The 72,089-nt window shown below is 40.5% G+C and overlaps 2 protein-coding genes across 5 annotated transcripts; one reads left to right on the top strand and one right to left on the bottom strand.

Moving 5' to 3' along the window:
• Positions 1 to 15,565: 15,565 nt before the first annotated feature.
• LOC138892384 (uncharacterized mitochondrial protein AtMg00860-like) lies at positions 15,566 to 15,931 on the top strand. Its single transcript, XM_070176095.1, has one exon. The coding sequence runs from the start codon at positions 15,566 to 15,568 to the stop codon at positions 15,929 to 15,931; it is 366 nt and encodes a 121-aa protein (XP_070032196.1).
• A 10,855-nt stretch (positions 15,932 to 26,786) lies between these two features.
• On the bottom strand, positions 26,787 to 63,610 carry LOC104101682 (protein phosphatase 2C and cyclic nucleotide-binding/kinase domain-containing protein). 4 transcript variants are annotated; one of them, XR_011407803.1, is made up of 17 exons: positions 63,312 to 63,610; positions 61,532 to 62,928; positions 53,881 to 54,012; positions 53,554 to 53,784; positions 53,294 to 53,419; positions 47,024 to 47,086; positions 46,761 to 46,843; positions 46,051 to 46,282; positions 45,607 to 45,920; positions 45,349 to 45,436; positions 45,197 to 45,263; positions 44,724 to 45,001; positions 44,575 to 44,640; positions 43,554 to 43,684; positions 38,842 to 38,995; positions 38,014 to 38,476; positions 26,787 to 27,142 (listed from the first exon to the last, which is right to left on the bottom strand). XR_011407803.1 is itself a non-coding variant. In XM_009609173.4 (16 exons), exons 2-16 carry the CDS (start codon positions 62,570 to 62,572, stop codon positions 38,231 to 38,233), a joined length of 3,252 nt encoding a protein of 1,083 aa, XP_009607468.1. In that variant the 5' UTR covers positions 62,573 to 62,928; positions 63,312 to 63,610; the 3' UTR covers positions 37,656 to 38,230. The 4 variants fall into 4 exon arrangements, 1 of the variants encoding a protein (XP_009607468.1); XR_011407801.1 differs by lacking the exon at positions 26,787 to 27,142 and adding an exon at positions 32,202 to 37,639; XR_011407802.1 differs by lacking the exon at positions 26,787 to 27,142 and adding an exon at positions 32,202 to 37,631.
• Between the last annotated feature and the right edge of the window lie 8,479 nt (positions 63,611 to 72,089).

Here is a 72,089-nt window from a genome sequence, read left to right as displayed (position 1 = left end):
CTCCGTTCAGTTTTATATTTTATTTCACAAATTGTCATGCAATGTGACCATATGGCCAACATATGATATTGTATGTTTAGAGTCCCTTAGTCTCAAGTTGGTACGCTCGATTAAGTGAGGCACCAGGTGCCGGTCTCGCCTCCCTAGGTTTGGAGCGTGATAGGCAACTATGTGCTCGGGACTTACGTGGCTCGAGAGACGCGAATGCACAAATACCCTATAAGGGTGACTCAACTCCAAGTCCATTTTTGAGAATGGAATGCGACAACAGATACCCCGAGAGGAGAACGCCAAAGAAGATGCACTAGCCAACTTGGGGTCAACCACAATCATCTCTGACTCAGGAGCAAGCTCTGTCATCCATTTATCATGATCGACCCTCGATTCTAGTCGAGAGGAAGTAAATACCACTAATATGATTAAAAATTGATGTAATTATTTCGTTGATAATTTACAAAATAGCACGGTATCCCAGGATAAAAAGGTTTCTCGACAACTCAGGGTTCGGACGGTGATATACTGCCTCGTCGAAGGATATCTGTATCAAAGAACCTTTAAGATCATCTAGCCAATTTCTTTGGACCGGGGATATTGATTATATGCTTAGAGAAGTTCATGAAGGACAATGCGAAACCACTCAGGATATAGGTCTCTAGTTAGGAAGCTGACAAGAGCTGGGTACTACTGGCCCCGTATGGAACATGGTGCCGCCGATTTTGTCAAAAAATATGATAAATGCCAATGATTCTCACACCGGCTACACCAGCTGGCAGAATCACTACATTTCATATTATCCCCTTGGCCATTCATGAAGTGAGGAATGGATATAGGACCCCTACCGCAAGCTCCAAGCCAGGTAAATGTTTTACTTGTATTAACTGATTACTTTTTGTTATAGGACCCCCACCGCAAGCTCCAAGCCAGGTAAATGTTCGTAGGGGCCAAAGTTACAAAGTTTTTCGAAGATTGGTAAATCAATAGAATCACCTCCACACCCTATCACCATAGAGCTAATGGACAAACCAAATAATCAAACAAAGTTCTACTTGGTTATTTAAAAAAGGTTAGAAACAGCAAAAGGCAAGTGGCTAGAAGAATTGCCCATGGGTGTACAACACAGAGACGAAATCGAGCACTAGATATACTCCCTTTTCCCTAATGTAGGGGTATGAAGCGCTAATTCTGGTTGAATTAAGGGAACCGAGCCTAAGGTTTTCACATGCAACTAGAGATTCGAACGACAAAAATGTCACATACAGTCTGGACTTGTTTAAGGGACAAAGGGAGATGGGTTTGGTTTATATGGCCGCACAAAAACAATGAATCAAAAATTATCACAACACGAAAGTTAACCTGCAACATTTTAAGGTAGGCGGCTATGTACTCTGAAGTGTGTTTACAATATCCCAAGAGTCGAACGTGGGAAAGCTACGTCCGAATTGGGAAGGACCCTATAGAATCACCGAAATAACCCACAAGGGATCATACAAGCTTGAAGAAATGGATGGTAAGCCAATAAAGGCAAATTAAACGATTCTACTTCTAGACTCCAAGGTTTTGTTTCTCTATCTCTTTCAACTTACCTTTTGAATTTGTTATCTTATACTAACATTTGTAGATGATAGGAAATAAGCCGATCTGGCCTAGATGATGACTCCACGGACCTTTTCGGTGTAACCAATGAACCTCTGTAGTTCTACACCAAGGTCTAATAGTCTGATAACTAAAGGGCACAGGTACCGCCTTCATCTAAAGAATACTTCCCTAATCCCCCAACTTCCTCGTGCAGGAGTTTGACCATAGGAAGAAATCGCTAGCACCGGATGACATTCCAGTGTTTGATTCTTTATTTCTCAAACCCAAACAGTGAGAGGGGAATGATACTCTGTATAGGGTTCATACATGAATATCCAAAGTGAAAATAACCTCAAAAGGTCAGGAAAAAGGCAATCGAAAGACCTCAAGACAAAACGGAAGACCCATGCTCCCAAAGCTTAGAAAAGCCTCAAAGGTGCATTGCAATTGGAAAACTAAAGACCCCAAAAGAAAAGAAATGGGCAGGATCCTTAGAAATAAGTCTCCCTAAAAGAAAGGTACAGCTGTAAGTTTAAATTAGCATAAGACATTTTTGATCATATTGCTGAAAATGCACCTAATACGACAAATGTATTCGGAGTCATTATCCTATTCGAATAAATGGAAATCTATTTATTTATTCTACTTATGTTTTGCTCTTATGATTTCCGATAAGCTTTCCAAAAAGTATGATATAAAGGCCATTCCTATGAGAATAACCTTTATCGCTAAGTTATGACTAACAACGATTGCTCCCAAAGTAACGGCTCTAAGAAGAACCTGAGACCAAAAAATATTAAAGACATCAATGAAAATAAAATAGACACAATCAAATTTGCAAGAAAATACATGTGCATATAAATATATTTTATTCATGTACAAAAGGGGCTCAAAACCGGGAAACACAAGAAAGCACCTAAGAAGAACTACAGACTTGGGCTACGGTCGGGGCTTGAGAAGCGAACGTAGAAGGGGATTTTGGGTCCATCATTAGCTATCGAAGGGATTGAGAATTCAGTGTCAACCTCTTTCACCTCCTTATATTCATCATCGAGGCCATCCTCATCCAAATCGATACTTAGCCCCTGCCTATCAAGGGGAAGGAAGTTCAAGCAGTACCCGAAGCTCCCTCACCTCGGCCTCAAGCTGAGAAAGCGCAAAAGTGATGTCCAATTCACCAATATGTGCCTCTTGAAGGGAGTTAAGGCGAGTCTCAATGACTGCCCAAACCCGGTTGATGACCATCCTCTTCTGTAAGTTCACGAAGGCCTTTTGAGCAGACTCCCAATCTTGGTTGTTGGCTAAGGCCCTCTCCTCAGGCGCTTCCCATTCGGACTGCAGGCCCCGAACCCCATCCTCTAATCGAGAGCAAACTTCCCTTACCCGCACTTCCATGTTCGTATTTGAAGCCAGCTCCCCTTCAAGGATCAAAATTCTCTCGGAAGCCCTAGACCACTCAACCTGGAGGGAAGCCTTGCTGGCCAAATGTTCTTGCATCTGTTTGATCCACACTCCTTTCTGTAGCTTCCGTCCGTGCCTGGAGGGCCTCCTTCTCAGCCTGAGCTCCTAGACCTCCTTTTCGAGCTTCTCATTTTCAACTTTCAGCAGCATATCGTACCTCACGACCTTCTTGGCCATGGCCATGTCAAATTGAACATTTTTAGGGCCCCCGAGGAGAGGGCAACAAGTTTCTTTGAAAAATGTAGAAAGGAAGAGGAATGAGATGAATAACTTCAACAATTCAAGTACAAAAATAAAACTGGCCATAATGTAGTTTACCCTGGCTGCTTCATGGTTTATCTCAGTCACAAATGACGCGGAGTTCATATACTCCACTTGAACCCACCCATAATGGTTCAGCAAATTGGAGAGTTGCACAACCATGGGCCTGTGATTCGCAAAGACATCGGTGTCACCGGGAAATGAGAGATTAATAACCCTCTGGCCGTCAATGGTCGAGCACGATGAACTGAGCGGATCCTGAACTTACACCTCAGAAGATTCCCTCGAGGGCAACCTCTTACCCATGGACTGCTCTGAATAGGAAGGTTGACCTTCCGGACTCCGGGAGGGGGGGTTCCCAACAATCCTCCCTACCTCAATTTGGCCAAGTTGCCCGATTATTAATCCCTCTTATAGGATCAACTCCACTACCTCCTCAGGATTTAAGGCCGCGGGAGGTACCTCTTCGTCAGACTCGACCGTGATGGGTTTGAATAAGATCGACCTTACTTCTTCCGCTATTTGCTTAGAAACCCGCATCCTTCGAGGGATGACATTGAGGAAAAGTGCTGAGTAAGGACCGTCATCGTCTCCTCGTGGCACTTCAAGAAGTAGCTCTTGGACCAACCTGGTGGCGTCGACTATAGAGGGAAGCCTTGCTAGGGCTTGAAAGGGAACTCTCATCTCGATTCCCACCCCTCTGAGAATTTCATTTGTATCAACAAGAAAATAAAGTGATAATTTCAACCCAAAGTGAAATTTGTTGGGAAAATAAGAGGGTCACTGTGATATTGCGCTTGGATACCGCCGAACATGGCATCAATGGACTTCTATGTCCTCGAGCAGTTGTTTGAAACCTGCAGGATCTTTGATACCCAATCCTCAATGTCGGGTACCCTCTCGAGAGGCACTGCGATAGCTATAAAGTTTAAAAAAATTTAAAAGTCAGAGATGATTCAAACCAAAGTAAAGTAAAGTGATTCACACACTTACAATTGTTGTCCATTTCTCTGGAAAATGAATTTTGTCGTTTGTGTAAAGAAACATGGTCGGAACGACCAAGTGCCTCTCGAACCACCGATGATCAAAGTCGTCCTTGCAGTCCGAGATGAGGGCTTTCGAGCCTCGCTATATCATGTTAATAACTCCCCTCGGTAGATCTTGGGAGAATACATATGGAGTAGGTGCTGATATGTTAATACTACACCAGCTTTTTCGGCTAGGTGGCGGAGACATATAATGACTTCCAGATTTGAGGGTCAATTTGTGCCGAGCACAATTTATACCAGATTCACATTTTGGCAACCACGTCATTAATGGGGAGGGGGAATCTCATGGAAAAAGGGTACGTGATTATAAATGAGTATCCAGGACGATGGTTGGTTAACCTTTCATCCCCGCGAGGAAGATCGAGGACAAGGTCTGTCTAGTCCTCCCACCCACAATCCTTCCGAGCCCATGGAAGGATTTCATTAGTGATAAGAGTGGGGTATTGGAATACAAGAGCATTCTGATCCCCCGTCGACTTTGCCATGACGTTGAAGTTATTGTCCTTTTTCAGCTCCATAGGTACGATGTCAGGGACGGTCCTCTCTTACTGAGAAGCTAAATCCACTTCTTTGGTGGTCCTCCTCCTTTTCGGCGGCGGAGGGGCAGTGAACACCACCATCTTTTATATGCCGGTGTGATGCAAAGCTTCTTCCCGTGCATTGGAATGAGTAGCAGATAGTGATTGTTAGAAGAGCACTGATTTTGAGAATCCATTAGGCAAAAGAAGAAACTTAATTTTATGAATAAAGTGATTGAGTTGGGAGGGAAAGGATAATCGAGATTTAGAAGAAATTTCAAAAATTGAAGGCTAGAAGGGATGAGAGGATAAGCAATGAGCCATCCTACTCCTTTTATACCAGTCCAATCAATACATCCCAAAACGATGTTTACAATTGGGTGCGACCACGTGTCGGTTACATTAAATGGGCGTGGCATCAAACATCAAGTACTTTAAAGGACACATGATAGAATGACTCGCCTTTTAAAGTTATCCTTCCCGAGAAACATCGAACACGACCGAAACTGGCAAACACCAAACACGTATTCTGGTAGCTATGCGGAGTTGATGCCATATGAGTAAAGCATATACTCCAACACCTATGCTCTCTCACGGAATGCGATAAGACCCTTCGAGGCTCGAAGAGGCACGATTAATGTAATTCAGAATCGAAATTTGTCATGAAAAGATTAAAGGCAAAAATACTCTTCATATAATTAAAGCAAGGTTTATTACAAGACTAAAGTATAACCTCAAATGAAACAAACATAAAAAACATAATTTGGCCAACTTAACGACACCTTAAGACTCCTACACACTAGAACCACGCCCTCAATGGTCCCCACTTAGGGACTGCAGGTTACAAGATCCTTCTTAAGGGGTCGAAGGACCAGAACATGAACTCAAAGGTTCTTTGCCTCCTCCTTCCAAAGGGCTAACGAATTCCTCATCCCCCGTAAATCCCCCTTCAAAAGAGGCTACTTTTAGATCAAATTCAACTTCCTTCATGGCTCGCCTTGTCTTTTTATCTCGTCTTCCATATCAAGAATCTCCGCACGAACATCCTCCAACGTTGATAACTTGGACTTAAGGAAAATAATATTTTGCACCAACTTCAATTGCAGCTTCAACTGATAAAGTTCTCAAGCCACATCATCCCTCTCTCTTTGTAGCCTTGCGACCTCTCTCTGTTGGGTGTCGATGGAATCCTTCTACGAATCTAGGCTCTCCTCAAAGTATGACGCACGCAGCTTGTCCTGAATGAAGTCATAATACAAAGTGGCATTCTCTTTGGTTAATCAATTTGTTTGCGCTTCCTTATCGACCAAAAATGCTCCCAACTTCTCAACCTCCTTCCTCGACTCCTCTAGCTCGTCCTTATTCTGGCGGGCCAACAACTCATAAGTCTTCTTGTCCGAAAGCATCGCTTCACAATGAGCTTCCCAGTCTTTGGCATGCTTCATCAATCCCTCGATGGTTCTTTCATAGAAGAAGAAACTTTCTTTGATCCAGTTGAGATCAAATTTTCCTGCACAGTAACAACTTAGTCGTATAAGCGAAAAAGCAGGGTAATAAAGGAAACAGAAATTAGAGGCATTACCTAAAGGGTGTAGTGAAGTATGTCATCAGCTAGCACGATTCCGGATTGAGAAAACAACTCCTCCCTCTCTAAGGGGACTATCAATCCTTCTAACCATGCTTTCTCTTATCCCGAGTGGTTTAGAAGGTTGACCCCGCCGGTATATTAATCAGAACCAGGCAAACACTGAATTCGTTGAAGAACTAGTAAGGGGAGGGCACATAATAGAAGTGTGCGATGGATGAAAAAAGGTCTCTTGGAGGGCTCGACCATAACTACCCCTTTTCCCCAATCTAAGGAAGAAGGGTCGCCTCCTGCTGGCTCCAAAGCGGGGGACTTCGATCCTTGGTCCCCAAACACTTCTTCCATTGACTCAAAACCAGGGGACTCCGACTCCATGTCCTCCAACTTAATAGGGGTAGTGTCTCGAGGACCTAGTATCGGAGGATAGCTCTGAGAAAATCCAAAACACCATCAGGACCTATCAGAAAATTCAACCTAGTTCTTTTTTTAGGAAGACCCGTCAGAATAGAAACTAGAGGGTCCGTTTTTATTTTCAAGGTAGAAAGTTGCATGACCCTTTCACGAGCAGAGTCAACACATGCAGAACGGGCTTCCTCATAGGGATTCCTAGAAAGAGATAAAAAAAGACGTCAGAATAAGAAGCCCGAATGGTTAAAATGTAGGTGGAATGAATGCTTACCATGATCCTTGGCTCGCCACTCTCAGACCTCATATATGAATCTCCAGAACCTCTATGTAATGGTGAGGATGCTCCCACCCTTCAATATCCGGAATACCTTCCGGGGCTACCAACGTGGCTGTTGAAAAAGGAGAAGGATGATTAAAGCAATGAAAGATATAGAAAGTAAGGAATGCTGATGCAATAAAAGGAAACTATGCTTATGCATGTCATTCCACCTATCTGAAATAAGCATATCCTCAGGCTTGAACTCATAGTGGGGACTGAAACAAAATGATCAAACCACCCCCTGCTGTGGTCATCCTCGACGTCCACAAGGGTCCGAGTACCTTGACTAACCATCAAAATAATGCTCCCCACTGAGTGGCTTGGGAGAAAATAGATGTAGAAGATACGAAAGAGAGAACAGAATGTTGACTACACTTACTAAGCACGCCACAAGCCTCTAATATTCGGCCCAACTTAGCCTAAGCATATGTTGAAATGAAGACAAAATTCAACGATCAAAGGATCTATTGAGGGTTCGAACCCAAGGGTGAACGGATAAGTGTAGACGAAAGAGAAACCCGATCTATGATGGGAAATACTTTTGGTAACCCAAGTAATATGAATGGTGACACGGTCACCCCATCGACAATCACAAAGGATCAGGGGAACATGTTCTTCATAGACAAGGGAATATATGTTATTAATATGTGAACTCTCGTGTTGTCCTACCACCTTGTTCCACATTTCAATTACTCCATCGTAATCCTAGCTTTTGGGAAGAACCTCCCAGACTGTAGGCTCAGAGGTTCGCTTCCCTTGTCTTACCTTCCAAGATTTAAAAGCATTTTTATCAGAAAGACTGCCGAGTGAAGGCCCCGTAGGAGCGATAGATGAAGAAGAGGGGACATTTCCTGGCGAAAGTGGAAAAGCACCTCTGGCCAAAGGCATGGAGGGCTGATCATCCATTGAAGAGAAGACAAAACCTTAGAGATCCATGTGAGTTACTAACAGAGGAAAAAAGATGGTGAGTTGATTGGAAAGCAAGGGAAACAAGAAAGGGAGAAAAAAAGATCAACAAAGGAATTTTGAGTTAATGGGAAGTCCCACAACCCATTATAAATAGGCGGGAGAATTCTCCTTCTATAACCTCCAAAATTAGGAAAGGTTCCCTATCATAAGTAGTCATCATTGTCTAGGAACTGTAACATGTGAGGGGTTCAACCAAGTATGGACTGCACATGAGTCGCGTCAATCCTGAAGATTGTGTTTTGATGAAACTCCTTATTGCAAAGAGAGAATCCTCTACAAAATCAATTCCTACCAAGAAAAGAAGACTACCACTTATCGAGCATTTGTCTTCGAGTCGCCCGAAAAGTGGAGGGACTGAGTGTATGGGTAAAAATTACCCTCACCCTATGGCTTGATCGAAAAGTTCAACGTGGTAATTAAGACCTGGAAATCAAGTAATGGGGCCCGTTGCCGAATTCGAAAGATTTTGAGTTTATGGTCTTCAAAGGGCCAAGTATTCGATAGGTGGACGAATGAGTTTGGAAACTCAATCAACCTTATCCACAGAATGTGGATATCTACGTTACACCGAAACGGAAGCCACTATTGACGATCCCACTACCCACTACCTAGTCCACTAGCGTGTTAGCTCGGAACACGGAAGGGCAGTTCTCTTCTTATCACTGTAAAAGTCACTCCAACGCTCAAAAGGAGGATCATCGCGAACCTAAAGAAAAATCCTCTCTGTAACAAAATACCATCTTGTGCTAGCCTTTTCCTGACCAAGCTTTGTAATTTGGTCATGCTTGTGATCAGAGATTGCTCGGAACTAGAAATAAAGAAGAATTTTATCCGATGCATTATTCATTATTTCGGTATTTCTCGTTTGTCTTTATTCATTATGCTGGGGATGCACAACGTTAGCCTTTTTCATTCTCCTGTGCTAGCATCTTCCGTATTAACAAGGCCAAGTCCGGGTATATCGTGGGTTAGGCAGCTCTTTAATATGTCTGTCCTGTAGGACTCTACCCATCGCAAACTTTTGAGGACTTGTAGATGAGAGAAGGTCCGTACGTAGATTCAGACCTCTTATAAGCTCGTATATAATAAAGCTCCCGTTATGTCAATTCTCGCACGGCTTATGCCGATAAAGATCTGCTCATGTATTGTGTTGACATCTTTCACGTGGATGACGCCATGCATAAGAATAAGGTGGATCGTCTTGGACTTATCTTATGCTATGCTTTCCCTAGAATGTATATATAGTACGGGCTCCAATAATTAAAATGCAAAATAATATTCGTTCCTTAATAAAACCACATCCGATCTGTGGGGAAATGGGTTTCCGCTTGAAGGTCTATAGGTTAAGCTTAATACTTATGTAAAAATCTCAACCCTATTAAGGGTGGGGCCTTATGAGGGGAGGATTCATGGTTAGGCTTTGAATATAGCTCGTTCTTCAATCTCGAAGCTAGTACATTCTTGTACGTGTGCTCCACCAATAATAAGTGCTCTTGATGGTCTATAGTGTACAAGTGTAAGATTTGCGAAAAACCTCAACCATGTTGAAGGAGTGGGACCTCATGTAGGGAGGAGCCGTGGTTACGCTATAAATGTAGCCCGTTCCTCAATCTTAGAGTTAGTACATTCTTGTATGTATTCTCGATTGATAATAAGCCCTAGACTAACTATAATGTAAACAATCATGGAGCTACCGATAATAAAAAGGCATTAATAATGTAAAATTGAAAGTAGTAATTGAACCAACGAGATTGTATGTATGTATGCCTTTGTGAATTCTATGAGCAATAAGCTTTGAAAAATATAAGTGATAACACTAGGTACAAGAGAGAGTTTACATTATTTGTAAAAACAATACCTTGTGAGATATGTCCTCGTTGAAATTGCTTTGTGTATGCGGTTGAAATCGGGCATACCCGATTTCATTAGCAGGGGAGTTGCCCCGAGAGTAACTTCGTAATAGATCGGGCTCGAGCTCTAAGATAGAATATCAAGCCTGGAGATCGAAGTGTTCATTGAGATCGAGGCCAGCAACAATCGAGACCAAGCATGACTGACGTCGAGTAAGGCGTAATAACGGAATGGCGAGATATCAGTAACCGGTCGAATATCACGGCAAAAATCCCGGAACAAATCAAGTCAAAGCGGTTATTAGTGCCAATCATGGGATCTACATCCGTTATTAGAGTTGTATCTAATTTAGGATTCCTCTATTATATAAAGAGGGATCCCATTCACTTGTAAGGGGACAATCATTATTCACCGATAAGAATATACATATACGTTGCTTTCTTTGTCTTACTTACTGTTCATCGTTGTTCATCACTGTTCATAGTTGTTTGTTCTATCCTCTACTGTTCTTATTAATTAACCTCGAGACTATCTCGAATCAAGGTCAAGGCATTGTTTGCAGACCGATTTGATTTATTCTATTGTCTAACTTATCTATTTAATTCGTTGTTTATCAATTGGTACTGATTTAAATCACATATCTTTAAAACCACAATATAAGTTTAATTGTTACTCAATTTTTAGGGTAAACACTTTGAAAAAAATCGTCCTGATAGAACATTTTGCTTGGGGGTGCGTATGAGTCCTCCAGTTTGACTGTAGTCAGGTTCGAGGCTTAGTGTGTTCAAGCTCTTAAGTGCGGGGTATTTTGCAATTGCCCGGCTCAAGTCTTGTATCTGTGGCATCGTGCAACTTGTTTATGCATTACCTAGTTATGCATTTCAGATTTTTGAGACGATATGTGATATTTAGCTTAAAGAATATATATTTATATATATATCACCTCATGTTTTACTCGTGTTTCGTGGATTACAGATATAAAATGTATTGAATTATATTAATTAGTTGTATTTTAATGTGTAGGAATCATCCGAAAGTAATTGGGGCCAAAAAGTGTGAGATTAGAACCAAAACGGAGGAAAACGGGAAAATGTGAAATTTCAGCACCATAGGCAGCGCCCCACGCCACCTGTGGCGCTGTGGGCAGAATTTTCAGCAAGCCAGCGCCAGCGCCCCACGCAGCTCTGGACGCTGGTGACGGGAATTTTTCTCACTTTACCCGGGACAAGGTTATTTAGGCCCTAGACCTACCCAACGCGTATAAAAGCAAGACTAAGCCTATTTTTGAAGGGGGGGACGCCACTTTAAAGGAAAAATACACACGAGGAACATCCGGGAGCGGGGATATCTCGGTGTTCTTCATCTTTTCTTAGTATTTTCAATTATCCAACACTTGTGAAACTGTTGATATTATCATGAGTGCATAAAACCCATAGTTCTAGGGTTGTGATTTAGCCATGAATATTTTTGTTTAACGTTGATTTAACCTTAATTACAAGTCACCAATATATGGTTGTTTCTTCAATTCTGTGATTAATTGCTAAATTGTCTGGCCAGCAGTTAGATTCTATTTACTATCTATGTTATGCTTGGAAAAGTCATGTTTAGATTATAGAATAATTGAAGAGAGCATGATCTTAACTATGAGGGGGGAGGGGCGGATTTGTGGTTAGGATAGGAATATACCTAGTCACTATGCTTAATTAAATATCGTAATCATAATGCGTTCTTAATAGATTGATTTCATAGGAATATAGGTATTAATCTATTTTGAATAGGCGAGTAGTACTTCGGGAGAAGGCTACGAGAGCAATTGTTCGATTAATTAGCAACCATGAGTAAATTGTATGAAAGGGAGAGTTAACTAGAACACAATAGGATTGATGAATCGATCACAGCCCTGGAATATTCGTCTCTACTGAATACACAACAACTAATATGCTGCTTGGTAATTTAGTTAGTAGTTAGAATTATTGCTTAGTATAATCACACTTTTGAACTCTGAAATACTTGACTGAATAATAATTTTGGTAAAACTAGTGGGTAGTTAATACAAGTCTCTGTAGGTTTGATACTCGACTTATCATTTTATTACTTGTACGACCGCGTATACTTGCGTGTGTGTTTGGGAGAAACAAGTTTTTGGTGCCGTTGCTGGGGACTTGAATATTGACTACTTTCTAGTTTTAGCTATAATTATTTATTTCGTCAAGTCTAACGTTACTTCATTGTTGCTCTGCTCTTAGGAATCTTGATTGAATGCGAAGGGTCAGAAGCCAGGACAAACTTCAAGGCTTTGACCCCGAAGCTGAGAGAACATTTCAGAGGAGGTTGAGGGAAGCAAGGGACACAAATAATCTTCAGGCACTCATTCAATTTCCTGTGAACATGGAAGATGAGCAACATATGGTTGTTCAGGATGTGGTGATGCCCAGCATTGCTAATGTTACCTCCAGCATTGTGAAGCCCAAAATCACTGGGCACTTTGAGCTAAAACAGAGCATGATCCAGCTACTTCATGTGAATGGGCAGTTTATGGGTCTTCCACACGAGGATCCACAACAACATATCCTGAACTTCTTGGAGATTAGTGATACTTACATCACTAACAGAGTCACTCCAGACTATGTGAGGCTCACACTTTTCCCATTCTCTCTGTTGGGCGAAGCAAAGCGATGGTTGAAGGCAAAACCAGCTAATTCTATTACATCATGGAATGATCTGGCAAGGAAATTTTTGGCAAGGTTCTTCCCTTCAGGCAAAACTGCAAAGATCAGAAGTGAGATAGTCGCCTTCAAATAGAAAGCGGGAAAGTCTTTATCCTTAGCTTGGGAGAGGTTCAAGGGGATGCTCAGAGACTGTCCTCATCACAATCAGACAAATGAAGTGTTAACTCACACTTTCATAGAAGGACTACATCCTGAGACAAAGATTGTGGTAGATGTTGCAGCTGGAGGTCAAGTGTTGGAGAAAAGCTTTGATGAGATATATGCTTTATTGAATAAATTCTCCAAAAGCAATCCTGATTGGCAAGGAGAGACATGAAGACACACAGTCCAAAAATCTACAAGGGTTCTCGAGTTAGATGTCGTCTCTGCATTATCAGCGCAGATTTCCACATTGACCAACCAAGTCAATCAGATGACCTTGGTTATTAACAAGCAACAAGCCCAGCCAGTGCAACATTTTCAATTGTTTTGTGAAGTATGTGGAGAGGTCATACGAGTGACTTATGCCAGTTAATCCAGAGTCTGTCTGTTTTGTGGGTAATACAAATAGGGGCCAGATGAACCAGTATGGGAACACTTACAATCCTAACTGGAGGAACCACCCAAACTTCTCTTTGGGTGGAAACCAAGGTGCTCAAAATCAGTACAGGCCACAAGCACCTCAACAAGACCACCTCAGGCTGAACAACATACAAACTCGACGAGTCACCTTGAGGAAATGATGAAGAAATTTATGGCATACCAGCAGGCCCAAACAACAGAGATAATGAAGAAAGTAATGGCTGACCAGCAGGCCCGAGCAGGAGCAATGAGAAATTTGGAGCGACAAATGGGACAACTTGCCAGTGCCCAAAACATCGACCAGTTGGAGCTCTTCTAAGCAACACCGAGGCTAATCCTAAGGCATCTATTAATGATGTGTCATTGATGAACGGGAGACAGTTAGAAGAAGTCCAGTCGAAAAAGGGAAAACAAGTGACCTTTAATGAGAAGTCGCCCGCCATAGAGTCAGAATCAGAAAAATCAAAGAAGTCGTAGAAGCCAGCTGAAGAGGCGGTGGCTAAGCAACCCCCACCATTAGTTGCGAGGCCACCACCTCCGTTCCCTCAAAGATTGCAGAAAGTGAAGGATAATGCCGCGTATAAAAAGTTTCTTGATATTTTGAAACAGGTGCAAATCAATATTCCACTGGTAGACATCCTGCAAGAAGTGCCTAAATATTCTAAACACATCAAGGACATAATGGAAAATAAAAGGAGGTTAACCGAATTCAAGACTGTGGCACTCACTGAGGAATGTAGGTCAAGAATTCAAAGCAAGTTACCTTAGAAATTGAAGGATCCGGGTAGTTTCACTATCCAAATCTCGATTGGTAAGCATGCAGTGGGGCGAGCATTGTGTGACATCAATTTGATGCCACTATCTGTGTTCAGACAGTTGGGGTTAGGTGAGCTGCACCTAACAACGGTAATCTTACAGTTGGTTGATCACTTCCTTGCTCATCCTGAAGGAGTGATTGAAGATGTGTTAGTTCAAGTGGGTTCTTTCATATTCCCTGTTGATTTCATTATCTTGGACTACAAGCCTGATCAGGAAGTCCCATTTATTTTAGGGCGTCCATTCTTATCCACGGGCCGAGCTATTATTTATGTATGCGAAGGAAAGATGACGATGAGAGTAGGTGATCGAGTGGAGGTATTCAATGTGTATAACACACTCAGATTGCTAGCCCACTATGAATAGTTATCCATGATATCTGTGGTGGAAAGCGATGCTACGTCATTGGTGCCTTATATGAGCCTTATAGATCCTCTTGAACGAGCTTTGATTGGGGATGAAGAAGATAGTGAAGACGAGATGATGGAAGAAATTGAGCAAGTACTTGACATGTCTTGCAATTATATCCATGGGTTTGGGAGATTTGAGAAATTAGACAAGCATGTCACTCTGACCCCTTCTAAGCCATCTATTGAAGAAACTCAAAGGCTAGAACTTAAGCCCCTTCCAGCGCATCTGTGCTATGCTTATTTGGGGAACTATGAGACATTGCCAGTGATTATCTCATCCAGCTTGACTAATGTACAAGAAGAAAAATTGCTCAGAGTACTTCGTGAGCATAAAAAGGCTATAGGGTGGACAATTGTTGGCATCAAGGGAATCAGTCCATTGTTTTGCATGCATAAAATCTTTCTGGAAGATGGACACCGTCCAGTGTTGAGCAGCAAAGGAGATTAAATCCCATTATGAAAGAAGTCGTGAAGAAGGAAGTAATTGAGTGGCTCGATGCAGGTAGCATCTTTCCTATCTCTGACAGCAACTGGGTAAGCCCAGTGCAATGTGTGCCTAAAATGGGGGGGATGAATGTGGTAGAGAATGAGAAAAATGAGCTAATTCCTACTCGCACCGTGACGGGGTGGAGAGTTTGCATTGATTACAGAAGGCTCAACAAAGCAACCCGCAAGGACCACTTCCCATTTCCATTCATTGGCCAAATGTTGGACAAATTAGCGGGGCATGAATATTATTGCTTCCTTGATGGTTATTCGGGGTACAACCAGATTGTTATATGCCCAGAGGATCAGGAGAAGACCAATTTTACTTGTCCTTGTGGCACTTTCGCCTTCAAGCGAATGCCGTTTGGTCTTTGTAATGCACCAGCTACTTTCCAGAGATGCATGATGGCTATTTTCACCGATATGGTGGAAATATTGGTGGAAGTGTTTATGGATGATTTTTAAGTCTTTGGATCTTCTTATGATGACTATTTGAAGAATTTGAGCAAGGTGTTAGCCCGTTGTGAAGAAACAAATCTAGTGTTGAATTGGAAAAAGTGCCATTTTATGGTGCAAGAAGGCATCATGTTGGGTCACAGAGTGTCAAGGAGCAGCATTGAAGTTGATAAGGCGAAGGTGGAGGCGGTTGAAAAATTATCTCCACCCATTTCTGTGAAGGGTGTCCGGAGTTTCTTGGGACACGCAGGATTCTATAGACGATTTATTAAGGATTTTTCAAAAATTGCTACTCCCTTATGCAGGTTGCTTGAAAAGGATATAACTTTCAATTTTGATGACGCCTGCCTGAAGGCATTTGAAGAGCTCAAAAAGCACTTGGTGGCTTCCCCCATTATTGTGGCACCGGATTGGTCCTTACCATTTGAACTTATATGCGATGCAAGTGACCATGCTATTGGGGCAGTGCTAGGCTAGAGGAAGGACAAGATGTTTTATTCCATCTACTATGCGAGTAAGACTCTTGATGATGCACAACTGAATTACACCACCACTGAAAAGGAGTTGTTGGCCGTTGTGTGGGCCTTTGAGAAATTTTGGGCATACTTGGTGGAAATAAAAGTAATAGTCCATACCGACCATGCAACAATCAGGTATCTATTTACAAAAAAAAGAATCCAAGGCTAGATTGATACGCTGGGTTTTATTGTTGCAGGAATTTGATGTAGAAATACAAGATCGAAAGGGCATAGAGAACCAAGTAGCTGACCATCTATCAAGGCTAGAAAATCATGACCGCGTGGAGGAGGGTGGACAAATTAAAGAGGCATTTCCTGATGAGCAACGTTTTGCTATCACCCAAGACCCTCCCCTATGGTACGCGGACTATGTGAATTACCTAGTGAGTGGGGTACTTCCTCCTGAAATTGAATCTGAAGCAAGAAAGAGGTTTCTACATGATGTGAACTTCTACTACTGGGATGAGCCATACTTGTACAAGCAGTGTGTTGATCAATTGATGAGGAGATGCATTCCAGAAAGGGAGGTGGAATTAGTGTTATATGATTATCATGTATCACCTTATGGGGGCCATCATGGAGGCGATAGAACAGCTGCAAAGGTATTACAATCTGGGTTCTTTTGGCCAACATTATTCAAGGATGCCCATGCATTTGTTAAGAAGTGTGACAAGTGTCAAAGAACAGGAACAATCACAAAGAGGCATGAGATGCCTTTGAATAACATCCTGGAGGTCGAGATTTTTTATGTGTGGGGGATAGATTTTATGGGATCATTCCCATTGTCCAGAGAAAACAAATACATCTTGCTAGCAGTTGACTATGTGTCAAAATGGGTAGAGGCGATCGCATTGCTAACAAATGATGCTATGGTGGTAGTTGCGTTTGTGAAAAAGAACATATTTTCGAGGTTTGGGACTCCATGTGCCTTGATTAGTGATGAAGGGACACATTTTTGCAATCGGTTGTTGAATAACCTTCTAGCTAAATATGGAGTCTTCCATAGAGTTGCTATAGCATATCATCCTCAAACAAGTGGACAAGTTGATGTGTCTAACAAATAAATAAAGCAAATATTAGAGAAAACGGTGAGTGTGAATAGGAAAGATTGGGCTGCAAAGTTAGATGATGCCTTGTGGGCATATAGAACTGCATACAAAACACCAATTGGGGCGTCGCCATATAAGCTTGTCTATGGGAAGGCATGTCACTTGCCTGTTGAACTTGAACACAAAGCATACTGGGCCATTAAAAAGTTGAATATGGACCTTGAAGTCGCGGGCGAGAAGAGACTCTTGAAGTTGAATGAGTTGGATGAGTTCAGGCTGCACTCTTATGAAAATGCTAAGCTATACAAAGAGAAAACGAAAAGATAGCATGACAAGCGTATCAAGCCACGTCACTTCGAACCATGACAACATGTACTATTGTTCAATTCTAGGCTTAAGCTTTTTCCTGGGAAGTTAAAATCAAGATGGTCAGGTCCATTTGAGGTAGTGAGAGTCACTCCTTATGGTACAATTGAGTTGCGCGCTTTAAATGGTGAAAGAAAATTTTTAGTGAATGGACACTGAGTCAAGCACTATTGGGGAGGAATAATTGATTGTGAGAAGACCAAAGTAGTACTCACTAATGAGTAAGCGTGGTCCTACGTCGTGCCGCGACGTTAAATCAGGCGCTTGTTGGGAGGTAACCCAATTTGTATTGCTTTCATAGCTTAGTTTTTTAATTTTTTTTTAATTAGAATAGACTAGAGTTTGCATTTTCTTTGTATACATAGAATTTATAGGTAGAATGGTGTGGGGAATGTGAATTGGATATATAAAGGGCTCGAGGGATCTAAATGTTATTTAAAAAAAATTGTGAATCAGCGCTCAGGTCAGCGCCCCACGCTGCCTGGGGTGCCCTTTATAGAATGTCCAAACCCCTCAACGCCAGGCCTAGCGTGGGGCGCTGGGCTAGGGGTGAGTAAGTAAATTTTATTTTTATTTTTTTCGTTTTTTGTTTTGTTTTTATTTATTAGACTAATACCCATACCCATTAACCCAACCCATATACCCATCTATACTAACAGTATAACCCACCTTATAACCCATACCCATACCCATACCCATACCCATACCCATATTAAATTAAAACACAACTCCAAAACCATAACTCTATTTCTCTCTCTCAGTTCACCGTAAATCTCTCCCTCTCTCAAGCTTCTATCGCGACCCTTCTCCCTCATCTCTCTAACATTTCTCCAGGTTCTCTCTTGCTCTCATCCTAAATTCTACAGGTACGTTTTCTTCTTCTCTTCTTGTTATTTTAATAGGTAGATGATAATAAATATCCGACCTCCCAAATACCCTAATCCCTAAATTTTGCACCTAAGTTGCTTCTTAAGACTTGTTCTATGGTGCATGGTCTGAATATGGGAGAAAATTAGTTGTTGTTGTATTGTATGCGGAGTAGTAAATTAGATTTCCCTCTACTTAGTAAAAATTTGGGAGGGCCACCATGTTCCACCATTATTAAAATAAAGTGCACACACTTCATGCCCACAAGGTGTTTGCTAAAATGCTTGAATGAATATTTTGTACACCGGTGAAGTCTGAGTAACCAAGTGTAATTGTATATGATATTGGGCTAAGTGTGGGGATGATTTTACATACGTGGGAGCTTGGTTTTAAATGCACACATGTCGCCCACACCATGTATCCTATATTATATATGTTGTAGCACTTTGTAGGATTAACTAATTTAGTGTAGTAGTTGTAAAATAATTAAGTACCATATGTCGCTTGCTTGCATTGAGGTTAATTCACTTCGCCATGATCAATCACTTGTTTGTGTGCATCGTTAGTGCCTTTTAGCTATTGTGTGGCATGGGGAAGTCTTGAGTACCCATTGCCTTATGGTGCAACACTGTGCGTTTTAGACCACGATTGTGAATATTACACATTGAACCTTCGGTTTTAAGTGTGGGGTCATTTTTTACTCGCGCGACAACCATAGACGGACTTCTTGATTCCTTCTCACATTCATGATTATTTGTGTTATAGGTTGATATGGCTCGTGATAATGCAAACAAAGGCAAGAGAATAGGAAAGTCCTCCACCACTGCCCCCGCACCCAAAAGGCGCAAGCAAAGAGAAAGATCCTCGAGGCAAGTGAAAGGGAAACAAGTTGCCGAGGAATCACAGCAGACACCATTGCAACCGAGGCCGCATTTGAAACTAACCAGTGATGTTGCTATCGCATGGCATAGGGACGTCGTGCCATATGGGCTATACGTCTCTGAGATGGGGATTAATGTGAAAGCCTTATAAAGGAACTTCCCTGACGTGCTTGGCCGGTTGCAAGCACTGAACATGGCCAAACTCATAGAATGCCCCGGCCATGCAAATTTGAGCATGATGCGGGAACTGTACGCCAACTGGAATGCGGACTTGTTCTAGTCACATGTCCGTGTAATAGACGTACCACTGAATAGGCGCTATGTGAATTTTTGGGGGTTGAGAACTCTGACCCAAGGAGGCTAAAGAAATTTTTCACATGCCCAAGCTACACGGCGATATGTCACACTTTTTGTGGCGTCGATTCAAATGCCAATGGACCAGAAAGCAAGGTGATATCCATCTTCAGATGGTTTGCTCTGATTTCAACAAGACCGCCAAAGTGTGGCAGAATTTCGTGCAAGCCAGACTCATGCCAGTTTTACACAACAGCCAATGCACTCGAGCTCGAGTGTGTGTGATGTTCTTTTTGATGACTGGGAGACCCATTAATGTGGGTGAGATCATGCTGGGGGAGATATTAAGAGGGTTTTCTTCGGCAACTTGCTCACGTAATATATGCTCTCCCGGGAGGCGCCGGAGTACCCAGGGTATGATGAGGTGGTGGAGGCTCCTAAAGGGCTGTTGGACATCACATCCTTGTTGGAGACTATGTCTAAGCTCACTCAGGCAGCACAGAACGAAAGAGACGAGAACTTAAATAGGTATCTTTATAACTCTTTAAATGTACTCATGAGCAGGGTGGGTGTATCCGATGAGGAGCGTATGCATTTACGTAATGATTTTTCGAGTTCTTCCAAAGAGATGTTGGGGATTGCATGTGGCAACCCCGTTCACTCGTCGGAGGACGTAAACACTTACAAAGCTCTGACACGGAGGATGAGATTGGTGATGACGTCACGGGGCACATAGCTTTGGTGCCTCTAGGACCTGATGATGATGTGCCTGGAGCTGCGGATGGCAAACATGTTGAGGAGGAGGAGGACTGATAGGGAGGTTTCTCGTCACCCTACTCTGTTTTATATTTTTACATGCATCGGGGACTATGCATATGATAAGTGTGGGGTGGGAGAACTACTACTTGTGATGTAGTTTGTATAAATTGTATCAATTTATTTCTTTTATTAGTTTTACTTAGTCTAGTTTGTTTTAGAAAAAAATAAAAACAGAAGAAAAAAATACAAAAATGCAAAAAGAAATTTTATTTTTGAAAAAGTTCGGACTTTTTCCGACGATGGATCTGTTGGACAATTTTCTTGAGAGATAAAGTCCGATTAAAAATACAAAAAAAGATTATTTTTTTTTAGGATAGTTATAGGTAGTATCCCTTGGTTTTTCTTTGGGCGCCGGTTCTTTTCCAAGGGTGTAGCTCGAACCGGGTACTTGTTTTTAAGGAGTAGGTTAGGAAGAAACTGAGTTGCTCTGAGATACCTAGTGACATGTTTGTGCTGGCACATTAGGCTATGACATGCATTCTATCTTCCCGTATATTTGATTTGAATTGTGACGCCTGAGTAAAATAAATAGCATATTTTGTGCTGCCTTTCCTCAGTTGTTCGACTTGTATGCCACATAGTGCATTATTGCTTAAATTTCTCAATTATATGTGCCTGCTTGACTTGAGAGTTGAACAGAACCGTCTTGATTGAGTCATGTGCAATGTGTGTGAGGAATTGTGATTCTCTGTGCTATCATGTGTAGTCTAGAACTTTCCCCGTATGTTAATCGAAGCAAAATTGTTAAGTTGTGCTGATCTAGGAGATGACATAGGCACTTCTTGCTTGAGCATAGATATGCTTGTCACTTGAAGATAAAATTTTCCGTTGCTAGCCTCTTTGAGCATATAGACCTTTTCTTTGACACCCACATTACAAGTCGTACCCCTATTTTGTTCTTAATTTGAGATTGTTGAACATTTACCTCCTAAGGCACTTAGTCGCTAAAAGATATAAGGTGAGAGATTGGAAAGTAGCTTTCGAGTGAAACCATGGAAGGGCCCTTTGGTGTACTAAAGAAGAAAAAAAGGTCACTAGCCGATGAACCTTAATGTATGGAGTGCGTGTAGAAAAAAAGAAGAGAAAAAGAATAAATTGCAAAGAAAAAATTGATGATAGTCAAATAATGTAGAAAAACACACACCTCCTAATCTTACTAATGTGTGCTAGTGGGAGTATAGAAGTGCTTAATGGAAAAAGAGGGCTATGTTGTATATGGTGTGGCGAGTGAATTGGTTGAGAAGAATATGTGCTCGATTTGTGAGTGTAGTGTATTAAAGTGCTTAGGAGGGTTAGTCACTATTCCTAAACGTATCCTACTTGTCCCTTAGCCTACATTACAACCTTAAAATCCTAATTGATCCTAGATTTGGATAGCTTAGATTAATAGAGATGTACACTACGGGAAAGCTTATGGTACGACCACGGGATGCACATGAATTCTTTGTGAGAGTGAGTGAATTTTGTTCAATTATGTGTTGTCCTTAATTTATATTCAAAAGCATACTTGAATGTGTGGACTATTCTATGTTCACTCTTGTATTTGTTGGTGAGGGCACATGATCTTATGAAGGATTGGTAATGTTGTAAACTTCTCTTGTTGGGTGAGTACGCGAGTTGAGGGTGCTTAGTGGTAACGAGTCGGCTTTTAAGGTAGGGTAGTTACGGATAGGTTGTTTGAATTCATTGAATTGAAATGGATATATTTGTACATGTTTAAAATGGGAAGAATGTGAATTTTGTATGTTCATGCTTGATTGTCGGTATTGATCATAGTCAAGGGTAGAGTGTATGGTTAAAAATTGAAGTGCTCCGCTATAGTTGAGATTTGTACATAGTTGGGGTGTAGTTAATAGTCCCATTGCTCGAGGACGAGCAAAAGCCTAAGTGTGGGTGTTGATATTTAGCTTAAAGTATATATATTTATATGTATATCGCCTCATGTTTTACTCGTGTTTCGTGGATTTCGGATGTAAAATTTATTGAATTATATTAATTCGTTTTATTTTTATGTGTAGGAATCATCCAGAAGCAATTGGAGACGAAAGGTGCGAGATTAGAACCAAAACGGAGGAAAACGGGATAATGTGGAATTCCAATGCCCCACGCCACATGTGGCACTGTGGGCAGAATTTTCAACAAGCCAGCGCCCCACGCAGCCCTGGACGCTGGTGACGGGAATTTTTCCCACTTTTCCCGAGACAAGGTTATTTCGGCCCTAGACCTACCCAAGGCGTATAAAAGCAAGATTAAGCCTATTTTTGGAGGGGGACACCACTTTGAAGGAAAAATACACACGAGGAACATCCGAGAGCGGGGATATCTCAGTGTTCTTCATCTTTTTTTAGTAATTTTAATTATCCAACACTTGTGAAATTGTTGATATTATCATGAGTGGCTAAAACCCATAGTTCTGGAGTTGTGATTTAGCCATGAATATTGTTGTTTAACGTTGACTTAACCTTAATTACAAGTCACCAATATATGGTTGATTCTTCAATTCTGTGATAATTGCTTAATTATCTAGCCAGCAGTTAGGTTCTATTTACTATCTATGCTATGCTTGGGAAAGCCATGTTTAGATTAGAGAAGAATTGAAGAAAGCATGATCTTAACTCTGAGGGGAGAATTTGTGGTTAGGATAGGAATATACCTAGTCACCGTACTTAATTAAATATCGTAATCTTAATGAGTTCTTAATAGATTGATTTCATAGGAATATAGCCGTTAATCTATTTTGAATAGGCGAGTAGTACTTCGGGAGAAGGCTGCGAGAGCAATTGTTAGATTAATTAGCAACCATGAGTGAATTGTATGAAAGGGAGAGTTAACTAGAACACGGATTGGTGAATCGATCACAACCCTGGAATATTCGTCTCTACTGAATACATAACTAATTTGTTGCTTGGTAATTTAGTTACTAGTTAATATTATTGCTTAGTATAATCATACTTTTGAACTCTGAAATACTTGACTGAATAATAATTTTGGTGAAACTAGTGGGTAGTTAATACAAGTTTATGTGAGTTCGACACTCGACTTATCATTTTATTACTTGTACGACCACATATACTTGCGTGTGCGTTTGGGATCAACAATATGTCTCAATCTGATCTTTTAAGATATGGCAGGAAGTGAATAGATGATGTTATTGTAAAGTTATCTAGAATGGCATAATTTCAGATGTTTGGCGTTCCAAATTCTTGAGAGCTCGGTGTCGTTCACTCTATGGAGCATGTATGCTTTTATATGACAGCCTCTATAATCTAGTATGGGCCTTCTCAGTTGAAGCCTATTTTCTTAGACGGTGAGTCCTGAACACATGCTTGAGGATCTAGTCCCTAGAATTAAATATCTTCGCTCATATATTCCTGTTGTAGTAGCAAGCAATCTTTTGTTAGTATAATATGGTTGGAGAGGTGCTTGTTATCTTTGTAATGATTCGACCGGTCATTTTACTTTCTAAATCCCTGTTTTCCTAACTAAGACTTCTCGTTTATGCTTTTACTATTTTATGACTTGCAGGGATTGTTAGTTTTGCTTTGGAAGGGATCGGATTGAATTCGGAACACTTAGTTCCTTAATAATGGCCTAAGGTGACCAAGTTTGACTTGAGTCAATATTTTTAGTAAACGACCTCAGAACCGAGATTTGAAGGTTCCAATAGGTTTGTATGATGATTTTAGACTTGGGCGTATGTTTGGATTAAGTTTCAGATGAACCGGGAGCGTTTCGGCGTTTATTGTTGAAAGTTGGCGCCTTGAAAGTTTTAGAGTTTCCTAATTTTGGTTTGAAGTAGACTTTGGTGTTATCGATGTCCGTTTGAGATTTCGAGCTTGTAAATAGGTTCGTATTGTGATTTTTGATTGGTGCGTAAAATTTGGCGTCATTCCGAGTGGTCTAAGTATGTTTCGTCGCGTTCGGAGCTAGTTGAAGAAGTTTGAAGTTCAAAGGTTGGTTAATTTGGTTTTGAGTTGCGATTCTTGGTTTGATGTTATTTTAGGTGTTTTGAGACTTCGAGCAGGTCCAAATTATATTTATGAACTTGTTGTGCTTTTGGACGGGGTCTCGAGTGGCTCGAGTGTGTTTAGGACCACCCGGAGTTAAGTCCAAAATGGCAGATTTTCTGCTACTGGTTTCCTTCTTCGCGAACGCGGAGGGTCTCCCGCGTTCGCGATGAAGGATTTAGACTGGGAGATATTTTTTTCTACGCGTTCACGAAATAGGAGTCGCGATCACGAAGCTTTGGGGCCACTGGCCTTCGCGGTCGCTGGGTCGCGGTCGTGTAGTGGGAGGCCAGCCGAGGGAGGAGGCAGGCCTTGGCCTTCGCGTTCGCGAAGGGAAAGTTGAATTGGGCATCGCTATCTTGATGCTCCTGTCGCGTTCGCGAAGGAGAGTTTTCTAGGCGATGACTGGTCTGCCTTTGCGACCGCGAGGCACATTTCGTGATCGCGAAGAAAGCCCACTGGGAAGAAACATGTTTTAAAATCGGGACTTCGTCTCATTTTCTCTCATTTTACATTGGTTTGGCCAATTTTAGTGCTTCTTGGAGAGGGATTTTCACCTAGCATCTTGAGGTAAGTGATTTCTTCCTAATGTAAGTTTAATACATAGATTATGGGTAGATTTTAATATAGAAATTATGAAAACTTATGGGATTATGTTGCGAAACCTTAGGTTAAGTAAAAATGAGATTAGACCACGAAATTGATTATGAAATTGAGTAAAAATTATATATTTGAGTTCGAAAGGTCTTGGTTAATATTTATCTATGAAAAATTTCGAAATCCGGGCACGTGGGCCCGGGGATGACTTTTAGAAACTTTCCGATTTAGGTTGGGTAATTACTCTAATAGATGAATTATGAACTATTAGGCATATATTGATTAGTTTATACGACTTTTGACTAATTTTGGGTTGCTTGGAGTTATTTTGAGCCTATTAGTGTGGTTTGAGGGCCGAGAAGAGGACTTAGAAACAAGGTAAATCTCTTGCCTAATCATGTAAGAGAGAATTATCCCCGTCGAAGCTTAAACTATTATTTACTTGATGGTTCTTATTTGTTGAGATGGAATGTGATATTTGGGTATTTTAAACTTATATTATGTTAAAGGATCACATTATTTACCGTCTCTTATTCCATTGTTACTGTTATATTTCATGCCTATCAATAATTCTTGTACTTTATATATTGACCATTAATAAGTGTCGATGTCGACCCCTCATCACTACTTCTATGAGGTTAGACTAGATACTTGTTGAGTACGCGTTGAATTATGTACTCATGCTACACTTCTTCACAAATTGTGCAGGTACCGATGCAGGTACATCTGGTGTTCGTTCGGGGGCGCATCCACATTATCTGGAGATTTAGTGGTGAGTTGCTCCCCCATGCTCTAAGCTGCAGCACTTGGAGTCCCCTTCCTGTTGCATTTTATATTTCTGTCTATTTCATTTCAGACAGTAGTTATAGTGGTTTGTATATCTACTAGATTGCTCGTGCACTTGTGACACCGAGTTTTGTGGAAGTTTTAGTAGATGTTTATGGATTTTGCCTAATATTATCACTATTTCATTTTTATGTTTTATTTATGCTTTATATCACTATGGCTTTCTATACTTAGTTCTTTATTAAATTAAATTGATGATTTCAAAAGTAATAAAATAAGCAATTAAATAGATAGTTCACCGTTGTCTTGCCTAACGGCGACGTTGGGCGCCATCACGGCCTATAGATGGAATTGGGGTCGTGATAGCTTGGTATCAGAGCACTAGGTTCACATAGGTCTCACAAATCATGAGCACGCCTAGTAGAGTCTGGCGAATTGGTGCGGATATGTCACGACCCAAAATTCCTACCCATCGTGATGGCGCCTAACAAACCGGCTAGGCAAGCCGAAACATGATAACGAATGCAAATAGAACAATGAAATTTATAGAAATAACATAAGTCTGAGGTTTCAATACAATATAACTCCTAATACAAAGTAAATCCCCAGAAATTGGTAAATACAGAGTCATAAGCTTCTACAACGGAATACAAGTCCGAGACTGAACAAAAAATACACTGTTTGAACTGTAACAACAGTATGAAAGGAAAAGACAAGTCAGACTGCGACCAAGGATGCAGCTTTGCCTCGCCTCTAACAGATAGACCAACAAGCAAGTCTATTGCTGATAACTGGTCCCCACACCCGGATTTGTACAATTAAGTGCAGAGTATAGCATGAGTACAACTGACCCAATTTACCCAATAAGTATCGTAAATAAACGCGGCGAGGTGAGAGAAACACAAATTATTAAATGATGATGGCTATCACCTGTGTAGTTTCATATTTTAAACCGATATAGAACAATAACGGAATCAAATTATAAGTCCAGTAAGAAAACATATGTGTGTGTATGTGTACAGCTTTCTCAAATACCCTACTTAGTCAATACTCGGCATATAGAGATGATATGCAGTTAAATCAGATAAATGATCAAGGAAATTGCAAGTAAAGATAAACTGCAAAATCCAAAAAAAACACTAGCCATATTTCCTCAACTTTTCCATATCCGTACGAAACCACTGATCAGTTTCCTCAATAACCGTGTGTACACCATCAAGAGAGAAACATGAGAGGGTGACCCTAGGGGGATGGATCCATATCCACACGCAAGCACGGCCAATTCAACGTGCTACCAGCCCGGCGTGGTCATCGGCATAACAACACAATCCACCCGGCATGGTCACAGGCACAACAACACAATTCGCCTGGCATGGTCACATGCATAACAACACAAATCCGCCCGACATAGACACAAGCAAAACAACACAATCTGCCCGGCGAGGTCACATGCACAACAATACAATCCGCCTGGTATGGTCATATGCACAACAACACAATCCGCCTGGCGTGGTCAGAGGCACCCAGTCCAATCATATCATACATGAGAAATTAAACAAGTATACATGTTTGTAATGAACGAATAACAAATCTCATGCTCTTGGACTGGTATAAACAACATGCTAAAGTGTAGGCATGTGCAAGGTGTACTATTATAACTCAAACCGACAATTTCATTAGAGAATAACATTTATCAGTTCATTCGGGGATTGAACCCCCATGTGGTCTCAAACATGGCTCAAATAGTTCACAACAATGTCACAAATGTGCGAAATATCATAGCTTAAGGTTTAACAATCAATTTCAGGCTTATTATAACCTGAGCACAACTCGATCATGAATAAATACCCACAGTGTCAACACATGGGCAAAACCCCACACATGTGCGCACGCAATAGCACGTAGCTATCACAATAATTCAAGCAACTAGTGCCTCAACCGAGTTTATATAAGATACTTACCTCAAGCAAAGCAAATCACTCTGCTATCCCCGGGAGGCTCGAATCTAACCAAAAAATAACGTACTACTATCAATAAAAGCTATAGGAATTGATTCTAAATGATAAAGCTAAGATCTTTAACCAAAAATTAAAAGTCAACCCCGGGCCCACGCTTCGAAAACCGACAAAATTCACAAAGTCCGAACAACCATTCAATAATGAGTCCAACCATATCAAAATCATTCAATTCGGACCACAAATCAACCTTCAAACCCCCAAATCTCACTCTCCAAGCCCTAGTCCAAAATCCCCCAAATCTCACCTCAAAAACACATAATCTAAGTGGAAAATTCAATGGGTATTCAATATTAATGAATAAAAATGATCAAAAGTCACTTACCTCTTCAATCTAGGTGAAAACCTCTCCAAAAATCGTCACTAGCCGAGCTTGCAAAGTCCAAAATGAGAGAATTCACGAAACCCTCATATTTAAACCTTCTGCTAGTGATTCTGCACATGTGGTCACATAACCGCTTTTGTGGTACTGCTTTTGCGGAAAGGTGGCCACGTCTGCAGCCTGAGACCTCTTAGCCAACTTCCGCTTCTGCGGCCAAACAAGCGCTTATGCGCACGCGCACATGCGCAACAAACTTGCTTCTGCGGAAAACCACACCAATCTGTCCCTCCGCTTCTACGCTCCAATTCCCACATCTGCATGCTCGCTGATGCGGACACCTCTTCGCACCTGCGCAACCCCCAGCCACCAGTACCTTCCACACCTGTGATGCCAAGACCGCTTCTGCGATCGCGCACCTGCGAACAATTCTTCGCAGGTGCGATTGCACCAGACCTGAAATCCTTCAACACTTCCTCAAGTCCAAATATTAATTCGATTTCAATCCGAATCACTCCTGAGGCCTCCGGGACCCCATCCAAACATACCACACATCCCAAAACATCATACTAACTTAGTCGAGGCTTCAAACCACACCAAATAAGATCAAAAACATGAATGGCACCTCAATTCAAGCCTATTGAAACTAAGGGATTTCCAACATCTACAATCGATGCTGAAACCTATCAAATCAACTCCGATTGACCTCAAATTTTGCACACAAGTCATAAATGACACAATGGACCTATTACAATTACAGAACCAAAATCTGAGCCCGGTATCAACAAAGTCAACTTTCGGTCAAACTTCTCAACTCTTCAAACCTTCATTTTTTCAACTTTCACCAATTCAAGCCAAAACGACCTACGGATCTCCAAATCAATATTCAGACACTCCAAAGTCTAAAATCACCATACAGAGCTATCGAAACTATCAAAATACCATTCTGGAGTTGTGTACTCATAAGTCAACATCTGGTAAACTCTTTCAACGTAGGCTTCCAACTTGGGACTAAGTGTCCTAATTCATTCTGAAACATCTCCAGAACAAAACCAACCACCACGAAAAGTCACATAACAAAATATGAACATATAATAAGCAATAAATGGGGGAACGGGGCTACAATACTCAAAACAACTAGCTGGGTCGTTACAGGAGACGTTCATACTTATCTTCGAGAGACTATAGGTTGTTAGGAAACTGCCCTTTCTTCATCTCCTGTCGTGCAGTTGATGTTATGCTAAGTATATTTCTCTTATTCTCTCACATATGGTGAGAACGCGTGCTACGGGTTTACCTAGTAGCATAGGCACTGCTCCCCCGGATGTTAGAGGCCGAGGCAGAGGCCGAGAGAGGGCCACAACTCCTGCTAGAGGACGAGGGCGTACTAGAGTTGCTCCTATTATACCACCAGTGGGTCCAGTGAAGGATCGTGTTATTGAGGACAGGATGAGGCGCCTGCAGCTGAACCGGCCTTGGCGAATTTTATGACTGCATCGGGATTTTAGGAGGTCATGGGCCGTATGCTGCGGTTCATGGATTCATTGACTCAGGCCAGGCTATTTTTCGGCAGATCCGGCCATATCTCAGGCGGGAGGGGAAGCACAGACCCTTACCGCTCAGGCTCCATGGCACGCTGCTACCTTTAATCAGAACCTAGGTGCACTATTTGCGAGTGGGCCCAGCCGGTTACAGTGGTTATACCAGAGCCCAGACCAGCCGCGACCATTGAGCAGTACAAGCGGTTGGACAGATGGATTAAGCTTCATCCTCGTGTCTTTGGCACTGAGTAGTCAGAGGACCCACATGACTTCATTGATCGTTGCAGGGACATACTGCATATATGGGAGTATTGAAGTCCAACGGGGTGGACTTCATAACATTTCAGCTGGAGGGGAAGGCCCGCAGATGGAGGCAGTCTTATCTCTATAGCAGGCCAGCAGGTTCGCCTCACTTGATTTTGGACCATTTCACACGTCTCTTTTTGGAGAGATATATTCCACCTCTTAAAGGGAATAGTTACGGGGTCAGTTCGAGCGGCTCCAACTGGGTCAGATGTCTGTGACCGACTATGAGGCGAGATTCTCTGAGTTGTCTCACCACACACTTTTAATACTCTCCACAGATGTAGAGAGAGTGTAAAGGTTTATTGCGGGCTTGCATTATGGTATCCAGGTTACTATGGCCTGAGAGGTTGAGATGGGGACTTCTTACGAGCAGGTTGTAGGGATAACTCGGAGGATTGAGGGTATCCGCATCTAGGGCCAATTGTATAAGGCAGGGGATAAGCGGCCTCAACATTCTAGCGGATTTAGTGGCGCCCCGTCTGGGGGTTAGAGGTCAGTTCATGAGAGTCCAGTCTAGCAGGCCCATGTATTCAACACCACCGCTTGCTCGGGTTGCTCCAATGCGGCCCTACTTCAGTGCCATTCCAGAGAGTACCTACCACCCACAAGCTATTCCAGGTTCCTCTAGTGGGTATTTAGGACACCAGGGTCAGACTCAGGGTCAGCAATCTTCCACCCTGAGAGGTTGCTACGAAAGCGGGAAGCTTGGTGACATGAGGAGGTTTTACCACAGGCTTCGGGACAAGGCAGTACAGCAGGTCCATAAGCCTATGATCATCACACCAGCTGTCGCACCGCTCGTCCAGCCAGCCATAGGCAGAGGGCAGGTAGGTAGGGATCACCCTAGAGGTGAAGGCCAGCCAGGTGGTGCTCCGGCTAGCTTCTATGCCTTTCCAGCCAGACCGGATGCAGTAGCCTAAGACGTTGTAATCACATGTATTCTTTCTGTCTGTAGTAGGGATACTTTTGTACTATTCGATCTAGGTTCTACTTATTCATGTGTATCTTCTCTATTTGCTCCTTATCTGGATGTCTCTTATAAGTCCTTGAATGTTCCTGTATATGTGTCCACACTAGTGGGATATTCTGTTGTTGTGGATTGGATTTACCAGTCTTGTGTAGTGACTTTATGTGGTTATGAGACCAGAGCGGATCTTCTATTGCTTGATATGACCGACTTTGAGGTCATCCAGGGTGTGGACTAGTTGTCTCTGTACCATGCTATTCTTGATTGCCATTCCAAGACTGTTACCTTGGAGATGATAGAGTTTCCTAAATTGGAGTGGGGGGCTCATCTATCAGTACATCTAGTCGGGTTATCTCTTTCTTGAAGGCCCAACATATGGCCGAGAAGGGTTGTTTGGCCTATCTGGCTTATGTTCGGGATAATGCTGTGGAGACTCATGATTGATTTAGTGCCTGTGGTGCGGGAGTTCTCCGGTATATTTCCTTCTGATCTACCATGCATGCCACCAGATCATGATATCGATTTCAGCATTGATTTGGCACCAGGCATCCATCCTATATCTATTTCACCTTATCGCATGGCTCCAAATGAGTTGAGGGAGTTGAGGAGCAGCTTGAGGAGTTGTCGAGAAGGGTTCATCAGGCTGAATGTGTCGCCTTGGGGTGCACCGATATTGTTTGTGAAGAAGAAGGATGGGAGTATGCGGATGTGCATTGATTACCGCTAGTTGAACAAAGCCACTATCAAGAATAAGTACCTGTTTCGACGCATTGATGATTTGTTTGATCAGTTATAGGGTGCTAGAGTGTTCTCTAAGATCGACTTGAGATCTGGGTATCATCAACTAAGGATTTGTGCTTCGGATGTTCCAAAGATAGCTTTCCGGACTAGATATGTGCACTATGAATTTCTTGTGATGTCCTTCGGCTTGACTAACGCCCCGGCAAAATTTATGGATTTGATGAATTGAGTGTTCATGCCATATCTTGACTCAGTTGTCATTGTCTTCATTGATGACATATTAATCTACTCGCGTAATATGTAGGAGCACGCGCAACATTTAAGAATTGTGCTTCAGACCTTGCATGAACAAAAGCTATATGCTATGTTCTCCAAGTGCGAGTTATGATTAGATTCTACGGCTTTCTTGGGGCATGTTGTATTAGGTGAGGGTATCAAGGTGGATCCCAAGAAGATCGAGGAAGTTCAAAGTTGGCCTCGTCCTAACACAGCGACCGAGATTAGGAGTTTCATAGGGCTAGTAGGTTATTATCGTCAGTTTGTGGAAGGCTTCTCGTCTATTGATACTCCATTTACTAGAATGACCCAAAAGAGTGCTCAGTTTAGATGGTCCGATGATTGCAAGACGAGCTTTCAGAAGCTCAAGACCGCATTGACTATAGCACTAGTATTAGTTTTGCCCTCCGGTTCAGGGATGTATACTGTGTATTACGACGCTTCACGCATTAGCTTGGGTTATGTATTGATGCAGGAGGGGCGAGTTATTTCATATGCTTTATGTCAGCTGAAGCCCCACGAGAAGAATTACCCTATGCATGATTTGGAGTTGGCCGCGATAGTTCATGCCCTCAATATCTGGAGGAATTATCTTTATGGGGTGTCGTGTCAGGTCTACACCGATCACCACAGCTTGCAATATTTGTTCAATCAGAGGGAGCTTAATCTGAGGTAATGCAAGTGGCTTGAGTTACTGAAGGATTATGATATTACTATCTTCTATCATCCAGGCAAGGCGAATGTGGTTGCGGATGCTTTGAGCAGAAAGGCCTAGAGTATGGGTAGTTTGGCATTCATTTTAGCAGGGGAGAGGCCATTGGCTTTGGACATTCAGTCCTTAGCTAACAGACTTGTGAGGTTGGATATTTCAGAGCCTAGTCGAGTTCTTGCTTGTGTTTTGGCTCGGTCTTCTTTATTCGAGGAGATCAAGGATCGCCAGTACCATGATCCGCACTTGCTGGTTCTTAGAGAGACGGTACTAATGGGTGATGCAAAGGAGGTTACTATTGGTGATGATGGTGTTTTGTGACTCCAGGGTCGCATATGTGTTCCTAATGTTGATGGCCAGAGGGAGACGATACTAGATGAGGCACATAGTTCACGGTATTCTATTCATCCAGGTGTCACGAAGATGTATCGTGACCTGAGGCAGCATTACTGGTGGTGGCAGATGAAGAAGGACATAGTTGAGTATGTGGTGAGATGTATAAACTGGTAGCAGGTTAAGTTTGAGCACCAGAGGCCAGGTGACCTACTTCAATAGATGATTATATCAGAGTGGAAATGGGAGCACATCACTATGGATTTCATAGTTAGGTTGTCGCGAACATTGAAGAAATTTGATGTCATTTGGGTCATTGTCGACAGACTAACCAAATCTACACACTTTATTCCGGTGGTGACTATGCACTCTACAGAGAGGTTGGCCCATATTTACATTTCGCGAAGGAGAGTTTTCTAGGCGATGACTGGTTTTCCTTTGCGACAGCGAGGCACCTTTCACGATCACGTAGAAGGGCCACTGGGAAAAACATGTTTTAAAATCACGACTTAGTCTCATTTTCTCTCATTTTACATTAGTTTGGCCGATTTTAGTGCTTCTTGGAGAGGGATTTTCACCTAGCATCTTAAGGTAAGTGATTTCTACCTAATGTGAGTTTAATACATAGATTATGGGTAAATTTTAATATAGAAATTATGAAAAATTATGGGATTATGTTGAGAAACCTAGGGTTTGGTAAAAATGGGATTAGACCGCGAAATTGATTATGAAATTGAGTAGAAATTATATATTTGAGTTCGAAAGGTCATGGTTAACATTTATCTATGAAAATTTTCAAAATCCGAGCACCTGGGCTCGGGGTGACTTTTAGGAACTTTTCGAGTTGGGTTGGGTAATTACTCTAATAGATGAATTATGAACTTTTGGGCATAGATTGATTAGTTTGTACGACTTTTGACTAATTTCGGGTTGCTCGGAGTTATTTTGAGGTTATTAGTATGGTTTGAGGGCCGAGAAGAGGACTTGGAAACAAGGTAAATCTCTTGCCTAATCATGTAAGAGGGAATTATCCCCTTCGAAGCTTAAACTGTTATTTACTTGATGGTTCTTATTTGTTGAGATGACATGTGATATTTGGGTATTTTAAACTGATATTATGTTAAATGATCAACGTTTATTCCATTGATACTGTTATATTTCATGCCTATTTATAATTCTTGTACTTTATTTCTTGACCACTAGTAAGTGTTGATATCGACCCCTTGTCACTACTTCTTCGATGTTAGACTAGATACTTACTGGGTACGCGTTGATTATGTACTCATACTACACTTCTTCGCAAATTGTGCAGGTACTGAGGCAGGTACATCTAGTGTGTGTTCGGGCGCGCATCCACATTATCCGGAGACTTAGTAGTGAGTTGCTCCCCCATGCTCCGACCTGCAGCACCCGGAGTCTCCTTCCTATTGCATTTTATATTTCTGTCTATTTCATTTCAGACAATAGTTGTAGTCGTTTGTATATTCTACTAGATTGCTCGTGCACTTGTGACTCCGAGTTTTGGGGAAGTTCTAGTAAATGTTTATGGTTTTTGCTTAATATTATCATCATTTTATTTTTATGTTTTATTTATGCTTTATATCACCATGACTTACCATACTTAGTTCTTTATTAAATAAAATTCAAGATTTTAAAAGTAATAAAATGAGCAATTAAATAGATAGTTCACCGTTGGTTTGCCTAACGACGAAGTTGGGCGCCATCACGACCTATAGTGGGAATTGGGATCGTGATAGAATTGTTCCAGATTCTTGTTCCTTATGAGGGAATTTTTTCGAACTTTTCCTCTGCTGGAGAGGTGAGCAAGTAGCATAATACTATTTTGCTCATAGTGCTCATTATTGTGATATTGAGAAATAATTGAAGTCGAGGTGAGTAATGTGATCCTAGTCAACAGACTTTATTATATCTAGGCAAGTGTAAGATTCTAGGTACATAGTATGAGTTCGATGAAAAAGTATTCACTTGCCTATTTAGTGACAAGTTGATGCGGTAGTAAAGGGTATGTACCTTTATTTCGCGTTACAGGAGTCGCTCTGGATCCCAATTCTGGTATGTCTAAAAGTGGTTCATACAGTCAGGCGGACCAAACATAGTAGTTGGTCTTTTGTATTCTAGATTGTTCATAATATCTCTAAGGTTATGATGTGTTACGAACCGTTAGAGAGTGTAACGACCCGATCGGACATTTTGAGTATTGTAGCTCTGTTCTCATTTATTGCTTATTCTATGATCGTTTGTTGTTATGTGACTTGCCGAGTGGTTGGTTTAGTTCCGGGGATGTTTCGAAATGGATTGGAACACTAGTCCCAAGGTTGGAAGCCTAAATTGAAAAAGTTGACCGGATATTGACTTATGTGTAAACGACTCTGGAATGGAGTTTTTACGGTTCTGATAGCTCCGTATGGTGATTTTGGACTTAGGACTATGTCCGGATATTGATTTGGAGGTTCGTAGGTCGTTTTGGCTTGAATTGGCGAAAGTAGAAAAGTTAAAGGTTTGGGAAGTTGAGAAGTTTGACCGAGAGTTGACCTTATTGTTGCCGAGCTTGGATTTTGGTACCGAGAGTTGGAATATGTCTGTTGTGTCATTTATGGCTTGGTGCAAAATTTGAGGTCAATTGGAGTTGATTTGGTGTGTTTCGGCATTGGTTTTAGAAGTTGGAAGTTCAATAGTTCATTAGGCTTGAACTGGGGTGCGATTTGTGTTTTCGAATATTGTTTGATGTGATTTGAGGGTTCAACTAAGTTCGTATGATGTTTTAGGATGTGTTGGTATGTTTGGATGGGGTCCAGAGAGCCTCGGGTGAGATTCGGATTAATTGCGGATTGAGTTTGGCCTTGTAAAGCTACAAAAATTCTGGTGTTGGTTTCCTTATATGCGTTCGCGAGAGAGGTCTCGCGTTCGTGAAGTGTATCTAGGTGGCAGGTGAAGTTTTTTCTTCATGTTCGGGAACGAATAGGGAGTTTGTGCATCGCGATCGCGGGAGTGGACTCGCATTCATGTGGAAGGATGAGACAGGTGGGACACCAGGCTTCGTGTTCGCGGGAGATGGTTCGCGCTCGCGTAGGCATGGGTTCTTTGATCATCGTGTTCGCGAGGTAGTTCTCGCGTTCGCATAAAAGGATTTTTGGGCAGCTGAGATTTTGTGCTTCGCGAACGCGAAGCACTTTCCGCGATCGTGAAGAATGATGTTTGGGCAAATTATATAATTTCAAAAACGAGGGTTAGAGTATTATTTCACATTGGGACTTTGGGAGCTCGGATTGAGGCGATTATTGAATGGATTTTCAGGGAATTGATTGGGTAAGTGATTATAACTCAGATTTGGTTAATCTACATTAATCTATCATTATTTTTACCATTTAATTAGTGTTTTGGGTTTGAAAAAATTGGAGAAACTTCATAAACTATATTTTGAGTATTTGAAAGGCGATTTGAGGTCGGAATTAGATGATTTTGGTATGGTTGGACTCGTTATTGAATGGGTGTTCGGATTTTGTAAATTTTGTCTCTAATTCCGAGACGTGAGCCTGAGGTTGACTTTTTGACTTTGGTTAAAGAACTTAGCTTTATCGTACGAAATCGATTCCTGTAGTTTGTATTGATTGTACTAAGTTGTTTGTGGCTAGATTCGAGTCGTTCGGAGGCAAGGGCTTGTTGGAGTAGGGATTTGCGCGGTTTGAGGTAAGTAACACTTCTAAACTTGATTTTGAAGGTATAAATCCCTAAAATACGTGTTATGTGGTTAGAATTGAGGTTACGCACATGCTAGGTGATGGGCGTGTGGCCGTGCACCGTGTTAATTGTCGGTTGATTATGTGGTACCGTATAGTTATCAAACCTTGTTGTTATTCATGGAATCCCTACGTGTTAGAGTAATTGAGATGCAATCCATGTTAGAAATCTTGTTTATGCTATATGCTTATTTTGTTGGGACCCACTGAGGTCATTTCTGCTATTGAACTATTTGCTTAAATTGCAATTATGTACTCTGTCACATCCATCATTTGCATATCATATCTCAGTCTCTTTTGTCTTTTATTGTTGCATCATGTATCATTGTTTGGGCTGATTGGCATGAGATTTGTGAGTCCGAGAGACTGGATAGATTGATAACTGAGTTAGGGCATGAGAGCCGTGTTGTGAGTGAGGTTGTGGATCAGGCTGCACGGCGCAGTAGTCCTTCTTGGCTTTATATATGTTACTATTATGAATCGGATTGCACGCCGCAGCAAGCCTTATAGGCTTTATCTATTATTATGGGATCGGGCTGCACACCACAACAGGCCATATTGGTTTTATATTAGCGCTTGGGCAGGATCCGTCCTTCCTAAGTCTAACATACCAGTAGTGAGTGCAGGTACCGTATAATGCTAAGCGATTAAGATTGATGAGTGGGAGTGAAACAGTGAGATTGAGTACTCTGAAAGTGAGTACATGAGTTTATCACTATGATGCGTTAATTGAAAAAACTCTTTTCTACCCGAAAAATGAGGTGTGACAACTATAACTACATGTACATGTAACAGGCTGTTTTGCAAACGATAGAGGAAGAAAAGATGCACAATAGTTCATAACTACATGTACATCATGTAACAGGCTGCTACTTATATAACAGAAGTTAGCTCAGCTAAACTAGATGCCCATTAATCAATTTGTAGTTGGTCCTCGTATCTACCATAAATGCTGAGAACTCTCAATAAATTAAAGTGAAATTGTCAATTGCCCATATCATGTTTTTGGTGGCGTAAGACGGTGAAATCTGCAATACTAAACAAGGCAGAGGGGAGGAAAACCTCAAATAACTAGAATAGGTTTGAAACAAGGCATTATAGCTCCAAATTTGGAGAATTCTTTACAGAATAAAAAGCTCTTCATTCTATCCAAATGTAAAACCTAAAATCTGATAAGGTGGTGCAACAATGCTAAAAAATGGCTTCTCTCAGCCACTGGCTTTTAAGAGATACCTCCATTTTCTTTTTCTTTTCTTCTCTTTTTGGTTTGGGGGGCGGGGAGGGGGGGGGGGGGGGCGAAGATTAGGGTGCGATAAAAAGAAAGGGGCTCTGTTTGATTTACACATAACATATTTACAGAAGCATAGTAAACTTTATAAAAGAACAGAAATAAAAAAAAAATTATAATACCTGTAGCATAAGCTTATGATTGTCCAAGAAAAGCAGAAAGACATTTCTCCCTAGGCCGCCACGTGGTTGATCAACAGGAGAACAAGATTTAGAAGCAGCACCTTACTCAGTTCATTTGACTGATTCTCCAACAGGACAGTTCTGAAACAATAAGCTGGTCAATTTTGCCGCTAGCAGCATCCTGGAATGTGATGGGCAAAACTTTATTCAAAACGCGCTACCAGTCTTCAAGCCACTCTGGAGTGTTAAGCTCCTCCAAGTCCCGAATAGGGGAATGTAGGGAAGCTATGTTGTCATCACCATGGTTTTCCAAGCGTTGACTTATACGAGATAGAATCTCTGCAGGAACAGGACTTCGATGATCTGCTACTTCTTTCCAATCAACACCAGAAAACCATGGATGATTTTTTAGAGAGTGAACACCTTGGCTTCCGAGTCTCAGCTTTTCATCAACTTGAAGTAACTGGCACGAAATTTACATCACGATACAAGGAAAAATAACAAGAAATTGGAGAATTTGTATAACAAAAAGATAAAGAACTTATACTTCTCATCTTCTATATTTTATAACTTTCAATACTTCTCATTTTTCTATTTTTTATTTTGTATAATGTTGACCTAGTTGAATTTAGATGGGGAACATGGTCAATGAGGATTTATATAGCCGACCCCAACTTGTTTGAGATTGAGACGCAGTATTGTTGTATATAACTAATACTTCTTGCTGTTGATTTTAAGGAAACAAAAAGAAGGGATAAGAAAGTAATATATACTATCAGTCATTTTTCTAATTCCAGTCATCAATCAACTCCTTAGACTTGACGATACCTTGGTAATGAGATCAACAGCTTCTTGGCTGAATGTATGTGGAAGTGTAAACTGTCCTTTAGCAATCCTTGCAAATGTAAGCTCACTCTCTCTCCATGATCCAAATGGCATTTCACCGTGTAGCATGAAGTAGATCAATGTTCCCAATGCCCACCTGACAATTTCAACCAGCAAATATTCGTCAGCACCACAAATTGGAGAAATAGCTTATGCCACAAAAGAAGCACTCAAGACATTTTGAGAAAAATGTATGCAGCTGAAGACTCGAAGAATCATGATGTCTCAACAAAGGGTGCTCGCTAATCAAAGAAGTGTGATAAGCCATGTATCTTTCATACAAGGAGGAAGAAGCAAAGAAATATAGGAGAAGATAATGATCTGCCTCTTCTCAAATTCCTGGAGCTTTCAGTTATGGAGGATTGAGCAGTTTCTATAGAAGTTATTTGTTTATGGTTATTAGAAGTTATGTCTTTATCCTAATTGGTTATGCAGTAGCTAAGGTTAAAGGTCCAAATATGCCCTTATACTATACGAAATTGAGCACATTTGCCCTTCGTTAATACTTTAGCTCAAATATGCCCTTACCGTCACATAGTTGGTCCATATATGCCCTTACAGTTACACAGTTGGCTCATATATGCCCTTTTCGAAACGGAATTCACCCAAACTAATTAGCTCTTTCGTTAATTGTATTAAAGTGTATTGCTAACACTATTTCCTTTTTATTAATACTTTTTTTTTCTTTACCTTTCTCTTTTCTTTCTTCTTTTTTCTTTTCTTCTCTTTTTTTTTCCTTTTTCTTTCTCCCTTATCCGTTTCCTCCATTACTGATGTCTTCTCCATTTTCGTCACCAATTTCACTTGACAAAACTCATGAATTCCAATTACTAAGAAAATTTTCCCATAAGGTAATCAAGTTCCAATTTCACTGGCCCTCTAAATAAACGAAATTAAATTGTCCAAAAATTATAGTTTAAACTTTAAAATAATAAAAACATCTCAACCTTTAACAATACTCAAAAGACCAAAATATTTAAATTGTTTCCACAAAGATAATTTAATGATTAAAAGCCTAGAGTTCAAGTTGTAGTGTTATAAATTTGAGTTGTTAGTCTTTTTTCAGCTGGACATTTTCTATTTTGTTTTATTAACTATGTAAATTAGGGGTGTACATGGAACGGGTTGGTTCGGTTTTTATCAAAACCAAACCAAACCAATTATATCGGTTTGGATTGTTCAGTTTTGTTGGATTTTTCGGATTTTTTGTTACATAAATATTATTTCAGTCTTACTTTGTTAAATATTTTATAACTAAATATATGTTCAATAAAAATTAAAAAATTGACAAACATACGATCTATAAAAATATTATTATGGGAGAATTTTCTTAGTAATTGGAATTCATGAGTTTTGTCAAGTGAAATTGGTGACGAAAATGGAGAGGACATCAGTAATGGAGGAAATCGGATAAGGGAGAAAGAAAAAGGGAAAAAAAAAGAGAAGAAAAGAAAAAGAAGAAAGAAAAGAGAAAGGTAAAGAAAAAAAAGTACTAATAAAAAGGAAATAGTGTTTGTAATACACTTTAATACAATTAACGAAAGAGCTAATTAGTTTAGGTGGATTCCGTTTCGAAAAGGGCATATATGGGCCAACTGTGTAACTCTAAGGGCATATATGGACCAACTATGTGACGGTAAGGGTATATTTGAGCTAAAGTATTAACGAAGGGCAAATGTGCTCAATTTCGTATAGTACAAGGGCATATTTGGACATTTTCCGTATAAATAATAGATCTAGTAATGTGTAGGTATTTTTTTAGAATTAAAACTACTTTATTCTGGAACCTTTTCCTCTCCATATGGACAACTTGATTGGTGTAATTGTGTTTAAGATTCTTGCACAAACTATTACCACTAATATTAACTTCTTTGTTCTATTTCTTCTATTATCTACTTTTGGTTACTATCAGTTTGATATCAGAGCAGTAAGATTTGCCATGGTGAACATACAGACCAACGCTTCCCACAGCGAACCCATCATTCCGACTCTTGATCCGATTGCCCAACAATTGACAACTATAGCAGCAAAATCGGAGGCCATAGATGCTTTAGCCACTAATGTGGTTGATTAAAGGCATAGAACAGTGGCGATTACAGCAATAAAGGGAAAGCTAAAGTCATACCAGAAGAGGGTGAGGTTAACATCAGTTGGCATCGAGAAACTTCCCAGTGTTCGCAGACAAAGATGGAATTTCCAAAGTATGAGAGGTGATCCTAGAGGCTGGATTCTGAAAGCAGAGAAGTATCTCCAATACCATCACAGTACTATCAAACGCCTGGGGATTGCAAGGTTGATGTAGCTTCGATGTACTTAGGAGGAGATGCATTGGATCTTTTCGCTTGGATCAACAGCGAGCGAACCATTTACTATTGGGACGAATTGGTGAAAGTTATGCAAGAAAATTATGGACCTACTGAGTTTCAAAACCCTGACGAACATCTCTGTGATATCCAACAAACTGGAATATTGCTCGAGTATAGGCAAGAATTTGCAAACAACCGCGCGTGTGCAAAATTGGCCAGAACACTATTTGCTCGGAGTTTTCCTTAGTGGGCTCAAAGAAGGCCTTCGCATAGACATTAAGATTCACAAACATTTGTGTACAAGGCAATGAGCCTGGCTTTAGAATATGAAGGAAAACAGTGACCAACTCGGTCCAGTAAGGCACCCACTTGGCCTTCTGTATCACGACCTTCTTCAGTTGGGACATCATCTTTAACGGCTCGAGAATCCTTCAATTTTCTGTCATCCCGCCAACCAATTACATGTTCTTTTCAACCACCATCACTTCCAAACACTCGCTCATTGACTCCTAAACAACAAATTTGGCGAGACAAAGGCCTCTTCTATCATTGTGGAGAAAAGTTTAGCCCTGGTCATCGCTGCAAATCTGTGACTTTTGCTCAACTGGAGTTGATGCAAGAAGAGAACGATGCAGAGTGTGGAAGATAATAATTGTGTGGGCACAATTTCCCGAATTTCGCCTTGAGGACAATTCGTCTTTCTAGGAGAGGTGTACTGACAAGCCACGTATCTTCCATACTTATTCAAGGAGGAAGAAGCAAAGAAATATAGGAGAAGATAATGATCTACCTCTTCTCAAATTCCTGGAGCTTTAAGTTATGGAGGATTGAGCAGTTTTTATACAGTTATTAGAAGTTATCTGTTTATAGTTATTAAAAGTTATCTGTCTTTATCCTAATTGGTTATGCAGTAGTTATGGTCAGCCTATTATATAAATAATAGATCCAATAATGTGTAAGTATCTTTTCAGAATTAAAACTACTTTATTCTGGAGCCTTTTCCTCTCCATACGGACAACTTTATTGGTGTATTTGTTTTTCAGATTCTTGCACAAACTATTGCCAGTAATATAAACTTCTTTGTTCTATTTCTTCTATTATCTATTTCTGGTTACTATCAAAGTGTGTCCAGTGAAACTCAAAGACGCTTCCAAACACATGATAGTCAATGCAAGCCTTATAAGATTATTCTATTCTCTTTTCCTTAGAGGGGAGAGAGACCATTAGAATTTTAATTGCACTCTTTGAGAAGAAAGACACGGAGGGGGAGTAGGAGATGCTCAAATAGGTAGCCTCACAAGTCACTCATTACTGTCTTCCAGTTTACTCAAGTTGCAGAGGCTTCTCCATTAACCAACCTCAGACATTTGTTCATTCAAAGGTTTAAAGAATTATGTTACATTACTTCTATGTGCCTCCACTATACACCTTCATCATTTTGAAGCTATTGGATTTGTTTCCAGAAATTTTCAATATGAAAGAGCAATCTACCTAACTTCATTATCTCATCATTCCCCAAACCTCAAAAAAGAAACAAGAGAAGCATTTTCATTGACCAGACAGGGCTGGCTGCAAGTTAGCCTCTACTAGCAATAACGATCCCATTGTGCATGCCTTAAGGGTACGGCTTGGTGACTCTAAAGCTAAACTCATACCTCATAACCATGAGATCATGGATGAATTATCCTTTGCCCATTTGATATATCACACAAAATATATACACATGCATACACAACCACTTGTTATAGGAGTTAAAACAAAATGATAAATTCGCGTTTGTAATCTTATAGTCAGAAGGGACGGGACACTTATTCATTTCTAGATACACAACTCCCAGATGATCACCATCCTCTTAAACTAATTGCCAAAGCATGATAATCCATACACCTCTTTTAATGTTAAGCAATCAGACTAAGTATCTCATGTTATCTCATTTTGTAGTAATTTATGCATCATTAACCTATAGTAATTATTTCAAAACTTCAAGATATTCCATGGTTAACAGGGCTAATATGGCTGCTGAAGCTCATTAATTATGCTTGCATGACTTTATGATAGTCATTGAATCATAACCAAATATGTTTTAGACGTCATGATAGACAGAATATCCCATGCGTCTTTGTATAAGTTCTCTTAAGCATTTGCATAATATTAAGGCAATTCCAAACTCTGCACTCTTTGCTCTCAATTGTACTTCTCCGCTGTCAAATTAGGTTTCCTTAGAACAGACCCAAGATAACCAGTTCTTCATCTCCATAATTCATAATGCTTTATTTACCAAATTAACTTTTTCAAGAGTCATATGTAGTACTTCAACAAATTTTGACTGGTGTGGGAGTAGCATTTTACCAGTCAGCAGCAAAGCCATGGCCTTTCCCTTGGACTATTTCTGGAGCTAGAGAATCAGCCATCCCGCATATGGTAAATGTCCTCTCATCCAACTCAGAAGGAATCTTCTTAGAAAATCTGAACTCCACTAGCTACAGAAAATCAATAGAGGAATATCATTACTGGAAAAAGTAATTACCAACGACATACTCTGGTTGTTTGTTTCACATACTAGTTATGCAGGTATTATAATATAGGGATCACTATGCGGTTAAGCAGTGAATAACAAAACATGGATTGTTAAGCGCTGAACAATAAAATTCAATGATTATTATGGAATGAAAAAATAAGGGGTACTATTACTTTTAGCCCGCGCCAGAAACTATTTATATTCGGTAGCCGAAAAAATGTATAAAATTTGTATAACTTTTGTATATAACATACAGAATGTATATATATACAAAAAATATACATTTTTTCGGCTATTATTCTGAGAGAGGCTATACAGTGTCATTTTCCCAAAAAAATAACATGAATTCTTATGGGGGCATCCTTTTGCTGTTTTGGCTTCCGTAAATAGTATACAGCTATTACAGCACATCCTTTGTGCTCGACTATCTACAGATTACCTTACCTTTTAAAAAAATACATGGATTCTTATGCAAAGGTTGCAATACCAAAGTCAAAATTTAGCTTTATCTTGGTATTGATAATTCAATATTTCTAATTAAATAATTATCCCGAATAGAATAATATATAGATTTCCGTATAAGTTATGCAACTATTAGTTATACATAATTTATACCGGAAAGCAAACACTATAATATGCAAAAATTTATACCGGAAACCAAACACCGTATTTGTTTTGAAAAGGGTCGCTCAAACACCGTATTGATAATACAGATATTTATACTGGAACTTATTTTTTCTTATACAGAAAACCATACACGCCCTGATTGCAACAGAATCATTGTCATTTATGGAGGTCCATATAAAAAGAACTCTGAAAGCAATTAGCTACATGAGCAACAGAAATATTTACCTGTATATGGCCGGTTTGGTCTAACATTAGCACATCAGGAGACACACCTCTATAGAGAATACCATTCTAGAAACAGAAGGCAAAAGGAAAAGAGTTAAATCTTGAAATTACCATGTGCTTATAATAACTAGGACCTCTAGACAACTTACATTGTGCAAGTCTTCCAGGGCAATGACAACGGATGCAGCACAGAAACGTGCTGACTCCTCATCAAAGGGGCTGTGAAGTATTGCTACCATAGAGCAAGCCAGGCATGAGTCCAGAATTATGCCAGCATGAGTTTCATCAGCACAGGTGCATAAAACTTTAGGTACTGAAGCTACTCTGTTCATTTGCTTCAATAGATTCTTCTCTTTTAGTACTTGTTCTTCTTTGCCAAGCATCTTAATTTTCTGCTTTGAAAATCTCTTCAAGCTAAGCAGTTTATCTGCAGAAAGACGAGACAATTGTTAATTCCTGTACTGAATACAATCATCAAGAATCTTGTACGTCCACTTACTGCTTCTAATAGGTATTACTGGTCAGTCACAAGGTAAACCAAGAGAAAAGGCCCCCAAAGGAATGGCCACTGGAATTTTCAGCATTTAAAAGAAGCACTACTGAGGACATAAGAAAAATCAACCTGAGTTTTTCAGACGCACTAGGCCAATCTCACTGCAGTCCGTTGAATACAAACAAGTCTGCCACTCCTAGACAAATAGCTAATATATTCATACATCTGCCTCATAAAAGTTTTTCAGAAATATGTTAGGAAGAAGTACAAGAATCCCTCACCAAATAGGCAAGCTGCAAATCTGCAAGCATAGAAGTGTCAACGCTCGGGATAGATTCTGAAGAGAGAATTGTTTGATGGCCCTTTGCCCTATATAATTATGTTAGTGGAAAAACTTTTAGTCGTAGATACGAAGAAAAAGTAAAGGCTTCAATCCCTTTACATCATACATCTATCAGACCCCAAATGTAAAACAAAGAATATAGACATCTTTTTTCTTTTGCTTAAATAACTTCAATCTCGCTAGATTTTAGACATACTTGAGATCATCCTGTGAGAGCTTTGCCAAAGAACCCACAACTGAATCAAACTTCTCCTTAGTTAAGATAGCACATACCACATCACCCACAGCAATGACACTCAAGGAGGCTATTTGTTCCCCAAGAAGTGTCCATTCCCCAAAATAGCTCCCTTCACTCTTTTCAACTGTTATGCCTTTTTTGTTATGTGTATCATCCTGCTTTTGGTTTTCACACATGAGACTTGATGCATTTTCACATTTCACTAAATCCATGTCAAATGTAATTTTTACAACCCCTTTCTGGATAATGTATAGGCCCATAGGTTCCTGATTCTGCAAAAAAAAAAAATCCAAAGCATGTGTAAGAGAATGTAGCTAGCACAAGGTAGTTGTCATAAAAATAGTTATCATTTTAAATGGGGCAAAGTGTAAGCAGGGAAGGAAATAAATTTGAAATAGCTACCTCATTTACTATTGTCTGTCCATCAGAAAAGGGCACTTCTGAAACCAACTCTGCAATATGACTTAGCTGTAAAATTGTCAATCTTGAGAGAAGATCTACAGATCGCAGCAGCTTCAACGAAGACAAATTAGTAAACTCGGACATAAGAATATTTCTAAAATCTTCTCTTTTTAGTTCCCACAAAATTCCATTGGTGACAGCACGAACAGAAGCTTGGAGTGGTTTATTGTACCTATGGTGCAATTGAATTCAACGAAAAACAGAGATAGTCAGAATAATTCTACAGATGATCCAAAGAGTAGTTGAGATTAATCAACTGTAACTAATAAACTAGTACTACGGTGTTGCAACTTGCAATATTACGATCCACACAAAAAGATATAACTACCAAATAGGTAACTCAGGTTGATAGGACCCAGCACTTCATTTAAAGAAGAGAACGGACATATTGCATTGCTGCTTCAGATTGTGAGAGAGGATATGGGAAGAACGAACTAGACTAGCATATCGGTGTAAAGCTTCACAATAATATAACTTTCAAGGTACCACATATTCTTCAAGTACCATACGGCTTGTCTTGGAGTAAAAATAGAAGGCGAAAGATAACAGCTCTGCGATTAGAAGCATTAGATCGTATTTCACTTTCCCATAAAAGAACGATTTCGAATTTGATTGTGACGAATTACAACGGAAAGAAACAGATATCTTACATCAGAGCCAGCTCTCCAAAGGATGACAGCTTATCAGCCGTGTAGTGCTGAAGAACCCTTGGAACTTCTCCATTTTTCTCATCCTGGCATTTTTAATTCAAAGTTGAAGACTTCAAACTAGATCCAATGAGAATTAATTGGGACAAGCTTCTTTTTATGATAATGATGAATCTGATAATTTCCAGAGACTAAGTGAACCACACACAGTTAGTTTAATGACATTGAAATAGAATCAAGTGAAAAAACGACTCCCACGGTCCCACCTGTGTCGCTAAGACCTCAAACTCCCCACTCCCAACGACATAGAAAGAGTCACATTCTCCACCCTGCAAAACATAGACCATTGGGAATTACAGAAGGAATTTTTATAATGTCAGAATTTAGTGCTCAAGAAAGAAGGAATTTTTATAATGTCAGAATTTAGTGCTCAAGAAATTGATGTGTCATGTGGCTGGAAAGTTTGAAGGGAATCCATCAAAACCTCCCTAAGTCCTAAAATATACATACATGCAGATAGGAAAAACAAATCATCACATGTGGCCAGGAAAGAGACCATCATAAGTTGTCTCACTAGCCAGGACATGTTGAAGATAAAGTTCCAATAATCATGGGCCTATCTTTACGTGTAAGCATCATCACTGACATTCTTGTTTTGATATAGTACTCCAGAAACCAAGGCCATTATCAACTCAAATACCAAGAGAATCTACTTTTAATAAATATCTCACTCGATCATGTTAATGAAGAGTTCTTACTCAAATGATCACTCCAACAATAACTACACCTCAATCTCAAACAAGTTGGGGTATGATCCTCAATATCCATTCCACTCCATCTGACTATCTTCATTCCAATGCTTGATTATTAGTCTAATTGGGACCAATTAGCGTTTCTTAAAACTAGGAATTCTATAAACCTCAAGTTATCTCCACAAGGATATGCAATCTCTAACCAAAATGAAAGGACTCTTCTCTAACACTGGACTTAGTGCAAGTGTAAATGTCACAACTCGCATTTTGGAGTTGTGATTTCGGCCAAGAACTGGTGAGAAAAGGTCCTTCTGATGGTCTGACGTAGAGCAGTCTACTCGGGCAACTTGAGCTTTTTAATTTTAAGCATATATAAGGGGGGTATAGGTGATAAAAGCTCCGACCTGCCTCCCCCATACGTGCTGCCACCGAGCCGTATAGAACGAGCTGCCTTGGGGGCGAACCCCAAGGACCTGCCTAGATGACTCAAAGGAGTGTCAAAGGTATCCACACGAGTTTGGGAACTCGTATAGGCGGCGCAACGCCTTCCGGCCTGCGTTGGGCATCAAAGTGACGCTGGAGGCTCGAAATGTGGAACGGCCAGCCCCGCGGGCTGCCGAATGTTAGAACGAGACCTCCGTGCCGATTGGATACTTGACGCACCTGTCATAGGGGCATCATGTGTCGACTTGTGAGCATGGCTTTGGTTCAACCATGCAAGCAAGGGGTCCGTTGGCCTAAAGGTGCAGGTGTGGGCGACATTGCACTACTTCGGAATGGAAGCGTGCTGCAAGAGGGCTATGTATGGGCATGGCACGAAAGAGGCGCATGACAATGGCCAAGGGCTAAAGGTTGCCTTACTTGGGCGAGGCACGAGCTAGTCGCGAATGCACTAGGCGAGTGTCAAGCTTGAGGATTGGGCTGTGCACGCGGGAGTGGTGCTCAGTCTTGGGCTAAGGACAAGGCATGTCCTAAGCCAATCCCCAGGGCGCGCATGGATTGTGATCCTAAGATGAAGCGCCACGACATGTCTAGGGCCAAGGGCCTAGGCATCTTACGGGCGGCACAAGTTGGGGCGAGCCTACGGGCGAGTCCCACCGACAGGCACAGGATCGTGCTTGAGAAATCCTGGGACAGGAAGAAGGCTGGCCTGCAGCGAGGGGAACTGTAGGCGCCGCACGGGCGAGCAGGTGCCGCTATCCAATGTAAGGATTTGGGCCCGTGACACTTGGTATCAGAGCTGATTAAGGCCATACTATGCCATGGCACAACGTCAAGACAGAGGGTGAATATGGCGAGTGCATTTTGGATGTCAGTGCCGAGATCACGTCAAAGCAGAGATTGATGTTCATATGCCACCAAAGATCGAGAACCCGATACTGATGGTCGACGAAAGAAATGGGTGATTCCATCGTCTTTCGAAGTTTAGGTCGCTACTGAATGATGTGATATGCCGATGAGTCGGATGGCCAAGAGAATGCCATGTTTGCCAGGTCGTGCAACCATATTGCAAAAGAGTGGTAGCCTTGGACTATAAATTTGGGGCATGATCATAGCGGAGATCTTGCCAAGGATGCGTGCGACGCATCAAGCTGAGTGTCTTTCCTTCGGGAGAAGACTTTGGGTTGCCTGAGGGCATTGCCAAGGTGAGGAGACGGATTCGAGGGTATAGCGAAGCTTCGAAATGGGGCGAGTTTCCAAGTTAGAAGGTGTCATCATTCTGGAAAGGGGTATGTCGAATGATCGGGGACCGAGAGCGTCCAAGTGCGAGGCACACCGAACCGGGAAGCCGTGCTAGCAGGGCCAAGAGGGCACCTGTCTATAGGGCGAGTATTGAACTACTACCGGGAGCATTGGCTACTTGCTGAGGAAGTGACAACTGGAAAACAAAGAGCTTTGTTCGGAAATGCGGCGATGCTATGACTTTGGGAATGTAGTACTCACCAAAGGTCGTCCCAAGTGCTGGCCGAATGCCAAGTAGGACGACAGTGCTAAGATGTATCCTCCACATTGAGTATGGGAGGATCCCGCCTATGCAAGAGGCATAAGGGCGAAGTCCTGGATCTGGAAGCGAACACATCTTCAAGGTAGTGAAGGCAAAGAAAGCTACGGGAGCGGAATGCTACGTGAGCTATGCCAAGAGGGCGTCTTAATGCTACGGGAGCGAAAGGCTACGGGAGCCGTGCCAAAGAGGGCATCTTAAGGCTACGGGAGCGAAAGGCTACGGGAGCGACGTCAAAAGAGCACATTGACGTGCTAACCTATGAAGGAAAGCTTCAGACGGACATGAAGGCCGTGAGGGTCATGGTGTGATTTGACTATTGTGGGTCAATCACAAAGTTAGACACCAGAGGGTGCAAGTGCGGAGGCACTTTCCAAGTGAACACCGAATGGAGGTGAAGTGCCGAGGCACGCTTGGAAGATACTTAGGGGAGGAGTGCATGGGGCACGACTCCTTTTGAGAAAGGACTTCGAGAAAGTCCAACCCACAGGACAAAGGGAGCTTGAATGGGCATACCTGAGGGGGCAGACTCCGGGATGTCTTAAGCTATGATGTGTCATCGGGGACGATGACATTATGAGTGTGGGAGGATGTCACAACTCGCATTTTGGAGTTATGATTTCGGCCAAGAACTGGTGAGAAAAGGTCCTTCTGATGGTCTGACGTAGAGCAGTCTACTCGGGCAACTTGGGCTTTATAATTTTAAGCATATATAAGGGGGGTATAGGTGAAGAAAGCTCCGACCTGCCTCCCCCATACGTGCTGCCACCGAGCCGTATAGAACGAGCTGCCTTGGGGGCGAACCCCAAGGGCCTGCCTAGATGACTCAAAGGAGTGTCAAAGGTATCCACACGAGTTTGGGAACTCGTATGGGCGGCGCAACGCCTTCCGGCCTGCGTTGGGCATCAAAGTGGCGCTGGAGGCTCGAAGTGTGGAACGGCCAGCCCCGCGGGCTGCCGAATGTTGGAACGAGACCTCCGTGCCGATTGGATACTTGACGCACCTGTCATAGGGGCATCGTGTGTCAACTTGTGAGCATGGCTTTGGTTCAACCATGCAAGCAAGGGTCCGTTGGCCTAAAGGTGCAAGTGTGGGCGACACTGCACTACTTCGGAATGGAAGCGTGCTGCAAGAGGGCTATGTATGGGCATGGCACGAAAGAGGCGCATGACAATGGCCAAGGCTAAAGGTTGCCTTACTCGGGCGAGGCACGAGCTAGTCGCGGATGCACTAGGCGAGTGTCAAGCTTGAGGATTGGGCTGTGTACGCGGGAGCGATGCTAGTCTTGGGCTAAGGACAAGGCATGTCCTAAGCCAATCCCCCCAGGGCGCGCATGGATTGTGATCCTAAGATGGAGCGCCACGACATGTCTAGGGCCAAGGGCCTAGGCATCTTACGGGCGGCACAAGTTGGGGCGAGCCTACGGGCGAGTCCCACCGACAGGCACAGGATCGTGCTTGAGAAATCCTGGGACAGGAAGAAGGCTGGCCTGCAGCGAGGGGAACTGCAGGCGCCGCACGGGCGAGCAGGTGCCGCTACCCAATGTAAGGATTTGGGCCCGTGACAGTAAACCTTCATAAGTTTTAAAAGTTAATTACGACTAACCGCGATCCTAACAGCTTAATTAATGTGTCCCCGAGGTGTAAACAAAACCATATGAAGGTGGTGAAATGTTTAGGACATGATAATATATGTAAGGTATGGTTTGGGAGTGTTTAGGTGGATAATGGCAAGTGTTACCAAAAGCGAAAAGCGCAAAAAAGCTCTAAGGTCTCATGGGACTTTAAGCGCAAAGCACAAATAAAGGGCGGTTTAATAAAGAAGGGCGCAAATGAAGAAAAACTACAAATATGTATGTGTAGTCCAAGACTAATATCTATAAGCATGATTACCAAATATATGGACAAAGAAATTGAAGAAAATTTACGATAAAGTGAAATATCAATTGTTTAGTAAAGCCTCTTCAGGATGACGCTCATTGGCAAGGAAAAGTGTGCCTTAGTGCCTTGATGACAACACTGAAGCGCCCGCTAAGCGAGGCGAAGCGCTCAACATGTTGTGAGCCTCGCTTTAGGGCTTAAGCGCACTTTAAGCGCGCCTTTGATAACACTCATAATGGTGCAAGGAAAGATCAAAATTGATGAGACAAAGACAGTCCTAGCCATCGCAAGATCATCACGAGAATTGGACCGGGGTAGGCCATATTTCAAAGAAGTGTTTCTAGAGGCAATTATGAACTAATATTATGTTTATGAGATAAATGTTATAATAGGCCACAAGTGCCAATTTATGGAAAACTCTATCCTAAGGCCATAAGTCCATGATAAAATTTTAATAGTTATGAATAGGCTAAAAGTGCCCAATGATATTCTGTAATATTTTGAGAGTAACCTTAGATAACTGAGAGCGTATTTGGATAATTGGCTCAATACCCAGAAACTATATGTGTCGGTGTAGGATTATAGTTTGTAACATTTTCGAATGGCAACTCTATTGTACCACAAGGAGTGGGATATATTTATAGCTTTTTCACGTCGAAAACATATGGCATTATGGTAACGGTTCACTCAATGAAAGGTTTGTGGCATAGTGCGCCAGGTCACGTGCGCATCTAGAATTGGGGCGTGATAACAATTGTATCAACAATGACTAAGCCTTAAACCAAATTAGTTGCTCTTGCTGATATGGATACTTCGCTTTCATTCTGTTTTATAATTTCCTTCATGTGATTTTAGGTCTATCTCATCCTTGTTGAGTCCCATATCCGTGAGATGTGGATTTCTTGGGTTCCTTATATGATCTTGGGCAATCCTCACCTCATGATCTACTTTTTGGGATTGAGTTAGACTCAAGGTCCATTTATCATGGTATTAGAGTCAAGGCTCATCCCAATCCATTATTACCGATGTTAGGCCCTCATTTGTTATCCACGCTCCAGATTGCAGGCCTGAGCGTGATGGGAGGTTTTGAGTCCCACATCGGTGGGATGTGGATTTCCTAGGTTCCTTATACCTTTGTACCGTTTGGATTGGCTTATTTTAAGTGCTTTTAAGACAAAATAGCTTTTAAGCCATTTTGTAGTGTTTGGATAAAGTAAAAAAGTGTTTTTAAGAACTTGTTTTTAAGCTAAAATGACAAAAACAATCCAAAAGCCAAAAGCTAGAATTCCTAACTTATGGCTTAAAAGCTATTTTGGCTTAAAAGTCACTTAAAATAAGCCTATCCAAACGGTATCCTTATATGGTCTTGGGCAATCCTCACCTCGTGAGCTAACTTTTGGGGTTGAGTTAGGAAGGTCCATTTATCAATCCTCTTTTAACACCTCCAGCAATCATGTGTCACACCTACAAACCAGTACATTTGGACATGATCAAACTATCTCAAGCAACTTTCTCTTATTTGTTTTCTTATACATGTGTTACTTGCACCTTCTATTGAATATGATCATTTCTAATATAAACTAAGCTAGAATGACCTCACATACATTTGAGCATTTTCCTTTCCAGAACAATCATCTTGTGAAATTTGCTCAGTACGATTTACTCATGAGTTAATTAATAATTTGAATGAATTTCATCTCATTCATGAATCATGCAAAACTACAAGAGACAAAATTGGCAGTATATAAAGATCATGTGTTTTTACCTCAAATGTCAAATACAAACAATTGTGGTCCTCTAAAACCAATAATACAGGACAACGTACAAAAAAATTGTACTTCATCTTGGGGTTTCCTTATCCATATTACATTGCTGGATCTAAGCTCTGCTACAAAGATATACCTGTTTGACTACAACATCTCCAGCTTGTACCTCAACTTTTTGCATACAATCCAATAAAACTTGACACTGAGAATCTGTAAGCTTTCTAAATAGAAAGTGGTCATGCAAAACCCGTTCAATCTGTGCCTGTCATGCAGAGATGATGAAATTACTTTTTATCCATTAGATTAATAAAACTGATAACAATTGAGGAAGTAGGTTATAAGCTTCTTTGGTTAGAACAGAATATCAAAAGGCAACCGATGAAGAAAAAAGGTTACTTCTTCTTCCCATGTCTTTCTATGGGCTGGAGAAGGGGGGGCCCACATCTGCCCATTCTCTAAGGAACTCTCAATAGCACGCAATCGTGCCCGTGATATATCTTGCCTGGCACGTTGATTCCTGGAATTCCAGTTCATAACTGATGGAGATTCTGATCCTGATAATTCAACAACCTGAGGCAATGGTGGTCGTAAAACTACATCAGAACTTGTTGATTGACCAACCGCAACCTGACAACAAAATAGATGTAATAGGTGAATATTTGAATTAAAGAAAGTATAAATATTTTAGAAACAGAGAACGTCAGAGCAAAGAAAACATATTACATCAGTCAATCCGTTGACTTGTACAACTATCACGGTAATATCATCTGTGCGAGTTTCATACTGTAGCCAAAGACGGTATGATTCAGCAACAATTGCAGCACATGCATCACAAGGATCCTTATACTTTGCAACCTACAAGGTCATTCAGTGAATTAGGAATATAAACAGGTAAAAGAAGAAAACAGAGTAGACACCATGATTGTAGCATGTTGTCATTCCCAACTGATCTTAGGAGACCTGTTGAGGTGGAACACGCACAAATATTACAACAGAGAAACATGCATGAGCGCAAACTGGTGTTATACTCCCATGAAAGTTCACTGTAGAGTTTAAATTTTCTTTAAGACAAAACAACAGCAAGAACACTACTCTGTCCAGAAACTTCAATGCAACACAGTATTCGAACAATGATGATTAATATGTGTGTAAGTGCTTACTAATATTGTCATTTGAGGAGAAAAGGTTATAAAAACTGCATCATATTGCAGGTAGTATGATAATAAAAATCTAAAAACCCAGAAACTCTAGATCAAGAGAACAAGTTGATGGGAGAACAGTCCCTACACATGCTCAGTTTCTCTCAGGAAGAAACTCCTGTCTTCTCATGAATTCTCATCTTCAAGGTTCAGATGAGCTCAGCCAGATCACTTGCAAGTTGATGCAAAAATTGATCCTATAATTGATGACCAAAAAGCCCCACAGTCTCTAATAACAAAGTTAACCAAGATAGGACCTTTAGATTGATGGACCACGAATTGGTTTGGTATTAGAAAGTATAGAGACAGGATGCCTCAAACACAAAGGCTAAATAAAGCCTGTCGGATCTGGAAGATCTTTTTCTCTTAAGAAAATTACCTTAGCATTTTTTGGTTTAAAATTCTCTTAAGGGGATGTTTTCATGCTAGGAGACACGGTGAATGGTAGGGGCAGAGCGCACAACATATTTTTCATCTAGCTTCTGGGTTTAAGCGTGCCTGGAGCGAGCCTTGACAACCATGTTAAGTAAGCTTTAAAATGAGCCTTAAATAACACTAATTACTTCATCAAGTTTAACTATTCCTCCAAATCCACATTCTCAAGACTAAGACCTCCTCTGGTGACTGGTCATTGCCATTGCTGATGAATAATTAACCCATGCAAAAAACAGCTATTTTGAAACCCAATGAGATAGAATAAAACTGATTGGAAATCTTTTTTCTTTAGTTGATAAAATAGGGTAATTTTATTAACAAAATACAGCAACGCAATACCAAGAAGGTATTGGCAAAACACAAATGCTCTTAACTCAGCATTCACCTCATGGAGTCTATGAACTCAACAAGGTGATTCATATCTTCTATCCTGGTTTCCTTACTCCATAAGTATAAATTTTGTATATAACTACTGTTAACAAAAGATACTGTTGTTTTTCTCCTTCGAAGCATCTTCTATTTCTTTTCAGCCACATAGTCCACATGACACAAAAAGGAACTCTCCTCCGGATTTCCTGATTGTAAATCTTTTACACTTGAATGAGAACTAAGACATGAATTCTATTACTAACAATTGTTTTGCACATCCCAAAAAGGGATGGCCTGGCCGAAGAGTTGGAATAACAACCTTGAAAAAGAGGTTCGACTCCTAGCAAAGGCAATATAATGTGAATAATTCTCATCTATCTAAACTTTGATGGGCAAAGTTACCCAATACCTGTGGTGGTGGGAGGTAGGAAGAGGTATGCGTAAATTGGCTTTGGCACCACCGTTTTGTATATATGAACACACACACACATTATTGTAATATGTATGTATGTATGTATGTGTGTGTGTGTGTGTGTGTGTATATATATATATATATATGCTTGGTACCAAGGTAAACCTTATGGAAAACTGTGCAAGTCTAATTATTATTTTGCAATAGGAAAAACTATTACAAATTTACAACTAGCTAATTTTTGTCTCGTTATATGTTTTAAGGCAATCGTCACCTCATGAGTTGGCTTTTGGGGTTGAGTTAGACCTAAAGTCTATTTTCTTTACAATCTGAAAGAAAACGGTACTACCTTAGGTCCCAAGTCATAAAGGAATCATTTCATGTTAATTGATCAAAGTCCCCTATCAATTCTGGATCTAGTAGCTAGGAAAAGAAGTCATCTCACAAAGCAACAGTTTTGAGCTTTTTGGATTTCTTGGGCGGGTTATGAATATTCGTCAAAGAAATGAAACTCATCTGCTTCCTGCACACCCAATGTCTCACCAATTGTATCTTCCATATAATAAGACGGTCAGATAATTGAGTTGCTGAAATTTGAGAGAAAACTCTGGAGTTTATTTCTTGAAAGTCATTTCTTTATCTTGAAGCCATAACTTCAAGTGGTGGAATTTTGCAAATCTTTATCACCTTGATTGGTGTTTCGGCCTTTAGGCCAAGTTATGGTAGTTGCTGGTTTCTTATCCATTTTTTACCTTTCTTAAAAATGTCCATTTCTAATATGATTTCATCCATCTTTATATTCAACATTCAGAACTTGTTTCCACTTGTTTTGGAGTCACTCCTTGCTTGTTTTGAACGAGTAACTAAGTAAGTAGTTACTTGATAGATCAGAGTCTCATCTTTCACCTCGTTTTGGAATCACTTCATTTTGGGTTCTACAGCCTAACATACATCTGTTCTTGAAATCTAACCATCATCCATTATTTCAACTTAAAGAACTTAATTGTATCATATATCATTTATTTGCACCAACAAGAAATTACAATATCAACCAGTCAATCAACTGCGTCTACATTTTCTTTTCTCCATCCTGGAGAAAGCAGTTCAAGAAGATGTTAACCATAAATGAAAATCATTCACGCTGCTTTTATTCTTCTGGACTGCAAAGAAAATGCACGCAGCATAGTCTCAAAAATGCTCTATACTTTTGTTCTCCACTAGCACCCTAAACTAATCACCAGGACTTGATTGGTTCGACACAACACTGATCTTATGTAAAGTTGAAATGCGCACACATGTAAGAGATTCGTTTAACTTTAACATGATATTAGTGGATGTAAAAGACATCAATTAAATAATAGTGGAGTCAGGTGCACGAATAGTGTTTGTGGATGATGTAAAAATTTTAGATGCCCCAAAAAGGAAAGATGTCCCATTATAAGGAAAACATAAGAGTACTTTATGGTAAGATATTTGCTGTCTCCTGTATTATTCCAACATAGATTTGGGAATTGATGTTGTACTAAAGGTTTAAATGAGCTAGCCTTTTGTGGTTAATTGGTAAAAGATAGTTTTGCAAAGCAAAAACTAGAGCTATTTACACAACATACCCAGTATTATCCCACACCGTGGGGTATGGGGAGGGTAGTGTGTACGCAGACCTTACCCCTACCTTGTGAGGATAGAGAGGTTGTTTCCAATAGACCCTAGGCTCGGGAAAGCATAAGCACCACATTAATGAAAATATAGACAAGAGGGGACAGTACCAAAAAGCCATATAAAAGCATAATAAAAACAACAAGATAGTAAGGTGATCAACAATGAAAGAAAACAACGGTTAGTCATAAAAACCTACTACCAACAGAAAGCGAGATTGCGTGCCGATACTACTGTTATGAACACTCTAGACTACCTACTCTACTACCTTAATCCTCGACCTCCATACCTTCCTATCAAGGGTCATGTCCTCGGTCAGCTGAAACTGCGCCATGTCTTGCCTAATCATCTCTCCCCGCCTCTTCTTTGGCCTACCTCTACCTCTCCGTAGGCCCTCCAATGTCAACCTCTCACACCTCCTCACCGGGGCGTCTGTGCACCTCCTCCTCACACGACCAAACCACCTAAGTCGCGCTACCCGCATCTTGTCCTCAATAGGGGCCACACCCACCTTGTCGCGAATAACCTCATTTCTGATCCTATCTAACCTGGTGTGCCCGCACATCCATCTCAACATCCTCATCTCTGCTACCTTCATCTTCTGGACATGAGCGATTTTGACTGGCCAACAATCGGCCCCATACAATATCGTTGGCCTGACCACCACTCTGTAGAACTTACCTTTAAGTTTCGGTGGCACCTTCTTGTCACACAAAATACCGAAAGCGAGTCTCCGTGTAATTCATCCCGCCCCAATATGTGTGTGACATCTTCATCAATCTCCCCATCCCCTGAATAATAGACACAAGGTACTTAAAACTTCCTCTCCTACGGATGACTTGCGAGTCTAGCCTCACCTCCCCTTCCCCTCCTCTCCTCGAGTCTCGCCACTGAACTTACACTCCAAGTATTTTGTCTTGGTCCTGCTCAACTTGAAACCTTTAGATTCCAGGGTCTGCCTCCATACCTCTAATTGCGCGTTCACACCGTCTCGCGTCTCGTCAATCAATACAATATCATCTGCAAATAGCATGCACCAAGGCACTTCCCCTTGGATGTAGTGCGTCAGTACGTCCATCGCCAGAGCAAACAAAAAAGGGCTGAGTTCCGACCCCTGATGCAACCCATCATAACCGGAAAATGGTCTGAGTCCCCAACCACCGTCCTCACTCGAGTCTTTACTCCATCATACATGTCCTTAATCAACCTAACGTAGGCAACAGGTACACCTCTAGCCTCCAAACATCTCCACAAACCTCCCTCGGAACTTTATCGTACGCCTTTTCTAAGTCGATGAACACCATATGCAAGTCATTCTTTCTCTCCCTATACTGCTCCATCAATCTCCTAACAAGGTGGATGGCTTCTGTAGTCGAACGCCCCGGCATAAACCCAAACTGGTTCTCGGAGATAGACACACTCCTCCACACCCTTAGATCTACCACTCTCTCCCAGACTTTCATAGTATGGCTAAGCAGCTTGATACCCTGATAGTTATACCAATTTTGGATATCACCCTTGTTCTTGTATACAGGAACCATCGTGCTCCACCTCCACTCTTCGGGCATCTTCTACGTTCTAAAAATGACATTAAATAATCTAGTGAGCCACTCCAAGCCTGCCTTGCCCGCACTCTTCCAAAACTCCACCGGGATTTCATCCGGCCCGATCGCTTTGCCCCTGCTCATCTTACGCATAACCCCCTCAACTTCATCAACTCTAATCCGCCTACAATACCCAAAGTCACAACGACTCCCGGAGAGTTCCAAATCACCCAGTACAATGCTCCTGTCCCCCTCCTTATTCAAGAGACTATGGAAGCAGGTCTGCCATCTCCGATGGATAAACCCCTTATCCAACAAAACTCTACCCTTTTCGTCCTTGATGCACTTCACTTGGTCCAAGTCACGCGCCTTCCTTTCTCGCGCCTTGGCTCACCTGAATAACCTCTTATCCCCACCTCGGCCCTCGAGTTCCTCATACAAACGACTAAAAGTTGCAGTCTTGGCCGCCGTAACTGCTAGCTTTGCCTCTTTCTTAGCCAACTTATAATGCTCCTTATTCGCCCTTTTCTCCTCCTCGTCTACACTTTCCACTAGATTCAGATACGCTGCTTTCTTGGTTTCCACTTTTCCTTGCACCTCTCCATTCCACCACCAGTCTCCCTTGTGACCACCAGAGTAACCCTTTGAGACCCCTAATACCTCTCTCGCGGCTTCCCTAATGCACCGCAGTCGTGGTCCACATAGCTCTTGCGTCCCCACTACTCCTCCAAGCCCCCGTAGTCAACAACTTGACCCCCAACTCCTGCGCTTTAGCTTCCGTCAAGGCTCCCCACTTGATCCTATGTTGGCTATACATCGCCCTCTTCCTCCTCTTCCCCGGACTAAGAGCCTATGAAGGGTCAAGAGGTACTCACTCGGGATGACCTTGCAATCCGTGCAAAGACCTCTATCGGACTTCCTGCAGAGTAAATAATCAATCTGAGTCTCGGCTACCGAACTCCGGAAGGTGACCAAGTGCTCCCTCTTTTTCGGGAAACTCGAGTTTGCTATCACCAAATCAAATGCTCTAGCAAAGTCCAGCAGAGACGTTCCTCCTCCGTTTCTATCTCCAAAACCAAAGACACCATGCACATCATCATACCCCCGGACGTCGCTCAAATGTGGCCGTTGAAATCTCCTCCTATGAAAAGCTTCTCGGTATGCGGGATACCACGCACCATCTCATCCAAATCCTCCCAGAAACGCATCTTGACTTCCTCATCCAAGCCTGCTTGGGGTGCGTACGCACAGATTATGTTCAAAGTAAAACCTCCAACAACTAGATCAATAGACATCGGCCTGTCATTCACCCTCCTAACCTCCACCACTAGTTCACAGAGGTCCTTATCAACCAAGATACCTACCTCGCTCCTGCCCCTCACCCTACCAGAATACCAAAGTTTGAACATGTCCACATCTCGCGGCTTATCTCCTACCCACCTAGTCTCTTGTACACAAGCTATATTAATCTTTCTTTTCTCGAGAATCTTCGCTAACTCTACAGATTTTCCAGTCAAAGTTCCTATGCTCCAAGACCCCACTCTCAGCCTAGTAGCTCCCTTAGCCCTCTTACCCCCTTACCCCCCCGCACCCCTTCCCCGCGCTGACACCCCCTAGGACAAGACCTTACCCTACCATCGTTCACCAAAGCCACTATAATCTAGGAATCAGTACGCAAGCACTATCCTGAAAACAAGCGAAAAAAATAAAATGAATTATCGAAATATAATCTACCACTAAAGGTCGCAAAACAGGTGAGGAAATAAAATAAAGGAACTAACGGGAACTATAATCTACAACTAAAGGTCAGAAAAACAGGTGAAGAAATAAAACAAAGGAACTAAAGGAAACTATAATCTACAACTAAAGGACAGAAAAACAGGTGAAAAAATACAATAAAAGAGCTAAAGGGGACTATAATCTACAACTAAAGGTCAAAAAAAATGTGCAAAACTATGGCAGAACTACTAGGGGATATATGAAATAAAGATTCAAAATAAAGATGTAAACAGGTAGATAATAATATAAACAAGTAGGCAAAGCTATCACTAATGCAATTAATTTGATAATGCTAGGGCAAATACTAACTAAAGATTCGAGAACAAAATAGGCAGGCAAGGAGATACAATTACACTAAAATATCAAACTATTAAAATATCAAGACAAGAGAGGAACAATAGAACCTGGATTGCAACCCTTGAAGTTAACGAAAATCTGTCCGGCGGTGATGTTGAACGGAACAAAGGGTTTGCGGAGACTTGGAAAAGTATATACACGGCGAGAATTGACCAGAATCTGAATCTGAATCTTCGTGGGAGAATTATTATCGCCGGTGTATAAGAGCGCAAATTGACAGCGCAATTGATAGAGACCTCTGAGAATTTCCCGAAAAATGATTTAATTTGGATTCGTTATCAGTGAATTTGGTGTTCAAAACCCCTTTTTAGAGTTTCCCCGAATGCAACTGTCCTAACAATGGTCTGGAATTTAAGTCCAAAACCTAGAGCTATTTCTTTCATTATTATGGGTGCAAAAACTGATAAATGGCCTTATCGCAGCCTCTCACTAATTTCCTACAGTCTGCACATTTCCTGAATACTAATTAAGATATGACTACACATGTCAAGCAAAAAGACAAAGTCCTCAAAAGTTCAAAGCACTTTATTTATTACTAGACTACAGAATAATTTTTAGTCCAATGTTGAATAAAGAGAAGCTAAAATATATAGGAAGTAGAAGGAGAAAGAAGAATTTATTACCATATCCACAACGGTTTGGCTGGAAAGAAACTCAAATACCCCATCACTGGCAATCACAAAGAAAGGATGATTTGAGGTGAGCTCCAAAACAACAATTTCAGGATTTGGAACAACACCAATTGTCTCAGCCACAGAATCACCTATACTTCTTGTAAAAGCCGTACCAGGATACATCCCATTTGGCACCCACAACCTTGGAGGATCACCTTCATCACCTTCTTCAGTGTCCCAACATTGCACATCAGGATTCTTCAATCCTTCAATCTGATCCAGTGTAAGAACTCTTGCTCCACAGAGCTTAACCCGCTCAGACTCATCAGGCCTAAATGGTGTTTGGTCGATTGATAAGTCAACAGCCACAATTTCGTTACCCTGTCTCTCAGCTATAACAGCTCTTGAATCACCCGAATTAGCAATGTAAAGTGTCCTACCTCGTACGAGTATAGTTATTGCAGTTGTTCCGCTCATGTTATCATCTATAGCATCAGCGTGCAACTGCGTATTGGTCATCAAGAATGCCGCATGACATGCTTCGACAGCATCTGAATGAAATTTACTGTTTCTAAGCAAATTCTCACAAAGTTTCTTTTTCACAAACTGCGAGCATTGAGCTCCAAACTCTCCATGGCCATCAAAAACACCAAAGAAATGATCATTTGGGCTTGTTCCAAACGGAGTGTGAATGCAAAAACTGTCTTGATTAGCTTTATCAAGGGCATCGGGATAGTACCCTCTTTGAGATAAAAATGAACATCGTAGTTCATAATTCCCTGACGGAACTTTTACAACCCGGGAACCATCGGGTGGTAAAAATTGTGCAGATACTCTTGACAGTCTAGTTATACCAATTTCATTGTCCCTAGATAGACTTAATTGATTTAGTTGATCTCTAATTTCTCCCTCTTCCCCATCTGATGAAGAAGCAGGTGAAAACACAGCAATTCCAGCAGCTGCTTTCAAATTTTCAGGTTCTTTAACTTCCACATTCCTTGGTGCACAAATCTCCCCAATGCAAGAAGCTCTTGAATAAACACAACCCATAATTACAAATACCAAACTGAGTCAACCCCACACCTCAAAACTATCAAATGATTCATCACCAGCTCAGGGGCCAATGCACTGTAGAAGCTATGGTTTCGGCTGAACTCAGTTGCTTTGGCTCAGACCCTGTATACGTGTTTAAGAACTACTAAATATTAAATTTCGAACCAGTAACTCAAATGGTCTGTGGGTTCAGCGACATCCCGGATCCACCTCTGCAGCAACTTTTTAACTTTAACCAAACAAAATTTTCAGAAACCCCTTATCCTGAATTCCGCGAAAATTGGCAGCACCTTGTCAAAGCGTAGCTGACAGCCCCTTGAGATTAAAAAAATTGCAGGAGCAGTAAAATTAATCTGAAAAATAGAGAAAAACACTGTAATAAATATACCAAAATTCAACCTATCCAAAAAGATTCTGAAAGAATTGAAAAGAAAAACATAATTGCAATTGATAAAACTAGAAAATTCAGTAAAATTCCAAGGAGAAAATGAGACCATTGGTATAAAGCTATCGATCGAGATTACAGAGAAGCATAATTGAGAACAAACTTTTTTTAGAATCAGAGTGATTTGAGTACTTTAATTTGTTAGATTAAAATGTAAATACTCCGAAACTACTTGAAAATAATGAATAGCAATTCTCATACTCAAATGTCAAGTAATATGAAAAAAAATCAAATATATTGAGAGAGACAACAGTAATTGAAAGAAGTAGAATGAAGATGAAAAGAACGTACTTCAGCAAAAATTGAGATTGTATTATAAATGCAATATTCCAAGAAAACTGGGTTTCCTCGTTCTGAGTGGATGGACAGTGTGAAGTGGGTATAACCCAATCATATACTAGTAATTTTTAGCTCAGAGAGAGAATGTGTGTTTGTGTGAGAGAGAAAGAGAGAATGTGTGCTGTGTGTGTGTAGGAAACGTAAGCAGTGCATGTGTGGAAGGGCTTGGCCTGTAACTCTTTTTCTCTTCGGGGTAGGAAGTACTCTCACAAGCCACGCGCTTTCTTTAACACGCGCCTCCTTGTGTAGTTGTTTCCGTTCCAAGGGAATAAATCGCGGGCCCAAAGAGCTATGCACTGGCAATCTGAATAGAATAGATCACATTGCATCGACGGAGTAAAAGAATTGTGGTAAGCGGTAATGTTAAAGCAATTTTTTTTTATAGGTGAAAATACAGTAATAGTATAAAAAATTATTTATATTAACAGCTTATATAACTTAAACTCTAAGTAAATATTTATTATAAGTAATATTAATAATTAATACCTTGATAAAAATAATAATTATGTATTACAATATATTAAATTGCTTTCAGGTAAAAAAATTATATTGACAGTGTAAATAACTTAAACTCTTTATAAAAATATTAGTTATTTAAACAGAAATAATTTCAGGAACAAATTAAAAACTAAAGATTATTTACACTAGCTTTTTTATTTTAGAAAAAGAGTTCAATTTTTGGAAGAAAATTTTAAAATATTATCTATATCCCCTATCTATTTTTTCGCATCTATAACCCCTATCGTTCATTAAAAAGAAAGTGTGACTTGACACTCTATTCAATTTTATTCATATTCTGCGCCTTGTCTATTATTTAGAATAGGAACTTTATTTTCTTTTTTTTAAAAATCACTTCTTAATCTAAAATTGTATCATTCCAATTGTTCGTTTTTTAATTCTAGCACTTTGTTCCTTAATTTGTAACTTCATGTGGGTTCATTTGATGTTTTATTTCTTACGGACATGAATGATTTTAGTCTTAAAGGGTTCGAAAAGGATTTGGAACACTGTCTTGAGGGATCTAATTATGAGAGACTATTGACTTGAAATGTATTTTACAGGACAAAAGTTTTAATAATGGGGTAAGAATGACAATTTTATGGTTAGTGTTAATCATTTACGGGTCATGGGATCTTTATGCTCAACCCCCATTTATTTGGTGCCGCACAAGGGGCGGGAACTGTCATTCTAACTCTTATTGGGGCGCTTATGTTAAAGGACTAATTATTGTGGAGAAGATCTCCTTGCCTTATGAGGTGGCTTTAAGTGATGAGGGATTTTAACTTAAAGACAAAATAGGAGAGAGGGGGGTCAAAAGAAAGTTAGGATATGGAAAAAATATCTTTTTGGATCGAATAGTATTTTGTGATAAATGGCCAAATTGGATACATTGAATTTGTTTGTTCTGATTCAAGAGATCGACCCCGAAGCAAGATATGGTGGGTGCCAGCGACTTTCACTTGTAAGGAGTAGAAGCTAAAAAAAGCTCTTTGTATAGGTTGGATTTTCTGGAAAAATTCTCTTTGGATTTGCCAAAGATCTTTGGAATTTATTTATTTTTCTTAGGGGTGGCTTGCTTTGATTTTGGTGCATTTCATATAACATGCATGTATGGTGTCCGACCCTTATGGACTAACGGGAAAAGTACAACTTGTAAATCCACTGCTCAACCTCGGAAGCTAATTCGTGTGTATGCAGCACTGTCTGTCGTACCGTTGACTCTATCTATTCATGAAATTTTCTTTATTTTATTTTCTATTTTATAAAGGCTCGCTCCCGTTTTTTCCAAGAATTCGCTACAACTGCTTTAGTGCTACGTCTCTCGAGCCTTGCCTTTTTCCAAGTCTACCGACGGAGATTAAGAGCTGAAAGCGAATTCCTAATTATCTGACACTGGATCGGTAGAAAAATCTTTGTCATAACAATAGAAAATAGATCTGAGGCGAAACCCCTCTCTGCCATTACAGAGTTTTTCTGCTCTAATATCCGAAATCGAAGGTCAGTTGACTGAGGAATTATTATTGATTCATGCAAAGATACTCCTTTGAAGTTGGAGTAAAAATATAATCGTGGTCTCATGATGTTCTTATGAAGGATGTCTATAGCAATTTTTGCCTTGAACAGTTAATTATGTTCATTCATCTTGTCCATCAGAATAATGGTGATGAGGTTCCCAATGAACAGTAAAAAAACCTGCTCCACAACTATTACAATTACCTTCTCATGGGAGATTAATTAGCCTTTAAGGTATACAATCATCGTTTAGCTTTTCTTAAGGCATGTATTTCAAAACCCACAAGATCAGGGGTATTATGAGAATACTGAGCCGATGGGATACATGTAAATCTAAAAAGTACCAGTGAAGTATTCATAAACCTCATTTTAAGGACAATATTTTTAATAGTTTTTTGAACTCACCCAGAGCTTTTCCTAAAAAGGATCTCATTGAGATCTTCTTAGAAAATCTCTCATTTTCATCTAGGAATATTCTCAAGTTGAGTTGAGAAAAGGTCTGCTCAAGTCTTTACGCGTTCAACCTTGGGATTGTCATCATGATTCTCATATTCAGTACATTATTTAGAAATGTCAAGTAACTAAAAAAGGTCACCAGGATAATTAAGTTAAAAAATTAAATTAATTAGTTAAACATCTCTCAAGAGGTTTCAAATATATAACAGTGTGAGAGGTCTTTCAAATATCATGATAGATACTAAACTTAGTGCTTCTACCTCATTTGAGTTTTTCTCAACAGATCAGGAGGTTGCCTCATTATTGGATATATTTGCTCTTTTTTCTACCTCTTTCTTATTGAACTCATCTTAAATTGATTCTTGTATAACCTCCTTTTTCTTTTGTTCTTCATTTTATGGTAAAAATTTTTTTACAATTTTGTAACGATCCGACAGATCATTTCGAGCTTTAGCATTTCGTTCAGTAGTTTGAGGTATTATAACTTGCGTATACGGTCGGTTTTGGATTTCGTGTGTTTTAGGATTGATTTGGAAGAATGATTCTCAGTTTAGAAGCTTTAAGTCGAAAGAGTTTACCAAAGTTTGAATTTTGTATATTCGACCTCAGATTGGAGTTTTGATGGTTTCGTTACGTCTGGATGGTGAATTTGTACTTAGGCATATGCCCGATTTTGTATTTGAATATTTTTAGAAGGTTTTGGCTCTAATTGGCAAAAGTTGACAATTTGAAGGTTTTTAAAGATCATAGTTCTGATCGGGAGTTGACTTTGAGGTTATCGGGTTCGGATTGTGGTTACGGTAGATGGAATATGTTCTCAATGTCATTTGAAACTTGTGTGCAAAATTTGAGGTAATTCCACATTGTTTAGACGTGTTCGACGTAAGTTTAGAAGTTGAAAATTTAAAATTGTCACGACCCAAAAACCCCACCCGTCGTGATGGCGCCTAACACACCGACTAGGCAAGCCGAAACTTAATAATAAAGAACCATAATAACATAATTTATAGAAGTAACATATGTTTGAAATCTCAATATAATAAAATACTGCTAATACACGATAAATCCCCCAGAAACTGGTAAATACTGAGTCATGAGCTCTAATACGGGAATACAAGTCTAAAATAACCAACTGCCATACTATCTGAAATAAAGGCAATAGTACATAAGAAAGGAAATGCCAAGACTGCGGACGAGAATGCAGCTCTACCTCGTCTCTCGGTACTTGGCTCAACAAGCAACTCCGCTAGTGGTAACTGGTCCCAGCACAGGATCTACACAATTAAGTGTAGAGTGTAGTATGAGTACAACCGATCCAATGTACTCGATAAGTATCGTAACTAACCTCGGCGAGGTAAGAGAAGCAAGAATTATAAATGATACCTGCTATAGCCTGTACAGTTTCATCAATTTAACAAGTACAGAGCAATGATATAATCAAGTCATAAATCACATAAAGAACTATCTGTGTGTGGGTATGTACAATTACTCAAGTTTTCTGTTCATTCAATGATACAACATATAAAGGTGATTTGCACATAAATCAGGTAATTAACCATGGAAATTACAAGTAAGATGAAATGCAAATCCAAACAAACACCGGCCAGATTTTTCTCAAACTTTCCATATCCGTACCAAATCACTGATCAGTTTTTCTCAATATCTATGTCATGCCCCAAACCTAGGGAGGCGTGACTGGCACCCGGAGTCGTACTGGCCCGAGCGAATCACTCTGTAACTCATTTTTTCTTTTGCAACTATCATGGGCCAACATGGCCACAACTTGTAATGCATAACTATAAGTAGGCAAACGTTGTATCAATGAACCATCTTTCATAAAATATGAATACATATGGGCCGTCAAGGCCTCTGACAGACTGTACAAAATAAACCTCTGTCTACAAAGCCTCTAAGATTATTTGACATCAAATGGGACAGGGTACTGTCACGCCCCAAAACCGAGGAGCGCGACCGACGCTCAACCGAGTGAACCCGACCGAGCAAGCCTATTAGATTTTATTCTACCCAAACTCATCCACGAATGAAGATAATACATGTTTTCATTAATTAGACAAAAAGGTGTTCATGTCTACAATACCCATTCATTACCAATAGTTTCATCATTTTTAAAGTCTCAAATGGACAAATAATACAACCACAATATAACATATTTTGACTTTCCCAACACCAATACACAACCCACACTATGTCTATGGAGCCTTTATAGATAAAGAAGAGTACAATGATAATGCCGGCAACAAGGCCCCGACTATACCTCAAATCGAATACACAAAGTACAAAAGGTACATGACCTCGGGATGAAGTGGGGCTCATCAAGTCAGCTGGGAAGAAGGTGTACTACTATCACTGATCAATATCTCCTGCTGTGGAACCACCTGCATCCATTTAAAGATGCAGCTCCCCCGTCAAAAAGAACGTTAGTACCGTCGAATAGCACTAGTATGTATAATTAAACACCCTCTCAATAGAATGAAAAATAATACAAACAAGATTATCATAATATCAATGAATGCCTTAATCAACATCAAACCTCAATTTAGGATTAAGACAGTGTTCAAATTAATTTCCATATCTCACATTGGGAGATTTTTTTAGTATCGATATACCATTTTCCACAATACCATTATTCACAAAGCCATTATTCACAAAACCAATACTACCGTACTCTTAGCACGGAGCCCGATTACGACCCGATCGGCTAGGCTATATCTCATTAGAGACATCAATCACAATTTCTCTCAATATCAATACCACCATCTTTAACACGGAGTCCGATCACGACCCGATCGGTTAGGCTATCCATTAGGGACATCAACCACAATTACCATTTCAATTATAATTTCCAGCACAATCACCACCATGTGTGCGGTATGGTATCCGATCACGACCCAATCGGCTAGGCTGTCTTAATCGAGACATCAACCTTTTTTATATCAATCATCACATTTCATAATACTTTCACATCTTTTCATTTTATTGGCACTAATGGCCATAATTATAAGATCATTCTTGGCACGTTGGTCATATTCAATATTTCATGCTCACCTTATCAATTTCAAATATCATCCTCATCATCAACAATAATTACAATTCAAATCAAGGTGTGTATTACACATGTGAGCAATTTAGAGTCTAATGCACATAGAGATATTTCATAAAATTTGGCATAATAGCCTTCATTTGAACTTAACTTAAAGTCAAAACATTATTAATGCACAGTCCATATTTTAACACATCCTCAATTGGTAACATAACATGAATAGAGTGTCACGCCCCAAACTCAGGGAGCGCGACCGACGCTCAACCGAGAGAACCCGGCCGAGCAAGCCTATTAGACTTCCTTCTACCCAAACTCATCCATGAATAAAGAGGAGATGTACTCCATTAATCAATCACTAAAAAGATTTTATTAACAACTTCCTTTTCATTCCTATTAGCAACTTCATTCATAATTTCCAAAACATTACAAGTTAATAGAATTAATGAAAAACATAATTTTCAAGTACCAACATTTCTAGTTCAATTCCCAACATCAACCATAACCCACAACCTGTCTACAGAGCCTCTAAGTACAATAGAAGAGTAATATGGAAATGCCGGCAACAAGGCCCCGGTTATATCTCAAAACATAGTACATGAGAAACAAAAGATACATGACCCTGAAATGAAGTGGGGCTCACCAAATCAACTGAAAAGAGTGTACTGCTATCACTGATCAATGCCGCTTGCTGAAGAACCACCTACATACATTAAAGATGTAGCGCCCCCGGCAAAAGGGATATTAGTACTGTCGAATAGCACTAGTATGTATAGCTAAAAATCATCTTTCAAAATAGAATGCCCATATAAGAAAAGGCAACACATAGAAACAGCAAGTCACAATCAACAATATCCAAATGTCCAGTTAAAATATAATAATTTTCAAAATACGAACTTCATATATAATTTTGATTGGGAGATCATTAGCACCGATATACCACCGTCTTTGTTAGCACGGAGTCCGATCACGCCCCGATCGGCTAGGCCATCTCCCCACGAACAATGTGGTTTGACATGTGATGCGAAAGAAAGTTGTTACCAAGAATAGTACCACCATATGCGCAATATGGCGTCTGATCTCCACCCGATCAGCTAGGCCGCCTTCCCACATATGTCGTGTGGGTTGACTTTTCCAATCCACAAAGGTTCCAGTTTTATCCCAATTAAGGGGAATAATATCACAATTTCCAAAGATTCTAATTTTATCCTAAATAAGGGGAATAATCCCAATCAACCCCTACACCGGCACGTGTAGTTTCAGGTGTGGGCCTTATGACCCACCCTTCCTCGATATTGCTAATGATGCTCCCAAAAATAGTTTTGATTTGATTTGCAAACAGAAATATCATAAATACAATTGTACTCAACATCTTTCACATTGTATGAATTCTTATTAGTATTTCCAGTCATTCATAACGACAATATTTTCTAGGCTCATTAGGCCATTCACAAGATTCTTTATTTCTGGTACGATGGCTGTATTTTATATTCCACACTTTCACCTCTTTCAATTTCAAAGATCACCATCAAGTATCAACATATAGGATATTTCAGAAATTATATACTTCAAATCCATTTGAAATGGAAACTTCAAACACAAATGGTTTCTTCCCAAAGAATGAGGCATACCAACCAACAATAGAAACATACATGAAAAATCATAAACAATCAATACACCATTTACTCTTGCAATACTCTTCCCCAGAAATAACAATGTACAATTTCAACACATGAGTATATAAAACTCGAATCACACTGGATATATTTATAAATCAAAGCATTAATTAAAGCAGCCACTAATGGGCATGAATTTAGTACAAAAGCTTTTAGACAATTTTATCTTCGAAGTCATTTTTAAACAATTGAGTCGAGACTCATTTCACATTCTTTATCGCATATTTGCACCACTAGATACAATCATAACTTAAATTCTTGGCATGTTGGCCACACTTTATATCCCCAATTAACTTATTTCACTTCCAACCATCTTTATATGTTATCAACAATAAGACATTTCCAAATCAAGATTTTAGGTACACATATGAGCAATTAAGAGTCTTAAGACTATTGAGATTGTCTCACATAATTTGGCATACTATCTTTCATTGAAACATGACTCAAAGCCATAACCTTTTAATACGTAACCTATACTTTGAAACTTACGAAAACATTATGAAATTCAATTACAAGAGAGAAAGTATAGCCAACATACCTCAATCGAGCTTCCTTAACTCTAGAATGATCCGAAATTCTTAGCAATCCCGATCTATTTTGAGGCATAACAAAATTTAACAACAATTAGGAAGATATTCATGGACCCAGCTCTTTTGAGCATTTTATCAAACACTAGGTGTGCAAATTTAACTATAAGGTTCTTCTATAAGATTTCCTTCACTCCAAAACCCAATACTTACTTATTTCGGCTTAACAATCTTCCCACAATTCTTATTGATACATGCATGTATAAATAATAGTCTCATACCCATGAATCATACCCCTAATCAACCATCTTCTACCCAAATTCGAAATTAAAAATTAGGGTATGGAACCTTACCTCTTAGATGAAGAACTTGTGGGTTTTCCTTGTTAATCTTCCAAGATTTGAGCAAGACTTGATGAATAATTAGCCTAGGGTTCCTCTCTCTCTAAAACACTCTTTCTTCTCTCTAAAACATCAGAATTTTTGCTCAAAAATGACCCTTTGCGTGTATTTAACGAAGTAGGGTCGGGTTTTAAGAAGCCCAAAAATGGAGCTCCGGAACAGGTTCTGCGGTCGCATATGCGACCGCATAATGGATATGCGGACCGTATATCGGTCGCATAATTACAGACAAAAACGATCAAAAAGTTATCCGTGTATGCGGTCACTATATGGTCCGCATAACTGTTATGCGATCGCATAATGCACCACATAACAGTTATGCGGTCGCAGAGTCAACCGCATAATTTTCCCCAGACTGGCCCTTCTCCTGCTCACTTCTGCGGCCATTATATAGCCCGCAGAGTAATTATACGGTCGCATAATGGACCGCATAAATGCGCTTTTTCGCCAAAAAATTTCCTTTACTTTCCGATGCATTGTTCAACCCAAAAAGTCCGAACCGCGGCGAGCAAGCTCGCCGCGAAGATTTTATACCATCCTCAAACACGTAAGCCTACTCCGGCACCACGAAACCTTGAATTCACTTGCAAAATTCACGG

This window comes from Nicotiana tomentosiformis, chromosome 5 (assembly GCF_000390325.3).
Source record: "Nicotiana tomentosiformis chromosome 5, ASM39032v3, whole genome shotgun sequence".
NCBI lineage: Eukaryota > Viridiplantae > Streptophyta > Magnoliopsida > Solanales > Solanaceae > Nicotiana > Nicotiana tomentosiformis.
The sequence above is the reverse complement of the archived record's forward strand: the minus strand, read 5'-3'. Positions and strand labels throughout refer to the sequence as shown.

Bases quoted from the DNA above. Each gene is read 5' to 3' on its own strand.
- LOC138892384 (XM_070176095.1), top strand. From the start codon at position 15,566: ATGGTGCAAGAAGGCATCATGTTGGGTCACAGAGTGTCAAGGAGCAGC.
- LOC104101682 (XM_009609173.4), bottom strand. From the start codon at position 62,572: ATGGGTTGTGTTTATTCAAGAGCTTCTTGCATTGGGGAGATTTGTGCA. The intron at 45,921-46,050 runs GTAGCTATTTCA...TTTTTTTTGCAG, and splicing joins GACAGACAATAGTAAATGAG to AATCAGGAACCTATGGGCCT. The intron at 45,437-45,606 runs GTATGTCTAAAA...ATAATTATATAG, and splicing joins CTCTCACAGGATGATCTCAA to GGCAAAGGGCCATCAAACAA.